This window comes from Schistosoma haematobium, chromosome ZW, assembly GCF_000699445.3.
Source record: "Schistosoma haematobium chromosome ZW, whole genome shotgun sequence".
Taxonomy (NCBI): domain Eukaryota; kingdom Metazoa; phylum Platyhelminthes; class Trematoda; order Strigeidida; family Schistosomatidae; genus Schistosoma; species Schistosoma haematobium.
Genome location: NC_067195.1, coordinates 58,730,216 through 58,791,163, shown reverse-complemented (window position 1 = coordinate 58,791,163; position 60,948 = coordinate 58,730,216). Strand labels below are relative to the sequence as shown.

The following is a 60,948-nucleotide window of genomic DNA, read 5'->3' as shown; positions in this document are numbered from 1 at the left end:
ACTATTATTATTAATCGAAAAACTGGGTAGTCCCACATTTTTGCTTTCGTGGTTATATCAAAACCATAACTAGTCAAGACTTTAAGATCCTTAAGAGCTTTCGAAAAACACATGGATAACTACTAATTCCATTAGAGATTATATTGTATTTTGTTGTTTGGTCTGAAAAGTTAGTAAACATAGCGAATGAGTTGTGCTCTTGTCGTAATGTGTTTGAGAGGTTTGGACAAAATAAATTCTGGTGGTGAACATTGAGCTCAATTAAATATCGTCTCAATACTGATTTACCCCAAATAAATACACACCACTTAAGTGAGTTACGGAAAGAGTATTGAGATAGATAGTTAGGTAACTGTTGGGGACGATATATCCCAAAAACTCATAGTTTGTAATTTTATCTTTGTGGAGCTTGTATGCAGATGTATGCGTGGGCATTCCTTACCACCCACGCACATAGTCGATTGATGAACTTATCGATTAAATGTTTAAATGTATCAATGGCAATCAATTGACGGACTTATCGATTAAATGTTTAAAAGCTCCATGGAATATCTATATATATGTATATATACGTTTTAAAAATTGTGTTTGTGGGCTCGCTCGTTTTCTGGCTGTTTTGCAGAATATATTTTCCATATCAAGCTTGGACTTCTCCTTCTAGATAGCGGGGCTGGAACGCATCAATAGCTAGATTACTGGTCTTTGGTCACCGAGTCTTGTTCTCGTTCGCAGATTAAGTGAACTCGTGGAGCTTCAAACCTAACAGTAACCAAGGATTTTCCGTTTATTTGGTGAGTGTAGACTACTTATCTGCTCCCCTGATGTGTTCATAGCAGACAGGTTAGGATTATTTGAGATGCTAAGATTAAAAACCTTGGAAATAACATTCTGAGTCACAGAATACACTACCGAAATCTGATAGTAAAACAGAACTTCACCCTGGACTGACTGAGAAAAGTTTAATCTCATGGAATATTATTGTGAGTAAATTCATGGAGTCGAACGATCCTAATCCCAAAGTTAGGTACGTGCATGATTTGGAAAAGCTCAGAGAATATATCTGTAGCATCTTACCAGATAACTCTAAAGGAGTTCAGGTCAAAAAATTGATGATAATAATAGGTATGAGGACCAACAACAGTGTTGAACCACGACCATATAGACTCCTTAAGGTAATCCTAGGGTCGGAGAAGCAACATGATCTGTTAAGTACCGCTCGCAGTCACGACAATATCGAAATTTGAGTAAGACCTGATATGTCTCTTGAAGATGGAATAAAAAAGAAGACGGCACTAGCTGGACTAGAAATCCGTCGGCAAAATGGTGAAGGAAATCCCCGATTAGTGGGTTTTCGAGTAGTCAAGTCTTGGTAGCGAATGCTGCCAAAGCCTCTGTGGATAGATCTTTCTGCCTGTGAGTTTGATATGCCAATGCTCGTCGTCGAAGAAATAAATTCTATGAACTGAGAGCATTAGTGTACAAATTAAGGCTACCCATAGTAGCTGTGACGGAAACTTGGTTAGTTGTGGTGTTTGAATTAACTAATGATTCTTTTGTACTGGTGGAATGCTTGATTTCGAATTCTAAATACAATACATTCGTTGGTGCCTGTGTCTTCCTAATTCAATTGCGTTAATCCTGGAATTCCTAGTTCATACAATAATTCGAATACCATACTGGCGTCGCGATGGAGCCTGTAATGGAAAAGTTAGATATTCATTCAACTTCGGAAGCTTTTGAAGATTACTTTGAAAGGTTCGAAATCTGGGCTATGACCAAGGAAGATGATGAGGATGTTAATATTGTAGCACATTTCCTCACATTCATTGGAAAAGAAGCATACAGCTTATTAAGAACTCTGGCTATGCCGGAAAAGCCCATTTCGCTTCCTTATACAGCTCTCAAGGAACTGCTGCTAGACTATGTTCAGTATACAAGTTTCGAATGCGGTAAAGAAGGGAGATCTCGTAAAATGATTCATGAGGATATAAAAAATTCCACCACATTACGTCATTCCAACTCAGTTCATACTCAAGATTATGCAGACAATTCATTGAGGAGATGCAATTCATTTCACGAAGATGGACACAAGTTTGGTCAGTGTTTGTCCTGTTGCAAGTTCCACTCTTCTAATTCATGTAAATCTCGTAATTCTAAGAGCTTTAAATGTGATGATATTGGAAATATTCAGTCAGTCTGTAATACTAATGTTCATCTGATTGCAACTAATATTAAGACTTGTAATTTTGATTCTACTGAGTCGAGTATTCATGATGATCATTTATCTTTATCAGCGATTTCAAAAGACAGTGCAGGGTCATATGACAGTTCAGAGTTAAATGAAATCCAGAATTCTTGTGAGACAACAGTTCCTAATCAACCGATTTATCAGAATTCTCATGCTATTGTACCAGGTATGACTTTTCCTAATGATTCACATATTTCTAATGAAATTACTTGCAATTCTGAGGAAAATATGTTAAATGAACCTAATCATGATCGAAAACCTGATGTAGTTTGGATAGATTCTGATTTTTCTAACGATCCTACGCTCTGCAATGATAGTCCTAATGAATTTCATAAGAATATTTCAGAAGAATCAAATCCTGATGTCATATCATATATTACCTCTCCTCATAATGCATTTGATCCTTGTGAAGAACCTGCTCAACGCGAAGCACGAGTACTAAGTGACTTCGAGTTTGATTACATTTCGGATGATTTCATATCAACTGCTGTTTACCCTTATCACAAAAACAGTTCTAATGTTTACTCTAAACAATGTCAGAAATATGTTTTAAATGAAGCCACATTATTCATAACTTGGGGACATAAAGATCCAACATTATTTCGTGGGGGAGGATAGTGTTGAAAAATCTATGGTTTGAATTCGAGATATTAATGATTTCAGTACAAAACCGACATGCTGGTTGTATACAATTCCAGGTGAGTCTGTTCCGATTTCGTTTGTTAATTCCAATACTAATGAGCACTTTCTAGATACTACAAAGGTTTTATCTTATACAATGTCGGACAGACTCAGGATGGACTTAACAAGAAGACGTACAACCGATTACAAACACTTATACTTCTATTTAAGCTGTGGCGGATGTGGTGTTTGAATTAACTAATGATTCTTCTGTACTGGTGGAATGCTTGATTTCGAATTCTAAATACAATACATTCGTTGGTGCCTGTGTCTTCCTAATTCAATTGCGTTAATCCTGGAATTCCTAGTTCATACAATAATTCGAATACCATATTAGTTTATGACTTCAGCATTACTCCAGAATCATCCGGACAACACTAACTAACAAGTGATAGGAAAGGAGGTGGCTCTTTTTTATACATAGCCAATAATTTAAATATCCAATCCTTAACTTGCGAATCCAATGATAGTGAAGCTAGTGAACTCATTAAATGCGGGTACACTATCGGATGTTACACATTTATACTCGGCATCATCTATCGCAGCCTAATCTGCTTAGCTGATGACTTTATTTTAGAGAACATTCAGCGATCGACTGTAAATAGTAGATGCTTGACATTAGGAAACTTTAATGCACCTGATATTAGTTGGACTGAGATTGCCTCTGTAGGATCTATAAACTCCTTTGCTAGTACGTTCCTGATAATGGTAATGGCGTATGCATTAGTACAGCATGTATCCAAAACCACATATTTTGGTGAAGGCCAGGGTTATTCTTTGTGGACTTAGTAATCAACCATGCGGCCACCGTAAATATTCCTTCACTGTCAGTGCATAGCGATCACGCTGCTTTGTCACTCATGTTTAGAGCTGGTGACATGATATATGACCAGGTTAAGCCTCCCCCATATGTATAGAGAGCTAACATATCAGCCATTTAGGAGTGCGCTGCAAAGACAGAATGGTCAATAGATACCAACTCATTGGTTGAAGAAGCATGGTATATATATTTAAAGGCAAGTTTGGTTCAGTTACGTTCTTGTTTATACCATATCTCGTACCACGTAGACCGAATAACAGTCCACCATGGATAACTAAATAAGTCGAGAAACTTTTTAGACGCAGGAAAAAGCTTTGGAATATATTCATCTCTGCTGTCTTAGAACAGTAAAGATCCAGTTATTGTAAGACCAGGAGTGTGTGTAAAGCGTTAATAGATAAGACCAAACGGTCATATGAAAAACAATTGGTTAGGGATTGTAAAGATAGTCCGAAACGGCTGTTCTCTTATATAAAAAGGCAAACTCAGAAAAGCGATGTAATTCTACCACTTTTGATACAAGAAACTCCGCTAATATTGGCAAGAAATGATATAAAAAAGCTGAAGTTTTATCGGAAAATTTCAGTGAAGTGTATTCTGTCAGTAATAAAGAACGACCAACGATTCGTTGTGATTGTGTCGGCTTGCTGATGGACCATGTAGTCATTGAGAAAGGTGCTGTCTTAAGACAACTGGAGCATCTTAAACCTGATAGCTCCAGTGGTCCTGATTATATTCATCATAGGATTATTAAAGCCCTATCAGATATAATTGCTGAACCTTTAGCGATGCTGTTTGATATGTCAGTGCGGCAGTCCAGACTGTTCAGAGACTGGGAAGACGCGATAATTAGTCCGTTGTATGAGGCTGAGAGTAGCGATTCAGTTAGTAACTCTCGACCTGTTAGTCTGACCAGTGCAGTTGTCAAACTAATGGAAAAGATTATTCCGATGGGTGTCTTAAGTTATGTGGAAGTGCACAATCTTTGATCGAGAGAACAACATGGTTTTCGGAAAGGCCTAACATGTTTTACAAATCTGCTGATTGCAAGAGAAGATTGGGCTGATACGAAAGATCGAAATATTCCTGTAGATGTGATTTTTGTGTATCTAAGTAAAACCTTTCATAGGATCTCCCATTCTGATCGTAAATTGAAACTGGAAGGTTTTGGAGTCCATTATAAGGTCACAGGCTGGATAAGTGACTTTCCCCATGACAGGAGACAGAGGGTAAGGGTAAATGGAGCTTCCTCAAAGTGGGAACCTGTAAAAAGTGGAGTTCCCCAAGGTACAACCCTCAGTCCTCTTCTCTTTTTGCTCTATGTGAATGAATTACCGACTATAGCAAAGTCGTCCGTTCTAGTGTCTGCCGATGACATAAATATTTGCAGACCTATACACAGTATTTCAGATAGAATAGTATCACAGGATGGTCTCCAATGATTTGTGGCATGGATGGACGGAAGGTCACTAGAAGGGAATCACAAGACGAGTGTGGTGACGCCATCAAATAGCTATGGTAATTTGTATCACTACACAATATGTGGATTTGTATTGCCCAAAGTAAGAAACTACAATGATTCGGGAGCCAGACTAAGCAGCGACCTCAAAACTACTAGTAACTATAAGGTTGCTGCTGCACAAGACTGTAGGGTATTATAGGCTATTCGTCTGTCTTTTCAGTAAACGCATGAAGAAATTTTTGCTTTATTATACCCGAGTTTTGTGCAACCACATTTGGAAAATAGGACTCAAGCAACGAGTCCTTATTTCAAGTATGATGCGGACATGCTGGATCAAATCTAACGACGAGAGACTAAAATGGCAAAAGGCTTTTCTGGCCTTATTTATGAAGACAGACTGAGAGACCTAAACTTATTTTATTTATCTTACCGGGAATCCGGGGTAAAATAATATTGGCTTATCATATACTGAACGATGACCTTGGTAATAATATGAATTAAATTCCCTTTCGTCTAGGACTGATAGGGTATTCTAAGAAAGTCCAAAAAACGAGGTCAAATCTTCTATGTCAGGAGTTTTCTTTCCTGCACCGAGTAGTGAATTACTGGAATCCTCGTTGAGACTATAAGTTATGGACGAGTCAATCAGATATGAGGTTACAGATCTCGGATTTCGGCGCGGAATTCACCCATCGATTTGGCTAAATAGAGTTTTGGCATTATAGCTGATGTCAGTTCGTGATGAAAACCTTAAATGTAATTCCGAATCCCAACCATTGGCAGTAAATCATGATTCTAATTTCTCACACTGGTTTATAACGCTCATTTGGTCCTAGTTATTAGGTGGACTCTCTCAAGATCACTTTAGCATCGCTGAAAAGTCATGATAAATCATAGTCTCATCAAACTCTCTACCATAACACGTAATATCAACACCTGTTGATCTATTCAAAATGAGATTAGACCTTCAGAGTGCTACAAACTGCAAGGATCAATGTAGGTCCATAGACCTATCCTTATAGCTGAAGACAGAAGACTGGATTTTACTATAATGTTAGTTAGAAAATAACAAGAAACGTCTGGCTACTATAAATCAAGCTTGACATCCAAATATGAACAGATGATGTCGAGGAATAATATTTCAGAATTCTCTGCTCAGTGACTCTCATCACATTAATTTACTGTTCATCAGGCTATCAGTGTAAGGACCGATTTACTATTATATATACGGTCCACAGTCAGGAGAAACTAACTACCCTTAAATGTTTTCTGTCATTGAAGAACCCAGCTAAACTTTGTTCTGTAACTGAACTCGCTTCAGGTTGTTCCACTAACATTACCTTAATGTTCCCGCTACACATGTAACCGTATAAATGGAAAGTAAAATCCTACCTGAAGATGTAAAAAACAAGTTTCCCATCGAAATCGGATTTATCGGAAGAGGCAGCGAATAGCCAACACCTCAAATAATTACTGGATTTTATTAGTCACAACAGGAAATTACGTCATATTGTCGTTCAGCTTGCACTAAATATATGTAATTCGAGAACAGCTGAAAGATCGTAAGTACATCCAAGAAGTACCACGAAGTTGCTGTTTTTTTTCTGCACAAGTAAATTGTACGTAAAAAACGACGAATTTATAAGTATGACTGAATTAGTTTGAATGAAGTGTGTTTAAATCCATTCTAGTATCATTGAGGGTTGCCATGTGAGCTATTGCGGGCTTTCGTTTTTCGACTGTGGTAGTCGTTTCGAATTACTACTGGAGGTTTGTTTTTTCTGTCTATGGTTGAACCGTTTATTTACAAAAAATTCTTGTTAAGGACAGTCCATTTTTTCTTATGTGTGTTTCACGTCCTTTTATTGAATTTTTAGTTACGTTCATGGTAAGACAATCCTCTCAGTCTTATATATTTATGACTTTCCCTTCAGCATACTGGAACATAAATGTTTTCTTCATTGATCGTGTAAAGCGTAAATATCTTCTAAATTTTAGATCCTTGTTCAACCTACCAGTTCTGTTTCATACCTCTCAGTCATTCATTAAGTTACAAATTGACGTTACTAGCAGGTGACTTGAATCCGCTTAGTGCATGTCATCAAGTCTTACACCGTGTATACTTTGAGTGTCTGCTGTGCTAATCAAACATTAAAAAGGAGTACCAAGTTTACTCGTCGTTCTGTCCACAGCATTTCTGTGTCTGTACGGTATCGTTCATTCTCATCTTATTTTATAGGCCTTAATTTTCATGTAACGTACTATCATACTTGAAATTTAGTAGCACTCTCCTGACAAGCTTTTTTCCAATTACCATGGCATTTAAATACCAATTAGCAATGCTTAATATGATACATATAACTATGATAATTAGGAGTATTTGAATTATAGTAAAAACTAGGAATCCCAGAAATAATGCAAGTGGATCAAGAAGTACTAGATAAGCCCGGACAAATGTACTGTATTCGGAATTCGAAATCAAGCATTTAGCAAGTACAAAGGAATCGTTAGTTCATTCAAACACCACATCTTCCACAGCTTAAATTAGATTCTAAGTGTCTGTAATCGATTGTGCGTCTTCTTAAGTTCATCCTGTGTCTGTCCGACAGTATATTGAATAAAGACTGTATTATCTAGAATGTACTCATTAGTATCAGAATTAACAACCGAAATAGGAACAGACTCACCTGGGCCCTGGGATTGTATACAATCACTATGTCGGTTGTATACCGAAACCACTAATGTCTAGAATTTGAACCATAGATTTTCCAACACTATCCTCCCCCACGAAATAATCTTGGATCTTCATATCTCCAAGTTATGAATGATGTGGCTTCATTTAAAACATATTTCTCACATTGATGCCAATGTGATAATTAGGAGTATTTGAATTATAGTAAACACTAGGATCCTCAGAAATAACTCAATTGGATCAAGAAGTACTAGATAAGCCCGAACGAATGTACTGTATTTGGAATTCGAAATCAAGCATTTAGCAAGTACAAAGGAGTCGTTAGGTCATACAAACACCACAATAAAACTGAAGTGTGGATTGTTGCGACAGATTATTCTGCGATTACTGGAAGTTTTATAATGCTCATTATCTGCCAGTTGTAGACATAGATTAATTTTTGTGGTGATAGAAAACTGCCACAAGCGCTTTTATTTTGACAGAGAACACAACTAACACGTAAACAATATACGTTTGATTCTTGAAGCTTTAGTTTTACGTGGGTATTATGGTATTCAGTTTTATTTCTTTCCGAGTACATTGTAAATGCTTTTTTCAATAACTAAACTTACTCGATCATTGGTGAACGTGGTGCATCTTCCCTTTGATGGCAAATCACTTCGTATGGATCAACTGGGGTTGGATTTAAGTCAATAGAATTCTTGCTATAGTCGCTGCTAGGATTAATCACATTTACACCTAAATGCATCCATGTTCGTAGGTAGGCAGTTGCCAGCTTTGTTACAACCAACTTCTTAGCCTTATTTGCCGTGGTGTATTAATTCACTCAGTGGCTGTTTTCTGTAATAAACTGATAATCAAACTGTCATACACATGTCCTAGGTCCTACTTTGTTTTTATCATTGACCAACCATTTGCAAGTTCATTCGATATCACAAAATCATCCATTATGAGAACAAACAACCTCACTTGTCTTTGTGTAAATCAGTGTTAACCCTTGATGAGTGGTCCAGAGTTAAGTACCTAAGCTTCTGCTTCACGAGTAAGTGAAATTCGCTTTTCGTCCTTTCAATTTCGTAAACAACACCCGCCACGAGAAGGCAGTTAGTAGGACTTCCCTGGCAGAGGCTATATACACGTGGCCATGTGAGAGCATTTGGAGAGGGTGAGCGGACTCTCCCCACTCTCGGCCATATCAGGGCATTTGGGGGCAATTTAATCATCTTACTGAAGCTTAGTACATTCATTTTGCTTGACTGATGTTCCGATCGTGCAAATTTGGGAATATGTATATATCTATATTTTTTTATCAGTTAGAACTAAAAAAGCAAATCCATCCTAATAGCTTACCTTTGGCGAACATTTATTATAGCTCCAAGTTGTAAGCCTATTTCATTCCTTATTGTATGTATAGTCCTAATACTGATATTGTGATAAAATCATTTTGGATGTTAGTGGTCATTACCCTCTCGAAATAATAGTTGGATTCGCCTTTGCTGATGGACTAGATGGAAATAGATTGCTGCAAAACACTAAGGTCAGTTGCAAACAGTCTGTAACAAATTTGAAGTAACAGACCGAAAACTAGGTTGTATAGTTTTCATAGAAATGTGTAAATAGTATTTTGGGCTAAATACATTCAGCAACTGTCGATTACCACCATGTACTGTCTGTGGAACTGTTTGCAGAACATCATAGATAAATTTAAGATAGGATGGGGAGGCAATTGTATGTTCTAACTGGCTGGGTTGTTTTAGCGTAGATGTTTCTGAACCTATGCTTTAAAAATTGTTTTCTAACCAGTCTTATCTGGGAAATCAATAGCAGTCCTCATATCACGATTTAATTGTTGGCCCGAAATAAATACAGCAGTATTCTAGGATTTTGGTCAGTATATTTACGAAAATGTCATCGTTTTCCTTATCAAACTGATATTTATGTTTCCTATTAGTCTTGATTGACATGGGTCATACATGAAATTCTCTAATAGCATCCAAAAGTATATATGTGACTCTTCATTTCATTTCGAGAGATTTCGTCCATCATTCAACCATATGAACAAACAGCAGTTAACGTCGTGATGCAAAACAACTATATACTTCTAATTGTTTAGATATACGACAACACTGTCTAATATTTGTTTATGTATTTAGTGCTGAATCAAATTGTGTTGAGCTGCAGTTGAAATCAAATTTAGAAGAAAAGTACAGTCAGCGCTCACTACCGTCCCGATGTGGTTTCGTTTTATTCAATGATCAGACCGTTGGAATATTCACGTTGGTCTAGGGTAGACAAATTGTGGATAGGTGGAAAATGAATGGTAAGAGAAAATAAAAAGCGTATAGATAGTTTCAGATAGATAGTATCAGAAAAATGTAATTCATTTACTTATCAAAGTCATAAAGCTAACGCTAAACCAACTTTCATAAATACTTAAAGTGCACTTTGTTAAAATATTTGTGATTGTCGTCGAGTGAATTATTGTACAGTTTCTGTGTCAAAGTTTTGAATATTTGATGACAACAATTAAAGTACGAAGTACTTATAGATTTGGTGGGTAATTTATTCATTCTCTTGTTAATGCGAAATGTTTATTCTACTGCGTTGTATGCTGATATTTATATCATGGAATGCTAACTGCTACGGTTATGTATAGTATAAGTAGCCCAATACTTTTACCACCCATAAACGAAAATTCGTTGCGACAGTTAATCAACCATAGAAATATCAGAAAAGTTTTTTTCGGGTGGGTAGTAAGTAGTAATGTTTTACACACTCGATGTATATAACTTTTCTCCCCACTTTTTTCTTACTCTAGATCATGGCATCTGCGAAACAGGATATTGCTACGTATAATGTAACTCATTTATTACGTCAGTGGGATTGTTCATCTGAAGAAAAACGTCGTCAGCTTCTTGACGATTTCATTAAACAATACTATGATTGTACTGGACCCGATTTAGAATCAGAATTCGCCCAAATGGCTAGTTTATTTTTGGCTAGAATATGCGTATGGATAAAATTAACGTAAGTCATGTTCATGGTATTGACTTGTTTGTGCTTGCGATATCGTCCAGGCGTTTGATTGTGTTCATTGGATGGTTTGTGTGTTTAATTATTATTTATTTCGTACGTATATGTACAGTTACTAACGATTTTGTTCCATATAATATGATATGTGGTTCGTTTTATTTTTGTTGCTTTATCTGTCATCTTGCAGGACTTTTGTAAAAGAATATGATTTACAACTGCTTGAGATTAAGCAGTTTAAACTTCATGAGTAACTTACCAAGCATAAATTCTTGTACCCAGCTTTAAGTCATACTTTAAGCAGATGAACTACTAATACTCTACCCGATGACCTAAGCTAAAGTAAGCGGTAAGGGTGGAATTCGAACTTGTGATCTAGTAACTTGAAGTTAAATACACCATAACCAATAAGCCACCGCCTGTTCAATTATTTTCCGGAGTATTGTAAGTCGTAAATATCATGAAAATTTTAGTTTGGTCACAGACAGTAATGTAAATATGGACATGTTTTTCCTACATATATATATTTCACTACTTTATTCAAAACTGTCAGATTAGCTAGTTTATAGGGTTTTTTTTCGATTCGAATGTGCTATAATCATATTAAACTGCTAGAAGATGTCAAGAAGTAGCCTTCATTTCTTTGTTCATTTTTGTACTCGAAGAAAATTTTTAATTATCAGCTAAGTTAAATAGGACGTATGTAAAGTTCTGTAGACTAAAATCTTAAATTTCCAGTGTTTTTTCAGGTTTAAGTCACTACTTCAAGTAATTATCTGTGAAAATAAACAGTACTAAAAAGTATCTTGATTAGTTTGTGTCATATCTGTCATGGTATTCGTAATTAGGAGTAATTGTTCATCAAATTAATACTTGGTTTATGGTCGTGTAAGAATATATTCCACGATTTTCTTTAAATCATACCTTTGAATAATGTTTTGGTGAGTATTGACCTAGTAATTAAAGTATTTAATCGTCCGGTCCCAGGTCCTTATCGTGTTTCTCTTATTTCAGTTTGAACATCTGAGTAGCGTTTTTACCCCATGCACATAGATCAGTTTGTGGCCCGATGTACTACACACTAATGTAGACTTAAAATCAAATCTGTGTAATGTTTTTAAATTTTTTCGTGTCTTTTAGTTACATGTCAGGAACTTGTCTAACAGAACAGCTTCAAGCTCTTCATATATTTTTATCAGCTTCAAACAGGTAAACTAATGTAAAACTGCCTTTCTATCAATAGAAAGATTTGGATTTACAAGTTTATCATAATTTATTCTATCTTAGTTCCGATTTTGTATCCTTAAAACTGATCTAATTTAAAAGAATTTGTAGCTGATATAAAGGAAGTTTAAGAAACTGGGGAATGAACAAAGTAGGATTTCCGTACTCTGGCCAGTATCCTGGTAACTATTATGATTATTGATAAATTCTTCAAAGTTGTTAACCAATCAGATCATCGGTCCGTCACTATATACATACTTTATTTGTGTAGTTTTGTACTCATGGTAGTCATGCTCCTGTAAATAGAAACTTTATTTCTAATAGTCTATGTAAGACTTTTGTTATAAGGTTTTTTGGAATACTGTACAACTAGTTATAGTACCTTATCAGTTCACGTTCTAACATTTAGAGCACAACTAAGATCGAATGTATCGGTATTATGGGTGTTATTGTATGGTTAGATTACTCAGTTTCCCCAATTATTCCAATGGTTTTTCAATCTTAAGCCAGTAATTCTACAACTGGCTATCACATGAGTTCATCCTTAGGTTAATTTAGGCTCACACGACGTTAGACAATTTCTTTATTGACTAATTGGTTAGTTTCATCTAAAAATGGTATCGTTTTGTGTCCAAAAAGTTTATTAGTTTTCGACTTATTAAGTAGTGTGATGCGGACAAATGAAGGTCAATCTTTCTTATTCTATTGGTTGGGGACTATATTTCGACAGCCTAATCGCGTTTCGTGTATCAGATTTTATCTTTCCTGTGTTTGATACTAATTGTCGGTTGTCAAAGTAAATTGGTTGGTAGAGTTAGTGAGTTGGTATACTTGGCTTTCATTACCATTTCGTAATAGATCTGTTACAAACATAATCCAATTTTATTTTCAGACGGATGCGACAATTTTGTTATTGTATCTCGATCCCAGACCACCAGATTCCCCACGTTTCTTTATAGTTTGTGCGTGTAATTCTAGTTATATCAGTGTATTGGGATTTGTGACTGCATTTTATGTCGTTTTTCTCATAACATGTGCCCAGATAGTGAAGTCTATAGTTGCAGATATAGGTATTATTGCTTGTTTATATGAAAGTTAACATCTACCTCGTCATATGTACAAAATGCATATAAATACGTCGTTTAAAAAGAAGAATATATTTGTAAAATCTCAGCGAATGAATTTTAAGTAAATCCAACGTTTCGCCTGGCAATCTGGTCCAAGCTTTTTCAAGGAAAATATAATCAAACAACAAAATTAGCGAAACGTTGGATTTACTTAAAATTCATTCGCTGAGATTTTACAAATATATTCTTCTTTTTAATGTCTCAAATTAACTCGGCGCCCAAATATTGTGAAACTATTCGTTCAAATTTAGACGAAAGTTCTTATTTAAATACGTCGTTTGTTAGAACCTGGCAAATTTTAAAATTGACTGATTAGGTATTTATACTCCCTCTCTAAGAGGTACCTTTATTTATTAAATTTACTGTCTGATACGTAGGAAAAGTGCGAGGCGTTATAGAATAGCAGTACACGATTGAGGAAAGGAGTAGTGGTCTGAACATGAGTTTATAAGCACAAATCAAGCGATGGATAAAATAAAAAGCCTGTACCAGCTCAACGAAACAATGTTTTATACAAACAATTGTATAAATATTCAGTGATCATGGAAAATAAATTAAACTATCAGTCAGTCAGCTACAATGTAGAACCAGACACATATATGTATCGGTACAAGTTGGCATACCTCATTAGCACAGCAAGATGAACGCCGAATTCATAGTGGTTAATTCAATGGTGATAATATATGAATGAAAGACTGCATATAAGGATATAGTACAGGAAGGAAGAATTAGTTTATAAAAAGAAAGATATAAAGCGATTTTAGTCTCATAGTTTAAGGGAAGACAGAGATTGTATAGACCTACGCCATTGTGATCGATTCTGAGCCTATAATATACTAAAAGTACAAATTGTTAGGAATTATCAATGGAAATGGAAAAGAAGTAAATCTACGCGGTTTGTGTAATTTACTTATTTTATTCGTATTTAAACTCCTGGTTCTACGGTAATCCAGTTTATTGGTTTAATATAAGCTTGTGGACCCAAATGGCTCTATAGGATTCAGTGCCTATATTTGACGTAATAACTACTTTATAAGGTACAAATCCATGTACTTGTCTTTGAACCAAGGGTTACTGGTACTCTCTGACTGTCCAGATTGTAATAGGTGTAATAGGGTTCAAACCCATTACTTGAAGGCTGAAGATCCGACTCCTCAACTAATGAATCACTTCTTTAGTGTGCTTACTTAAATTAATACTATGGCTTAACTTGGTTAATTTTAGATTTCTTTCACTCCAATTCTTCACCAACCAGCGTCGATCATAGGACTAGATGTTGACTTAAAATTTAGAGTGCATTTTCAGCCATTTCAGTTAATGTAAGTCCTCATTTTCACAGACTGACTTTCCTTCCTTTTTTTAATACTCTGCACACTACCTAGACAGTATTCATTTGTTGTTAAAAGAAATGGTTCATATATTGTCAGCTACAACGAGTTGTTACAAGTATTAGCTTTAAGACGTCTAGGTTGACAATGACCAGTAGGCTTACTTAACAAAAAACACGACTTTAAAATATCAACCAAGAGTTCTATATGGATAGATAGTTGGTTAGTTAATTTGCAATTCTTGTTATATATTTCAACATTTTAGGAAGGCTAATCTAAACAATCACAGAAAATTTGTTCAGTTTGGGATAGCTTTAACTTTAGAGGTTTATGCAGAAGGACAACAGTTTTATTTAATTTCTACGGACTGATATTGCAAGTTATGCGTAATAGTACTAAATTTTCGAATCGATCCTCCCTTGATAATCTTTATTAGTGTGCAGTAAGCAATTTGAATGTAATCCATGTTTACAGTTAGTGTTATATCTCACTGAGTCTTTTAGCTCAACATGTCGATTATCAATAATCTTTACATTTCTACATCTTTTAGAATAAATTTTGGACTGCCGTTATCTAAGTAAAATTTATACCACCAAAGAGTGTTTTATTAACTCAGTCACAGTTTGCGATATCTCAACACTACACACTTTCCCTGATAATATCCAGTTCTGGATTAGGTTTGGCGAAAAAATGTATATTTCTTACGCTCTTCATCGCTTACACTTTGTTTATAATATCTAGAAGTTTTAGTCTACATACTCTGTAAAAAAATCTACTATAAGCTAGTTTGTTCATCCAATTAATGACGTTTCATATGTATATCTATTCACAAATCACATAAATCCCCTCAACTCAAAGGAAACAATCAATTTGTATTTTATCCTTTGTGTTCTTGATATTTTCCCTTTCTACCTACCCACCCATCAACCTTCTTCGCTAAAAGCTATAATTATTTACTAGAGTTTTTGGAGCATGGTGGTGTATTGTGTTTACAGGAAGTATGCATTTCATCGAGTGCAAAAGAAGTGGATAAACGTTGGGCGCTTAAAGTATTATCTTGCGTTGCCAATGGTGGTACACATTATAAGGAGACAATTTGTGAATGTTATGGTAAATAATTGCTTTTCCCCTTTCTATTTATCATTATAAACGTTAGTTTGTCTCTTGTTATCTTACTTAATTTTCCTTTACTTTATGTTTCATTTTGTCGCTCTCCCTTAAGTTTCTATTTTTTTGGTTATTTTGCATTATATTCCTTGTTTGGCTATATAGTTTTCGTTTGTATACGTCTTAGATCCTTCAAATAGTAGGTTCATGAAGTTTATATCATTTGTATAGTTCCCCCTTGTCTCCACTACTTTTCCTGTTAATACTACGTCTACTAGTGTTATTTAGTTATATTTTTTCTTCTCTCATCTCCTTAACCATTTTTCATTTATTTAGTGTTTAATTGAATTTATTACTGATAATAAAATTGGGAAATAAGTTTCTCTTCTATACTTGAAATGAAAACAAAGATGATAATAATAATATATGTGTATTATCTGTTTAAAAAAACAATTACTTCATTGATTGATAAATGTTAATTGGATTTGAGCAGTTTTTCATTATGAATTAAAAGAAACATCAGAGAGAGAGAAAGAGAAAGAGAGAAAAAAGCACAAGATGTGACCACTTATGATAGATAGTGCTTGATTAATCAATCTGTGTTAAGACTGCTCGATTCACATTTCCAGTTAATAAATAATAATGAAAATCATAATGTGATACTATTCTGTTGTACCTTCATTGGTAAATAAATTTAGTTATTAAGGTATATTGGTCAAGTGAAAGAGAATCTTTTCATAATCAAATGATATGTGTAGTATAACATTGTGGAATAATATTTCTGTCAAAATTATTCATAGATGTACATTAGGCTATTCTGATAACCAATGAAGAACTACTGAGTTAAAAATAATTGTTTGATATTAATGTCTTTATAATTCAAATTTTTTAATCATTGATATATTTTATAATATCATAAATAATTTCTTGAATTTGTAGTAATGTTTACCGATTATTATAAATAATATAGATCACCTGTGCAATTTCGATTAAAACAATTTCTAGGTATTCGTGCTGTTGCTGAATGTATGGCCAAGTCAATGTCAGAGGAAACACAAGAGTCTGCTAGAGATTTATTAGAAATATTAGCTGAAGGCAATCCTCGTTTCTCTGATCAAGTTTACAAAGGATTAATTGGCGTTTTACCATGTAATTCACCAAAAGCTCAACAATTAGCACTTCAAAGTATACGAATTTTACAGGTATATTATAACATTTCAAATAAGTTTCGCAAATTCACTCTGCTTTTGGTCATTCGGAGAAGTGTGGGGAGATTTCAGACCTTTATCGACTAACCAATATCTTTCGACCGTAAATAATCAGTAGCATCATTAATCCTTGTATTGTGAATGCGCGTCATCATTATTTTCACCTTTTTGATTTGAGTGAATTCTAGGCTATTATGAATTCAGATAAATGTGGTCGTTTAGTTAATTACTACTAAGTATTCGCACTATATATATATATATATATATATATATATATATATATATATATATATATATATATATATATATCATTTCCGTCCGTAAGGTTATTTGAAAATAAATCATCAAGTAGTCAGATATTAATTAGAGCTCGAAGATTGATAAGATTGTTTTATAGTTATAGAATGGTTATAGAATATAAGTTTCAACGACTGGGTGAGTGAAATGCAATTTGGCCAAGTGAAGATTAGATGACATATTACAAACGACATGATAGTAATAGTAGTGTTGTAAACGAACATTCAAGTGGGGTAAAACAACTTATCATGTAATACAAAATTGCAGAATTTCTTCATAAAATTTAAGAATCATACATTAAACGCATCATTTGCAAATCTTCCAATTGTCCTTCACATCCTGTATGATTCTTCCAATTCACAATTCCTTTCTGTTTACATTCCCGTTTGTTTTTCTATCCGGTCTTCTCAGCATTCTGCTTTCATGCATTCATCATCCGTTTGATGTTACATACTACTTATGTCTGCTGACATACATACACCACAGTAGTAATAAATAGAGATCAATCACAAAATATATTCTGTATGGGTGTTGTGGATATTGTTGAGTTTTGTTATGATAAGAAACCAATAAAAGTTAGCTCTAGTTTAGATTGGTTTCCAACCTCAACAAGATGTATCATTTTTTCATGCTAGTGATAAATTAAAAACTATCCCTTTCTAAACGCATATGTTTAGTTGATATTTTGTTGATAATTAATAGTTCAACAAAGCGTAATGGAGTTCTTTGAAGCGTACATGTACTTTACTCCTTGTTCATTCGATGTATATACTTTAGTACTTTTATGTAAAATGATAAAACTCATGCAGACTGTTCAAATGTTCTGTAATTATTACACAATCCATCTTATCGGTTTTTGAATTCTAGCTTATAGCTTAAAATCAGTTTCATTTATAAAATGATATGCTATCATGGAACCAGTTTTTGCTTTCTAGATAAAAATACTCATTAAGAGTTTAATGTCAAATAGAAAAAAGGTATATTAACGCTGTAGTTTTAAGTTGTCATTTTTTTCACATCTACACAGTAAAGAAAAACCAATAACAAGTCATATGATGAAATAATGTCGCTAGTAGTGAAAAACCAAATATAAAAAGAAAAACGGGATAAATTAAATCGAACAATGAACAGTCGAAATAACATATTCCAAGTTTATAAGGGTAAAAACTAAATACTTTGGCACTAGTGCGATCGATTTACAGTCATGTTAATTGAAGTTATGAGTTATCATCCATTATAACTCTTTTATTGATTACAACCGTAAAGTCTGCATCTATCTACCTATATTTCCCAGATTAGAAGTTGATGACTTCGCGGATCGAAGTCATATCTCTGTCTAGCTACCATTTAGACTTATTCCAACCCTTTCTCTTACTAGACAGTATGGCGAATCGAGATTGGTTTTTGTACATTTGTAATATTGTTCTTAACTATCTCATTCTATGTTGATTTATAGCTTTATCTACTAATTTATCACATCTATATAAAAAGACTAATAACTGTCTGTTCATAAATACATTAGTTGAAAACATAAAACTCAAATTTTTCACTAAAGTCCTCTGACATACTGAATAACGTTTTCTTGGGTTATCTCCAGTTATTGTTCATCAACTAAACCACTCGAAATACTAATACTCCCTAAGAAAATGTATTGTGAAGTTTAGTAGAAATGCAAATTATCAGTAAATTTTCTCTACATAATTCGTTAAAATGATGTCAGTTACTGTTTTCTCGGAAAACTTGATTCGAATAAATGAGATTTAATAATACTACTACCACAAAGTATCTAAATTGACATAGTCACTTTTTGATTTCAGATGTATTTGTAGCTTTGTTTGCCTTTAATTAACAAGTTGATAAATATTCAGTCAACACAATTGGTTATTTGCATAAAATCAGTTTTGATTATAAATCTTACGAGTCGTTATCGTTCCTGATGTGCTAATAATCAACAGATCTCTGTTTTTATCTTAGTTGAAAACCGATTGTTAGTCATTCATACAATATCTACAAAATTGGTCAAAATTCACTAGTTTATCTGAAAGTGAAATTTTTTTGAATCTCATGAATAACTTTCATATTTATATAGCTTACTAAAAGTGCTACTCACAGCCTGAAATTCCAAGTGAAAAATAAATAAACTCGGACTTAACTGGTCTTAAATTGATTTCTTTATTGTTCCACCATCCGTTTTAAAGTAATTTGGATCACTACAGTGTTAGATAATATGTTTTCATTACTACGCTCCCAAATGCCCCGGTACGGCCGAGGATGGGAAAAGTCTGCTTCGGTCTGGGCACGCGGGCAGTACCCCAGCCTTCACACAAATCGAATGATTTATGTGGCGCATATGTATTCAGTGTCCCTTTGTACCAATATTTGTGTTCAGATAAACAAATAATAAATTGCATTACTACACTGATTCTAAAATTGTGAACACGAAGCAGTAGGGTAATCGTTCATGTAATTGTGAATATTAGTATGAATTGGAAGAGAAATAGGCTAAACAAAAAGTGTTATTTAATGGAATAAATAATATCTTTGTGATTTCTCTTAAACACACGCATAGAGATGCTCACATATCCCTTCTCTTTGTTACAATATTCATTTTTCAACGAATTTATGAGACTTTTTGGTTAACATGCCAAAAAATGTTAATTACCCTGTGTCAGCTGATAAAACATACTTTAGAATATTAAAGCTCGGGGACAAAAAGATAGCACTAAACGTTTTTTACCTGTTAATATAATATTGCATAATTATTCAGTTAATTATTTCAGGTCAATGTTTTGCCTTTATTTTGTTCATAATTGGATACATATATAGCGATAACCACTCACGTAACTTATTCAAAAACATTTTACAAAAAGAATTGTATTTCCATATTTACTAATGCAGTTGATTTTATGCTCTATCAATATACTGTTATTTAGTTTTGTCATTATTCTCTATGATATCGAGTGCATGGATATATATATATATATATATCCCGACCGTAGCTGCTGGTTTTACGTGGTGGTCGGGTTTGTCTATCGTGATGACCCAACCGAGCTATATTGGCTATATTGGTTCTACCATGCCATTCAGGTCGATTGGAGAACGGTAAGATTAAAAGCAGCAATTCAAGGTCTGTGGGCGAAGTTGTACTGCTGACTGTAGAGGGGTGTGACAGCAGTAAGGTGTTTCCCTCCGACAACCAGCATCTGCAGCGATGCTTCCTTCTCACAAGGAAGGTCGGGCTTAGAAAAGATCGACCCTAAAAATGTCACACCCCACCTTACCTTACAGATCTCCGTCTCCGGTGATAAGGTCTTTTGAAGAACGGAGCTAACACGTTAAAGACCTCCCACAAAAAGGCCGTGCGCGACCGGCCTCAAGCAGTTGTCCCTTGGGCTTTGCGGTCACGCTCTCAGGTCGTTAAGACTAATACTAATCCGAATTCCTTTTCAGGTTCCTTAAGAAATACCCTTCCACGGTGTGGACAGCCGGGAAGTGATATCAGCCCTCATACCCGTAACAGCACACGAGACCAAGTTGGTCACATTCAAATCCTTCCTACACCTCCTAATAGCTCCCTTACCTCCACGACTAACCCTTCTCACACCCCTTTAACACCCCGCGCCTCAAGTGCGAACGATTCAAATACATGGAACGTTATTCCTGGTCTCCTGAAACCACGCTCTAAACTACATGTAGGAACCTTTGACGTCTGAACACTGTGCCAAATAGGACAACAGGCTTCCTTAGCTAGAACTTTAGAGTCTCGCGCCATCGATGTGTACTGCGTCTCCAGATTCACGGAATTTCTATTATTTAGTGAAGGATAGAGAATAAATGCATATCCATCGTTGTGATAAACTTTGTGTTATTTTTAACCAATTTACTCTACAATCTCAGGGACCTTATTCAAGAAAACATGCATGCTTATCGATCTGGGTGGTATGTAGTTATTTTTTGATTAGTTGAAACTTATACATATGGTAGCAATGTTGTGTAACATTTTCCTCTTTGACTTTGTAAGATGCTTCATAACAGAATTCGTTCATTATACTAATGTTATCCCATCCACTAATAACTTCGCATAAACTAAAGCTTTGATTTCCGAATATCAGTGATGCTTGTTTAAATAATTTATCTTAACCGAAGAATCTTGATGTGAATAAACTAAACTTTGCATTATTATTTATCAGTTATCAGCTCATTTTTTCTGACAATGTATTCATGATTTTAATGTTTACTTCACTAACAGTATTATCGATATATATTCTAAAAATTGGTCCGGAAGGGCTTTTTTCTAAACACAAGAACATTATGTGATTCATTCACCATTAACAATCATTGTATTTTGTAAATTAGCTTTGTTATTAAACAATAAATTCATTATTATTAATAATCTTATTATTATTTTAGGCAAAGCGTAATACTGCCAATAGGGCCTTAATCGACAGAATAATCTACTTACTGGAGTCATTGCATTTGGAAGTCCAATCAGCAGGTACGTTATCTGTTGTGGCTTTCATGTATATTCTAATTGATTCAAGGGATTTTATATAAGAACCATTACATACAGTTTAGATTATATATATACAACGAATAAATGAGTTTAGTTTCTACTTTTTATATCATAGATTATGTGAAATGGTTTTGAAACCTTGCATTAACAAGTGACTTAAACAAATTGATCCGACTAACTGTAAAATCGTAGTTTAATATAACTCAACAACTTGATACACATTTTCATATTGGGTTATGTACTATTCTTATTGTTATCATTGTTGTTTTGTTTATGAGTTTTCCAAATTTCAGTGGATGAACGATGTTTCAAACCATATACTTCATTGGTGAAAATTCGATTCCACTGGAGCACTAAATTATTATTATTATTATTGTCTCTGTCATTGGATTGTGTCAGTTTAAGTTGATATATTTCTCGAGGCTGTCCTTGTGTTGTAAATATCTCTGAAATATCCCTCAATTTTTTCTAGCACCGGGATTTCAAATTCAATCAAATGAACTGACTAAAACTGTCTACAATGTATAACAGTTCAGGTTATATATAGCTTTGTCTAGCATATATGTTAGAGCTAAGTATAGGATTTATTTGCTATTTCAAATGCCATAATACATCTAGTTTGTCATAAATCCATTTTTTCCCTTTTATAGTTCATATGTAACTTTATTTTTCTGTCAAGTATGTAGCGCATGTTTTAGTTTTTAAAGTATTTTTTAAAATAAAGTTGTTCTCAGTAAAAGTCTGTTCAATTTCATGGTATCTGATATCTTGATTTCTGTCTTTAACTTCGTTCCTTACGAAAATGTTTATTTATCTTAGAGGTTTTTCAAATATCTGCGTAAATTAATTAATTAATTAAAGTGTATTTTCTAGACTGTATGACGTAAATAGAAATATCACTGAATGTCTATCCTAACATTATTCTTTTTAAGATCTGCTTTAAGATGCATTAATACATCCATTTTTGTTTCGGTATATTTTCTCCATAATGTATATATAATATGCATAGAATTTACTATATCGTCTCCCTGTTCTCGAATGCTGATATCTTATACAGATGAATAGAAATATTGGTTAGCGTTCTTTAACGAGTTAGTTTTCTATTAGTTTTCTCTTCAATAAGATTTGGGATGAAGAACAAGTACCAACAGACTGGAAAGAAGGACTTCTGATCAAAATACCAAAAAAAGGCGATCTCAGCAGCTGTGACAACCACATGGGCATCACTGTTCTCTCAATACCAGGAAAAGTCTTCAACAGGGTATTGTTAAACAGAATGAAGAACTCCGTAGACGCCCAACTTCGTGACCAACAGGCAGGATTCCGTAAGGATAGATCGTGTACAGACCAAATCTTAACTCTAAGTATCATTGTGGAACAATCAATTGAATGGAATTCATCACTCTACATCAACTTCATTGACTACGAAAAGGCATTTGACAGCGTGGACAGAACAACACTATGGAAGCTTCTTCGACACTACGATTTGTCTCAGAAGATAGTTAATATAATACAGAATTCCTATGATGGATTAAACTGCAAAATCGTGCATGGAAGACAATTGACAAACTCGTTCGAGGTAAAGACCGGTGTTAGGCAAGGTTGCTTACTCTCACCCTTTCTCTTTCTCCTGGTGATCGACTGGATCATGAAGACGTCAACATCTGAAGGGAAGCACGGAATACAGTGGACATCTAGGATGCAGTTGGATGGTCTGGACTTCGCAAATGATCTGGCTCTTCTATCGCACGCGCAACAACAAATGCAGGAGAAGACGATCAGTGTAGCAGCAGCAATAGGTCTTAATATACACAAAGGGAAAAGCAAGATCCTTCGATACAACACAGCATGCACCAATCCAATCACAATTGACGGAGAAGATTTGGAAGATGTAAAAACCTTTACATATCTGGGCATAATCATTGATGAGCACGGTGGATCTGATGCAGATATGAAGGCGCGGATTGGCAAAGCAAGAGCAGCATATTTACAATTGAGGAACATCTGGAACTCAAAGCAACTGTCAACCAACACCAAGGTCAGAATTTTCAATACAAATGTCAAATCAGTTCTGCTGTATGAGGCGGAAACCTGGAGAACTACGAAAGCCATCATCCAGAAGATACAAGTGTTTATTAACAGTTGTCTACGCAAAATACGTCGGATTCGTTGGCCGGATACTATTAGCAACAACCAACTGTGGGAGAGACCAAACCAGATCCCAGCGGAGAAAGAAATCAGGAAGAGGCGCTGGAAGTGGATAGGACACACATTGAGGAAAGCATCCAACTGCGTCACAAGGCAAGCCCTCACGTGGATTCCTGAATGCCAAAGGAGGAGAAGAGGAAGACCAAAGAACACATTACGTCGAGAAATGGAGACAGACATGCGAAGAATGAACAACAATTGGATCGAACTATAGAATGCTGGTCGGCGACCTATGCTGCATTAGGAGTAACAGGCGTAAGTAAGTATGTAAGAAGTTTCGGGGAATACTGGATATTAAACCGACTCCCATAACATTTTAAAATAGTTATTTCTGAGAGGAAAACAACCCCCTACTTTGCCCCATGCATTCTCATCAAAATAAATTGCTACAGATTCAGTTTTTTTATTTTCATTGAGTCATACAGTCTGGGACAAATACGCATTGATGAGCAAAGGTTATGTAAAACTAAAAAAATACAGTTGTGCCAATGTTGAACAATGTTTTCGTCTAAATTATATAACTAAAAATCCCGTATTGATCTAACTCTCAACGATATACTAGGTAAACTAGAAACGAAGCATAAGCAAATTCATCCTAGAGTCTTCTACGTTTACTGTTACTACTAACCTCTGTTGGTGAACTTCAATATTTTTCAAAACGTTTGGGAAACTATAGTACTTGAATATTGGTTAGAAAGACATTGGATGCTTTTAAATATATTGTGCTCTAGAACAACATATATCAGCGAACAATATTGTTTTCGATTAAGTCCTCATCAGGCTTTACTCTAATATACAGTAATATTTACGTGCATACGCGAAATTATTAAGCCAACCAAGGCAGTTTATGGTTGTATTTATTATTATTATTATTTTCCGTACTCTTTTTTCGTTTATTTCACTTCACCCCCTCCCACCCTTTTCTTTTCTCAAATATACGCTTCACGGTCCGATTATCTGAACACTTCTTATTACGTAATCTTATAGTTTCTATGATCATTATTTCAGTGTCTATAATTTTCTAATGATTGACCTATTTCCCATCATGAAACATTGATTCAAGCCTTTATTATCCTTATCACAACTAACACACCTGTCGTCACACTACCAATTTGTACTTTTCACTTATTATGTTTATTTATGTAGTCTTCACTGTTATTATTGACTCATAAACTACCTTGATTGGTTTAATAATTTCATGTATGCATATAAATGTTACTGTATATTAGAGTAAAGCCTGATGAGGATTTAATCGAAAACAATATTGTTCGCTGATATATGTTCTTCTAAATCAAAATATGGGAATTTTTCAAATACTGTACTCTGACTAAAAAGTTGTACCAAATCTGTTTTTTTACCTTCTTTCCATTTTCGTCTATATGTATTAGTTATTGAATTACTTCGTGTTCTGATGGGATTCGATATTGCTGATGATATATTAATGGCTTTAATTACCTTGTTAAAACCTCAGCATGAAATACAGCTGGGCAAATTATTCACTGAAGCAACATCAGATGATAACGATGATGAAATAAGTTCATATCATATGGACAGTAATGAGGAAAGTTATCGTAAGTGTAATCAAATAATTTGATCGTAAAAATAACATTTCTTTCATATTCTATTTTTGATTGTACATAATAATAAAGTTGATTTATGTCCTATACATACACTAAAGCAGTAATTTAAGTATGTTAGTAGTAGTTAGGACAAAGATGAATGTGATTGAAAGATAACTTTTGGTTTATCTTATTGTTATGTTTCCAAATGATTGTCTACAGAAGTTCGGTAGGCTCTATTAAATTGTCTACATAATTTTTTATATTAAAAATGGTGTAAAATACTCTGATGACATTTTACAATGTCAAGTTGAAATTAATTCCAATATAATGACAATTAATATGAGTCAGCTGTAAAAATAATCATTGTATATTGATAATATCTATCTTCTCCAACCTTATTATTCATATCCCCATATCATGAACTGTTATCTAACTTCATATTCGATCATAAGAGGAAACATTATAGAGTCTTGGGTGTATATTCCATCAAATTACCACACTTCTAACATAATACAATAAAATAAGAAAATCGATAATCAGTGAATATTTAGTTGGTACGGAAAAAAAGAGTGACCAAGAAGCAAGTATATGTTAATTGTAGTAAATTCAGGGTTTTTGTAAGCATATAAATTACTTGAAATTTGTATTGATGACCATATCAAGTAATGTGTACATCAGGAATAAGTACTCTTAATTGTCTGAAAAATCTGTCTCGGTTTATCCCTGACTCTTAGTTTGTCATATATTAGAAACATCTATGCAATACTTAGACTTATAATTACTAAACACTGTATACTATTTGTTTAATATCACTTTGCCATCATATCTTTTTTCCAGCTTCTCATCCTATCCCGTTAGTTAGTCGTAATATTAGTGGCATACCAGAAATGAAACCTTTATCTATGAGCAATACAAAGTCAACTAAATTAAATGTCAAATACCCTAGCACTTGTGCTAACGGTAACAGCGGTAAAACAGAAAAAACGATGAAAAAGAATCATAGACATCAAAATCAAGGGTCAGATTCAGAATTCGATGGTAATGAACCATTATCGGTGTTCGTTCAACAAGCAGCTGCAGCTAAATGTCTACGGTAGGCAATATTCAATAATTGTCTATCTACTTGTTCTCGCATATTTTGGCTACTAATACAAACTGGTTCGTGTAGTCTTTTTAGTACCCCGGAGTTAGTGAACTCTGTCCATGAGCTCACGCGGGCGGTTAAGTAGAGACCGGGTTTACCACCCACTCTATCACAGATGGAGATCAAGTTAATCATCCGCTCTGTTTTAAAATCTGATTAGTAGGAAGGGGCAGTTAACTTTGTATTGATGTGTGTGAGGTGTAGTGCTAGAGAAAAAATTCCTTTCGGTGCCTGATTGGATTCGTTTTGGAAAGGCTCATTAGGTCTGTCAGGAGTGGGACAGAGCGAAGACTATAGACTGTGCTGTAATCAGCGCGTGGGGGTCAACACCAAACTTGCTTGTGACATGAGCGTGATGAAAGCACGTCGTCAGTGATGACTTGCATCCGAATTGATTTGGTTGTTTGTTATTCATTAAACTTTAGGTAACCGCTGGACTATGGCTTGGTGAGTATACTTTGGAGTGTATAGACCTTGATCTATGCACTCTGTATGTGCATGTAAGGTATACTTGTGAGCGATAACCTCTCTACCTATGTGTGTGTCATGGAATGTGTAGATCTCGGTCCATGTGTTCTACATATACATTTAACTTATACTTGTGACCGCGCGCATCAATGCTCATGTGCGTACTGAAGGATGCATATATTTTTAGTGCGCACATTCTATGTAAATATAAAAGGCATACTTGCGACAGTTCCACGTCCCATACTGGTGTATTAATTGTATCTCTAAACGCATTTTAGGTGTTAGCAAGTTTCTCAAAGTAATAGGAAAGTGCGGACTGTAACAACCGTCTTCACTACAGATATCGATTTCCTCTACTGGCATATAAAACGCAGCAGAGTGAACTGTTAATGCATCTGTTTGCTTTGCTTTCTCCAGTGGTTCGATCTCGCACACTTTTCTTTGAAATGTCTCTTCTTTTTTTCTGAAAGGCCTACGAGCTTCTACTTTTCTGGGCGGGAATACTACTATTACAGTGATTTAATCCATATCAAATCTTTTAAAAAAAGAGAGCAATGTAATCTCCTAGTTTATATTTCAGCCTAATGGCTTAAACAAGTAGAATAACCAATTTACTATTGTAACGGATACAATGATCGAGAATTATTTCATTCTTAATTTTTAAATCTTTTTTGTGAAAGAAACAACAACTATTACTTTATTATTCGATTAACTACTGACACTTTGGAAATACTTCGCTGAAGTTTTATCTGTAATGTACATCCATTCATCGTAACAGTTATCGAGTTCTGATACTTTGTTCTTGTCCTTCTCAAAGAAAGTAAACGTTTTTTTCGAGGTACAGCGATGAAGTGTCATCAGTTTGTATGTGTAAATGTGATAAGTAAACATACCAGCGTAGGGTATCACACGATAAGTACATCACTTAAAATTACATATGTGCGAAACGATGTATTCCTGTGCTAGGAGAAAGATAATTAAATTGATAAGTATACAAGTGATAGATAGATGTGGGATAACGAAATGTTTATGGCATAAAGAACGATGGAAAGAAGTAAATGTACCCATCAGTTTTAAAGTCTGGATAACTCAGACCAGTACATAATAGCTTCATTTGCATCAGTAAACAGTGGGTTTTCATGCGTAACACACGTTTCAGACTCTTTAATCGGTTTTCAGAACCATCAGTTTCTTTGGGAGGTTTGGTGTCGTTCATCCGTCAGCTAAAACTCTTCAGTAGCTTCATGTTGTATACGTGCTTGGTAAATACAAAACTGGTCTAGACACTTTAAAGCTGACCAAGAAAAGAAAAATACTTGAAATTACTTACTGCTCTGCCACTAGTATTCAGAAGACTTATCTTGTGAACATTTCAAGCAAATAACCTTTTGTTTAGGTAATAGATCAAACAGTGTAAAAAGAAATAGATTCCTCTTAATTTCCCCTACTTTTGATTCCCGATTAGAATTAACAAACACAAATCATTCTGTTTCCCTTTGTCGCTAATCACGATCATCTCACAAAAAGTACTTTACAGCAGATAATTTACTTTGTGTAGTCAACAAATGATGTGTAGGAAATTTATATGCCAGGTGTTTGGGATGTATTTCTGCCCCTCTAAATGCAAGTTGTTGCTTCAGGTCTAACCTGCATCAACACCTGAACTAAACATAGGGAGTGAAGTAGTCAAACGCGTTAACAATTTCACTTATCTTGGAAGTCTGATCAACCCTAATGGGTTGACATCTGACGAAATTTCAGCGCGGATTCGAAAAGCTCGTTTGGCTTTTGTCAATTTACGTCACCTATGGGGAAGGCGAGATATCTGTCTATCAATTAAGGGACGAGTATACTGTGCGGCAGTTTGTTCTGTTCTACTGTACGATTGCTAAAGGTGGCGTTAAGAGTAAAGGATACTCGTATTTACTAGTACTTCATCACAAACGTCTTAGAAATATTGCACGCATCTGCTGAAATCACCAGGTAGGTAATAGTGAGGCTAGACACACAGGGTATTAGGTAATGATGGCAAATCAGTTGATGAGGTTGTGAATCTTCATTGACTGAGATGGTTGGGCCACGTGTTACATATGTCTGAACACCGATTACCACGACGCGCAATGCTGACTAGTGTTGGGGATGGTTGGAAGAAAGTTATGGGCGGCCAAACCAAAACGTGGCATCAGTGCTTGAAGCTACTGACCTTTAGTCTTATCCATGTTAAATGCAGACTACTTGGTTGGGGTCCGCGTGACCATCGTAACCAATGGTTGGAGACTCTGGGTAACATGGCTCAGAATCTATCATAGTGGCGTAGGTGTATACACTGTTTGTCTTCCCTAAAAGCGTGAGATTAAAATTGCTTTATATCTTCCTTTCTACTAACTAATTATTTCTTGTATTATATCATTATACACAATCTTTCTTTTACATATTACTACGATTGAAGTGACTACTTCTATGAATTTGATGTTGATCTTGTTGTGCTAATGATGTGTGGCAGCTTGGACGAATGCATATATGTGTCTCGTCCTACTTTTTAGTTGACTGACTGATTATATGTGTACTTAATACCTGGCTATATTTTTCTATTTTATGTATGTTAACTGTATAGCTTACTTTTTGTAATAAGTTCATTCAATCAATGTCAATTTTATAAATACCGTATTACTGCATATATTCTAATAGAAGCTATTGTGACACCATTGATAGGATTCAGCGTAAAATGACTCAGTATTCTGTCTCCTATAATCTGTCCTGTATATATTTTCTGAAGAAATATAAGTTTTCAAGCATGCTGTTCATATGTGCATGATTACTCTTCAATAGGACAGTTTTATCACTTTTATATTAGAATAGTTATCCACTTGATTTTTATAAAGAAAAATATTTTTATTGCTAAAAGGAAATAATAGTTTCTCTTCAATTTCAATATCCCAGTTTATCCATAGGAATATATACATATGTATGACAGGTTAGTCTGTATGTTCATGTTTATCGTGACTTATATTGTCTTTTGTCCTATTAAATGACAAAAAACCTCGATTTTTAGGTACATGTGACTGAATTGCTGATAATAGTATATATATTTATCAAATCAGTTAAATAAGCAAACACTTACTTTTTATTTCTAATCACACTTCGATGGTCATCATTTAATAGTAATACGTATTAATAAATAAAGTCATTGTATCGTATATTAATTTTAGTCTTAATATTAACTTAATATACATTGATTGAATTTAATTTGAAAAGATTATTAATTAAACTCTCTATAAAGTTTAAATAAACGCTGTAGAAATCAAATGAGTTTTTGAAAGTTGACTAAGGCTAAATTCATTGACGTTTTACATCTCATAGAGAATCAATGCAAAATCTAGAGGTTTAATCAAACATTCGAAATTTTCGACTGTAAATCTGAATCAAATTCAATATTTTCGGTTTTCTTAACCGGCACTACCATTCAGTTCCTATGTACTTTTTGCATATGATAACCCAACTTGAATTTATTCGTAATTCGGTGCAGTGGAAATTAAAACTACAATTTTAATTATAACCTAACATCATGTTAGGTGTATTGAAAATTAAAAAGTACTTGAAAGATTTCACATCTCCTAAGTGTTCATCTACATTCTGGAGGTAACCCTAAGAGTCCACACTCATAATTCTAATTAAATCTCGCCAACATTCAATGAAGTCGGTGTTAACCGTTTCTTTTATGCTGACCATCCATTGGTTACGTCTTAAAATAGAACTTTTGGAAATTCACCTTGAAACTAGACGCTATTATTATTTATTTTCATTATTGGGAGTGGTTGTTATGTAAAGATTTATTTTATGCAGTGATGTTGTGAATGAATACTCGGGTGGGGAAAACCAATATTATGTTTAATACAAAATTAGAGAATATTTTCGTAAAATATGAGAACTGTACACTAAACACTTCATTGGCAAATATTCCATCAATTGTCTTTGACATTCTGTATGATTCTTCCAATTCACGTTTCCTTTCTATTTCCCTTTCTGTTTTCTTCAAGTCGATTTTCTTAGCCTTCTGCTTTCCACTTCTTACTGGTGCTACATATGACTTCTATTTGTCGACTTAAGTAACATACACCACAATATAATTTTTAATGAGCTGTTGAACTATATTAATATATAGATTTTTTTGTAACTTAAATTTATATCTCCAATGTATATTTCTTTTGTTTTCCTTTCTTGCTAACCTCTTACGAATTCGTGCGTTCAAAGCATTCTCTCGCAAGATTCTTCAACAGTATCAAGAAAGATAATCAAGGTAAATATTTTGATGTCGTCTTGTAATTCACTGGGTCTAACGCGTTTATCACTTGAAATTTCTGATCACAGTAAATTGATTGAATTATGTCACTTTTCTATTTGTCTTTTTTCTCAAAAAAAAATCCATCAACGAGATGATAATTTGTTAAATGGTTATAAATTTGCTTGCATAATGCAAAGATTTTGTATGCATTTGCTCTAATCACCTTAGTTTTACATCTTCACCAACTGATTTATCATCTTACACAGTTCTTTGCACTTAACATCGGCATTTTTGTCGGCAATTTTATTCTAACTGAGTACTACTTCGAAGACACCAGTGACCCAATGCATATGACCTGTGCGTGTTTTGAACTTTCCATAGATATGTTTCACATAGCTAAATTGTAGAGTACTATATTATATTTACATCTTTTTTTGATAGATAATAGAATGGTTTACTCCTTTATAGGTGGCACAATGTTCGAAATTCTCAAATCTAGGCTACTAAATCTGTATTGTAAAGTCAATTATGTATCTATCAGAACAACCGAGATAGACTATATACTAGACTGGCTAGTATTTCTGTCCAGTTTGTATTGTTTAAAGTATAGCAGATACACATAACAATGTGCACATTAATAAGATCTATTATTGAATTTTCTATTTATCCATTTGGAAATTACTTTAACAGACACAATAATAATAATGGTAGTAATACAAAATAGCATTGTTGAATTGAGTGTAAAACAGGAAGTAAAATTAATAGCTTTTTAAATATATATATTCCGTTTTATATGGAGCCTTGTCGTGTTATACTTCAAAATTAAATAATATTCGATACAATTTATCACAATATTAAGGTGATTAATTCCTTTTAGAGCTACTTAGTTAACATTATATTGTCCTCGCATTTTGAAATTAATATTTGATGCATTATATGTCGTGTGTGTGTGTGTATGGTTAATTTGATAAATCTCTACTTTTCTTGACTATACATATGTATATGGAATTTTAGGCGCTATTTCATGATATAAGCAAAACCATATGTAATGCGCCAATTTTTATCACCTAGGAAGCGAAGACCAATTAAAATCTAATTATTAGTAAAATGAATGTTCTCGAACAAACACGTCGGTATAGTTGAAGTTTTACGTAGAAAATCACGTGAATATATGACAACAGTGTGCAAAAGTGATATATATATATATATATATATATATCACTTTTGCACACTGTTTTTTTTTAAATCTACCAACGAAACGACGATTTGTTGAATGATCGTAAATTAGCTTGTGTTTGCGAAGATTTATTATACATTTGTCAAATTATATCATGTAGTGACTTGTTTTTTGTACTTGAGCAAAAAAACACCAATGACCTTTGCCTAACTGATGGATGGTACATGTAAAAAACAGAATGTTCTCTGTGTATTCAATTATCAGCCATTATGTTAATGTTGTTGTGATGGTGTTCATTGCTGTCTTTTTCTATCAGTTGTTTTTAACATAAATTCCGGAATCTTGTCTGTATGACGACTGGTTTTTAATTGTGCTCTGTGCTCTTCCTTATTTATTGAAAGAATAGTGGGATATCACTTTTTGTCTTCTCGTTATTGATGCTTAAAAATTAATAATCCTGTGAAGATATTTATTTGGGAGAAAGTATGTATAAATGTTATGTCTTTCTGGAAATATTTATTCACATTATTCCATTTACTGTATACTAAGTTAGATTGATTTCACTTAACCAGTTATTACATGATTGTCTTTTTAAACATGCTTCCATCCTCACCATCTGATATGTTTGTCCACTGCGTTAATCATTCGCGCCACTTCAATGTCAATACCGTGAAATAAAAACTAACTTCTTATAGTTCTTTTCTCTTCCTCGCTAGACTAAAAAGACTAGTTCTTTAGATGAAGCTATTGAATGTTCATTTTGTGTAGTCATTCAGAAAGACATAAACATTTCTCGATTATATATCAGTGAAAAGAAATATGATTAAGGTATTTAAACTGAATATTTATCGTTGACTCGAAATATCTTAAAAATCTATTAAAATTACAAAAATAATGTTCACACGAAATGATAATTTACTGTAAAAGAATTTTAACCTAATCAACATTGATTTTTGTAAGTTGTAATTTAAGATTTTACATCCCCAGCATCATCGTCATCATCATTCATTTTTCTTCCATTAGATGGGCGCTTTATCAAATCTTTTATATGCTATGGGTAATCTTGAATTTTCAGATAGTCAACGACAAGCTAGTTTAGCTTTAGAGGTAAATGTAATCATTTGTATTGTTTGTTTTAAAGTTTAGTTTTAAGTTCCTTTATACTTGAAACAATACAAAAATTATTTACTTAAATTAGCCATATAATTTGTAACTGCTAAATGCAACTAAGATTTATGAAGTAAATAGTTAATTCGTCCAATGATACGATTTATTTATAGGATAACTATTTAGAAAATTTAAACAAAAGTTTCATATTTTCCACAAAATCGTTATCTGGTTGATATTGAGATCTATCCTAAATGTTGTATATATTATTTCAGAGATTATTGGCGTGTGAATTTGCATATATAAACTAGAGTCTACTGTTTGATAATTATGATAATGAGATTTGAATTATTGTTGTTGTCATTATTACTACTAATAATATCTTACATGGCCTTCAGAAGTAAGCTAAGAATTCTAAATAATTTACTCAATTACCAAACAGTTGGTGGGAGGAGGAGATTGATCGAGTTAAGTCACATCGACAGTTATCAAACCGTTTAAAATCATTCATTATATCCATAATATTTTTGAATCGATCCTATTTATTTTTTTATTAAGTAATGTACATACCATTAGAACTCCTTAGACTAAAATAGTTCTCTGAATACTTAGTTTATTCGAATTTCAGTTTCGTTGTATATAAGTATTATTACGAATATTTGTTACATCTTAACATTGATAATTTTCGTCACTATGTGAACCCAGTTTCAATATGGTACCTTTTAAGAAAAGGAACTATGAGATCTAACTGAATTAAGTAATGGATAATTTGACTAATAATAATAATAATAATAAACTCTTTCGTGTTTTTTTATTGTTCAACATTTCAGTATCTTTGCCGAACGTATCCTTTAGTAGATGAAGTTGTTTCTGAGGCAATGGGTCCAGTTTTACATGAGGAATTCATTGTAAGCAATAAATATATTTATCTCTATTTTTTGTTGCCTGTGATATTGTAGAAAGATATTAGAATTCTTTTGCTCACTGATTAAATTTTCATATATTTTGGAGTATAGACTTCATCACCAAAATATATATGCTCCACGGAAATAATTGAACTTGTGTATGGGGTGGGATACTTTCCAGGTGCACAAACTGGAGCAGTTGATTTTCTCAGGAGACCACTCCCCGAGCCTTTGACTTAGAAGTATATACCACAAGGCGGTGGAGCAATGTTTTGATTTGCGATTTCATAGTAGACGGTGACCATGATTACACTATTTGTTCCCTCGAAATCCTGGAACCCACATGCCCTGTTGCTTTGTGATCAGGATTTTCTAACTTAGATAGATCCTCCGTACCGACCAACTGGGTTTAGTTTCTGGACATTCGCTTTTCGTCCTCTCAATTTCGTAAACATCACCCTCTCCACGAGAAGGAAATGGGTAGGACTTCCATAGCAGTAGTTATATACACATTGCCACGTAGGAGCATTTCGAGCCGTGCCAGGGCGTCAATTTTCTGGTTAATTGCAATTTATAACTGTGATATTGCCACTAAATATGTTTTTTTGTTTTATACTATTCTAGAAAAGTCCTGATTCACACTATCTACAAATGACTCCATTACAAGCAGATATTTTAGTTTCGAATAAAGTGAATTATACAGGAGGTGGGTGGTTTACTTGTTTTCACCAATAATCCTATTTATTATATAATGTCAACTTATTGTCTGTCATCATTTAGTATGTGTTATGATTGAGTGATTAGAGTGGTCAATGCATCTTTTGGTGTTATTAAGCAAGCTCTATGCTGGTTTTATAAAAATAACTTTATACTAAGTTTATTATTTCCGTTAATATTCCATTGTCCCATGGTAAGCTAATAACATTGGCATATAGGTAAATCCAGCTGATAATTCCTGAATACGACGACATGCGCGTCCTGGATCCACTACTAGTCACTCACCCAATCATCGTGGTCGTTAAAGTCTAGGACCTATATTACTGTAGAAATATTCAGTAAATGGTCAGTTGAATAGCCCTAATTGGATTCTCTGAACAATCCTCGATGGCGTTTTAGAATCGGTGGGGTTATTTCATTAAAGCAGAACTGATGCATCTTTTTGTCGAATGACAAGCTTTTTGGCCTGATATTAGGAAAACACCCATCTGTGTACGCTGTGTAGTCCCGTGGGGTTATTTTTGTTTTCGACTTTCTAATTAATCTATGTTATTCTACCAATAGAGATAAAACGGGCTGGTTATTGTGGTTTAATCATTTATGCAGTTGATTTCAGTATCAACTTTGTTACAGATTCGAGCCTTAAACAGATAATTTAACTTTAAGTAGTAGTCGCGTATACTAGGTTAAGGAATCATTACCAACGTCGAATAACTGAATTTTTACTAGTTACTAGTTACTATAACTGAACCGAAAGTTGAATTCACTCATAAACCAGATGCTTGAGTATGAGTCATACTCTAAGTTTATGAGGGATAATGATACTTGACAACATTGGATATCGACACCCAAGTATGCGCATTAGATTTCGAACCTAATGCTTATTGACCGAAGATCGAACGGTTTAAAACTCCTTTAGTTCTTTGCTAATCATGTCAACTAGTCTGTATTTGTTTTTGAAATCAAAAACCCAAGTTTTCTTTTTACAAATTCATCAGTTGAGTACTTCGCCACAATTTCGTTACGTCATTGTATTCAATAGATTTAAGCTTTACAATAAATAGGAGTACGATTGAGTGGACACTAAGCTATGGCGGGAGGAGAAGAGAAACACAAATTAAGATAAATAAGATTTACTCAGATTTGCACAGCTTATCTCGCTACGTATCTTATTTTATCTTAGGGGATTTTCGTCGTTATTATTCTCCACTATTTTTTTATAGATTGATGCATGAAGAATAATATTTGCTTCGTCTTTGTTTTGTTTTAATCCAAAACACATATAAGTTGTTGCTTTTTCCGTAAATACCCTTTTTCTATGTTAGTTTAGTGGGGAATTGTTCTAGTTGTTCATATACTTTTTTCGTATGTTGTACATGATGAAACAGCAGCTGCTTTGAATAATTGTTGATTTATGTTGCGTATTTAACTTTTTCTCATCTATTCTGATTATTGAGCAAGTTAGCTTACTCGTTATTAAAGAAGCGTTTTCATTTTAATTTCACCACTGACTGCTAATACTACTTTTTTACCTGACACTTTCTTCACTACTGTATATTATACGTTTATATAGTGTCTTTGTATATTTTCATAATTTTCAAACTTTTAATTACGTAACTCATGTGCCAAGTATAGATCTACGTACTCAGATTTTAGTTGCACACTTTCTGAGTGCAATTTCTAGTGGATACTGTCAATCTGTTCAAAAGGAAGTAGAGTTCGAACCAATCTACTTGTTGGAATCTCGGTACACTAACCATTATGTCCACATCGATCCATACTTTTGATATTTTGTAATGATATTGTGATAATAATATGATGGAGCAAAAATAAAATGTAATATTTGGACATTAATTGGATTAAAGAGTGAATTACCTATAGTTCTTGCATTATTAAACGACGTCTAGACACGTTTATTCCTGTGTTCAGTATTCTAAATATGTGTTATTTTGACAGATGGAAAAACCTATTCCACTCAATAGCTGTCTTGTTTTCTGATATCAGTTCATTTGAGGGCTCACGCTATCAAATCGGTCATGTGAGCAACCATGACTCGGTCACATCGTATCGTCGCATTTCATCGATCGATCAACTCATTTTGTCCGTGCGTTTATTTATCCCCAAACGTCCTTTCATAACGAGCAAAAGGTTTATTCATAACGGTGTTTTTTGGTAAATCTAGCTTGTTACATTATGGTAGGTGTTTTTTTTCTAGGGATCATGTTATATTTTATGGAAGTTTTGGTGAAATAGTTGTTGTACCACACAGTTTTTCAACTGTATTAATGTGTTTGCTTTTCACTAATATGACTAAGGAGGAGAAGGGTGTTAATTGCACATATATCACTCGGTTTTTTAAAACCTAGACTGTTTTAGTCTGACAAATCAAATATATGAACGATTTTTCACATGCCAATAGACGTTTGTTATGATCCGTTTTGCCTTTTGTTGATTATAGAAGTTGTATCTAATGTAGTAATTTTGTGAACTATATTTTCATCCTTGTTATATGGTTAGTGTTATACTAACATGACTGAAGCTTTTGTATATAAACGACAATCCTTCAGTCACTTAATCACATAGGTTAAGCACCTTAGATGACATTTTAAAATTGCTCACAGTAGTACAGATGATCTTTTTATGTTTTGGTTTTTAATTTTACATTCTTATTATGCTCTTTACCTTTTTAGTCTTCCTCACTATGACTGTTATATTACTATTATTTCGATTACTTTCCTATTCATTTGGTTACTTTCTTTTTCTTTTCTTTTTAAAGTGCCTGATATGTTTTGACACTTTAGATTGATGGACATTTATGCCAAATTCTAAGTTGTTTACAACTTACTGGTTAGTTCATAAGATAAGAAGAATTACTGTTAATTCCTTATAAATTTTCGATATAAATACCTAGAATATCATTATTTTATTTTTGATTAAATTAACTAACCTATTTTGTTTGTTTGTTGATCTACTTAAATATCTAGGGTCAAATATAAGCATTATGCTAATCCAGGTAACAACTAAGGTTAAATTAAGTGTTTAAATCAAACTTTTAACATTTTATAAAATTTGTCACTCTATCTAAACTTCATTCCTCAGCTATATCCTTTTAGCACTCGTTTAAAATAGTCGACTATTGTGTTCATACATATATACACAGAGAGACACTCAATCTGTTGTTTTTTCGGCTTTAATATTAATCTTTACTGTTTCCTACCTCCACGTGTGACATGCTATAAGTAGTCACGTATACAGATTTTACAAAGGAAAAATAAGTTTTTCTGCCAAATTATTCTAATTCTGATTTTTCAATGTTTTGGTCAACTAGACATTAACTTAAACTAACTAACTAACGAGAACTAGAAGTATTATCGATTTATATTTTCTTCTGGGCTAAACTAACTGGTCGATCGATCGACCAGTAATGTGGACGATATACTTTTATTGTTCTTCTTCCTGTTGTTGTCGTTATTGCTGATGATGATTATGTTATTGGTGGTGGTGGTGGTGAACGTGTGTTTTGTTGTGTATTTTTCCTCCTATTTTAACGTTCATTGGTTAATATTTGAATAACTCTTTCTACCATTGGAAAATTGATATATATTTAAAGAGAGAGGGTAACAAAAATTATATTTTTACCTTGTAAATTATATTACTCGTCATTCTTATTTTTTTTCCTTGTGGAAGTAGTAAATCTTTATTTTGTTATTGTCTATCCTCTTTTATTTCACTGAATTTTTCTCCAGGTTTCCTAAGTTTTTTTTATGAAGTCGTAGATAAATGATAATGATGATGAAGATTAACAAGAAATTAAGATTATATCAAAATTCCAATATATACCAGATAGATAGTAGATAAACGTAAAGTATGTGCATAGATATGCATCACATTATAGAAGTTTAACTGTTTATTCTTAATTGCTTATTATTATAATGGTGATGTAATTATGTCGGGTACACTTGTGATATTCCAATTAATTGTTTACATTATTGGGATAAACAACTTGATAGAATTAAAAAAATTATTTATAGTATACTGTGCCTTCAAATTTCAGTCAGATAAGACTTTGAAAGGCTGATTTAATGACGAATTCATTATGTGAATTTTTTATTAGGAAATTCAGAATAATATACAGGTCATAATAGAAAAAGCCTTAATGAATATATGTTGTTGTGCCGTAGAACAGTAAATTACTAAACTAGAAATTTAAAATAAGAACGATGCAATATTTATTAATCATTAGCAGTTTAGCATAAACTTCTTAGATTTTGCCTCATGCATATTAAAAAAAAACTAGTCATTTCTATAAATATCATAGCATTTTTTCACAGAACTTATTTTGTAGTGAACAAGAACATCAGTGGAGACAACCAAATGCATTTTAATGCAACATTACAGAATATCTTGGTAGAATCTGAAAACCATAGAGTATATACTTTATTTGTAAAATATCCATCATTTGTCTCAGACTACATTGTTCTTTCATTTCCACACCGATCATCCTCTTCGATTTTCTCAACCTTCATTCACCAGGCATTCCACTTTTGACTTTTGATTTACAGTACTTTTATATGTCGACATCAGTAGCACACACCACTATCCTGATTTAGTCAATTGTATGTCTTCTGTATCTTTTGAATATATTTTCAAACTTTTCGATTCGTTTGTTTTTTCAAGATTTGTTTCAAGCATCACCTCAAGCCGACCAGCTATCATAATGATTGATATGGATAGAAGAGTACTATTTTCTAAAGTGTATTTAATGTGTGTAGATAATGTTCCTATAACTGGTGATATAATACATTTTACTCCTAAGTTGCATCAATATTCATTGAATGCAAAGTTATCACTTGTAAAATCATAATTTTTAACATAGTGTTAGTTTATATCCATGATTGTTTTCTCTAAATGATATCTTCTTAGTCGAAGACAACTAGGTTGGTCATTCAGTTTTGTTTTTCAAAAGAAATATTATCATTTCTTAATTTTCAAGTCATATTAAAAAAATACTTTAAACATTCGGTTGTCATGATATGCCTTTGTTTGTCCTCTTCTTCTTCGTTTCTGTTAAGAAGACTAACTATATTCCACATTTTTCTGACAACTAGTGATGATGATTTACTAACTTACATTATGATTTAATTACCTCATGGAATCTGAATTTTAAAAAGTACTCATTTTCCTATCAGTTGTAAAGTAAAGATTAATTTTTCTGACTTTCGGATTCAAATTCATCTGATTCGGTATGTCATTGACATTTGTGTAGATACTTCGTTCAAATCATTTTGTAAATTGTCATATTTAATGAATTCAGAAGCAATGATTCTATCATAAACTTTGAAATTTCTAAATTGTTCCACATGAATAGTTTTCTTTCTGTTAACCGCAAATAATCGATTACTGTTATTTGTTAAAAATTTATCAGGTTTCAGTTAGAAAAATCTATACGGTTTGTCGAACAATTTGTTATGACTTATTGTTATAAGTATTTCGAATATTTTAAGCAGAGATGGATGATGGCTAGTAGTTAAATTCAGGACGCGCGTCTCGTCCTGTTTGGTATTCGTCATCTGCGTGTACCTATATTCTATAGTTGGTGTTCATTCCGGGACTCAACCAATACAAATGAATTATTGTGAACGTTGTTGTTATATCTATCAGTTTTATATGAAGCTATGTTTTGTATTGTCACTTAATTATATCAGTACACATTTTAGAATTAATACACAATTGCTTTTTCGTCAACCCTTTCGCCTTTTTTTTTACCCATATATATATATTATCAAATGATAATCTTTTATTGTGGCGTTTTGGTCCGTTAATCAATACGTTTTTGGTTGTGAAGATTAACCTATTCTTTTTCGTTAAATGCACATTTTAATCAGATTATATACATAATATGACCTTTATGTATTCTTCATCACATCAAATCAAATGACCTGTATGCATTTGGTTACATGTACAATTGCGTCGTTCGTGTAAGTGTGTAGAACTTATTAATCTATTTAGAAAATACCGTGTATAACTAGTTTACACATACATATATATGCTTGATGTATTCTCGTTACGCTCTCTTCACTAACCTGGTCTCTTTGTTCTCCTAATTAATATGTATGTAGTTGTTGCCTGATCTCATATGATATATAATAAATTGATTGAAAGTTAGCTTACATTAGTGTAGGCATACAAGATCAGTGTTTATTGATAACTATAGTCGTTATAACACTCTAACAATTATTATTCTTGAGAAAAAATATTTTTCCAATCTAATGTACATAGTTTAAATATACTGTATGACAGTAATTGGATCATTTGTTTTTGTGGACAATGAAAGATTGAAATAATTTATGTATTGATTTAATCTCGTCAGTATTTGTGTATGTGAAAAGTGTTAAATAAATTTGTAAATGTAATGTTCGAGTGTAACCTTTTTTTGCGTACTGTTGTAAACTGAGCTATGTCGAGAAACCAGATGACCTTTTTGGTTGTAACGTTCATCGAACGAGTAATCTGAGTCAAATGTACGTTATTATTGGATTATTATCGACAGTGAATTAATCTGAAACTCTTTCAACGTATCCTTGTACATATAAGTACTGTTTATCTGGTGTTCCTTTTTTCTTTCTTTGCCCTCACTAAAGACAAAGTTTGATAAAGGGATTTTTGATGAATCTTCTCTTTTTTTTCATTCAGTAAAATGAATGAAAAGTTCCCACTTTACATTTCTTTATTTTTGCGTTGTTCTCTTTTTTCTCGGTTGTTGCATTACTTAATTCATTATTGTCTACATTTTACATTTCCAACTATCCTTGTAATAAGTGTAATTCAGTGGTATTTGGCAAATTATCTTGCACTTACTGAGATATTTATTTCTTTTATTCCAATCACTGTTGAGATAGTTGAAGTTAACATGATTTTCATATTATCATAAGCTGAAGAGGAAGGGAAAAATCATTTCAATGTACATCAAATTATATCATGGATTGGTGATAGATTCAAATGTAGGTTAAAAAATTATTCACTGAATCTTTATGAAATGCACAAGGTTTATCCCGTCTGTTTGACTTTATTGGGGATCATTGAATTCGATCATAATCTCGCTATTAATATGTTGTTTTTTACAGCTTGTTTTATTTTGTATGGTATATATATAGGCATAAACATTGAAGTGTTCGGTTTTTCTGTTTCTTTGTCTCTTTAATTATTCACAATGGATATGTTATTTTGGTCGAAAATCATATTCTCTACATTTAGATTCTTATTATCATTCATAAATGCATTATTTCGACTATTATAACTGGTTAATTTCTATTCATACTTTGCTCATTTGTTGTCTATGGTCAACTACTTAATTTACTGTTTAGTTAAATGTATGTTTGTAATATAATAATTATTCATTTATAATTTGTTTGTTTCGTTGTTTTTATTTTTATGTAAAGAGGGATTATGAATTTATCAAATAATCAATTATTATTATATGATGAATCAAAGAATTTTTCAATTATATAAAATCAAATGGATTTACAATTACTCTATCTCTCGTCATTCATCTCTATCTCTGGAAGGTTCTGCAGTCCATATCGAATTATCATCAAAATGGATAGAATCATTTATTTATTTATATTTTCAACATGTGTGTTAATTACAATCCGATTTTTTATTTCCTTGTTTAGACATATCTGTACAAAAAACACCAGTGGATATTATTGTTGTCATAATATACATGTACATATATACATTTGTTTGTCAATAAATTGACTGTAGTAAAAAAAAATCGTTTTCTATTTTTTCACTTTGTTTGTATTTATATATTGTTGATTTGGCCATTTTTCTGTTTGCTTACATTACTCTATTTTATGTGTGTATATATTTGTAATTTAGTTTCCATGTTCGCATGTATGTACACGGATTGCTTCAATCAAGTTTAAATGTCATTTTGTCATAATCAATATTATGGTATATATCTCTGTTTTAATATGTGAACTATTGTAAATTACACTTATAAGATATGGTGTTTAAGACTATAAAAACATTATAGTTTTACAATTTAACATGACATTTTCTCACTGTATAACTTTCTTCACTTGATATAAGCGAGATGATTTCGTCAACATAACGTGGTGCAGTTGGATCAACTTCTTGTCAAGAGTGGAACGACATCAAGTGTATTTTAGGGTGTCTGAATATATCAATAATGTAGAGGCACATATAGTGATGTTTTACCTAATAGTTAGTCAAAATGATCGTTATTTATTTTTAGTGTACTCTTTGAATCACTTCACCCTGTATAGTGAAACTGCGTGAATATATATATGAAACATGAGATCATTTCTATATTTCTCATAACATAGGTATATCAAAATTGTTTTTGTCAATCTTAGTGTAGAAAGCATAATATTTGTGTTTTATTTATACGAAATGATTCAATTCACAACTTGATGACTAACCATGTATAAAGTATTTTGTTTTATGCTTTAAGCGGTTGTTTTGCCCGTTAATAACTTCAGCTTGTCTGTTTAAATCAAAGTAATTGATGTAGTGTACCTGGCATATGTATTGAAAACAAAGATTTATGGTTTCATAGAAAATGAATTAAAACATAATTCTTAGAGATATGTTGCAATCTAGTTTGTTTTTATGTTTGGCTTAGGGAAGTTGCGGTTCATATCTTTATATAAATATCAATAGGTAAACTTATTCATGACATTAAAAGTGAGCGTAGTAAGTTCAGAACAAAGTTCGACCCTATAAGTTCATTTCATTCATTAAATTTTGTTTCTTGTATTCTTTTCTAATTTACAATTGAGATGTTCTAACCGAAAGAAAATTTAATCTCACCAATTCTCATTTGAATCACATATTTCATGATGGAATTAATACTGTTTACTGTATAAATATCAATATTAGTACTTAAATTTAGTTATGAAACTGCTGAGTAGTTTAAAGATAAATTGATAATGGTCTCATCGAAATCAGTACGTGTACTAGCGTTTGCATTCAAAATTGTTTATACACTATCGGTTTGGGTTATTTACCAACAGACTGAGGGAGTCCTTTTCTCATTACCTTTTATTGTAGTTAAAGTGTTGATTCTGTTTTATCCACTAGTATTGTGAATCTAATTCATGGTTATATATTTACAATCGATAGTTAGCTATCTGTTCTAGGTTGAATGATCTGATACTTTTATTATCGTTGTTGAAATCATTGAAATGTGAGTAAATAGTTATTTGATTTATTTCACTGCTACGGTGGCATTTTAAACTCTGGTTTCGTTTTCTTCAATCATTCTTTTTTTCAAAATTTGTTATCCTCTCTTTCCCTCTAGTTCTCTTGACTTGCGCTCATATATATATATATATATATATATATATATATATATATATATATATACTCTTAACAGTACCAAAGGCAATTAACTTAGTAATTTCCTTTTCTTCTCTCTCCTTGGTGAGTTTTATCTTTTCTTCTCTCAGTTCTTTATTAAAGTAAAAGAAAAAGTAATTAGTCTGTGTCATATCCATTTTCAAATATAATGTGCTTTAACGAAACTTGCTAACTAACTGACTAACTATTGAATTCTCTGTTTAACATATTTACTAACTATGAATGAGTTTGTTCTTTTCTCTTTTGTTTGTTTGTTCTCTTCACCGATATCTTGTTGTCTATTTGTTGTTATTTTTATTAATGTTTATCTTCTGCTTCTAATCAATTATGGATAGAAAAGAATGATGGTTATTTCTGGATGAAATATTGCTTTCTTTTGGTACACATATATATATAATTATAAATTTAAAATCTTATCTATTCGTTTCATTAATGAATATCCATTCGAGAAATTTTTAAATTTGTGTCAGTTTCTAAGGGTTTATTGATTTACAGGATAACTTAAGTTGGAAATTTCCACTGCCTATAATTAACTTCACTTATGAATGGCTTCTTCCAGTCTTGTGGATGCATTCTTTGTGAAGGAAGGATCGTTTTTTAGTGATATTGACCTGTCTTCTGTTCATTGTTATATCGTCTTAAATAATTGTTTGATTGCTGTCAGAATTTCGGTGCCTAGTTTATTTATTCACTATTATTCTATCCATAACTCGAAGTTTATTGTTTGTTCCTTCTTTGTGTGTATTTCTTTAGTCTTTCTTAGTAGTATAGTATTGATAACTATTTTTCGTACTGTTTGATATAGGCAAACACTATGATACATCGTTTCGAATAACCTTATTTTTGAGCATTATTCAGAGATTTAGTCGGGCTACTAGTTGGTACAAATTAATAATAATAGTCTTGTTCGCTTAATTTCATTATACATCAGTGTAGAATCTTTTTTACACCAGTGATAATGAATAAGGTTCGAGACTATCTGGGCATTTGCATCCGCTTAGTATCACAGCTCACACACAAGTCAAGGGACTTGTGTGGCTCATATGTATTCGGTGTCACTTTGTATCAACATTTATGTATTCAAATAAATAAGGTATAAAAATCTATGTGTCTATCAATCGTCTATAACAAGTAATCTAATTGTTGTAACGGTGGAATATTATACGACAAATAGTTTGGACGGATTCAGTCTGAATAAATAATCAATAGTCATAAAGATGGAACTTAAATCATGCTATTGATATCAGTGATACAATCTAAGTTTGGAGGTGATTTTGAAATCGTTCAGTAAAGCACACTAACTATCAATCTAGGAACCGTATGAAATATCTCAATTTCGTCTCTAACGAAAATGATCTGTAGTCATGTGCATGGGTTCTTGTACTGAACATACTTTTGGAGTAAGTAACCGATTATTTGTAGTTGCGTGTAGTAATCGGTGTATGGATGAATTTGTGTTTCCGCTTCCCCAAATCTGTTTGATACGTAAAACAAAATGGGGCTATTTTTCTCCTTTTTCAATTTTATGCAATTTTTATATATAATAATGGGAAGGTATGAAATTTCTAATGTATATTTCAATGAAGTGAATGCGATCTATCCGAGTAGATTTATAATTATGTATTATGTTTGGCTAAACTGGTTTATAGTTTTCTAAATACGGGTTTTTCTGTCTTCATAAACAGCACACATCGTTTCAATTTCCACTCGTTATTTCTTCGTTCCTAAGCTCAATTTACCTGTTTCCAGTGTTAGTTTATCTATAAACGATAAATGCTGTTGTTTTAACAAAGCAGAATTAATCTTTTAGGGATATAAGTTTTTACTTTTAATAAGTTGAGTTTGAATTTTTTTAATACGCAATTTATTATTGGGGCTTTTATTGTTCTGCTTGGAAAGTAAAAACAAGCGAAATCTATCTGTTCATTCACCTGATAATATTTATTGAGAAGAATTATTGTTGGAAGGATGAAGACGCACAGATCTTTCTATAATAAGAACTGATATACGATACTCATCGAGAAGCAATTTTTAGGTCATAGTGAATTCTAAATTCGTCTACATATATATAGTTGCATTATTCTGAATCCTAATACAGTGACTTACTTTTACTTCACACTACTACTACTACTACACTTAATTGTTTTAATATGCTACTTATTGTTATAAACTATCTTTGATGTCATATTGTTGTTCGAAACACGTGCGATTTCTGTTAATCTAAGTACCTAAGTCTGTAACTACTGCTGGAACATGTAATCACATATCTATCTCCAATCCAGGCTCAATGTGTTCATTAGCCTCCCTCTTTTGCCTTGACGATTCAAATTTAGGAATTACCTTGTAATGCAATTTAATGATTCCCGCAAAATAAGTCCTATCGACCTGCAGCGTCTTTTGCTAATTCCCTCATCAACTGACAAATGGTTTTCTCTCTGCTGACAATCTATGGCCGGTAAATCTGGAGTATCTCGTAAGGACAGCTGGTTTATAAATTATTTTCGTAATGGTTCTTTATGTTTAAGCATCGTACAATAATACTGGTTTAGCGTTGTTGAAAATTCTGACATCAGTCCGTTAGTGCTCTCTTGCTACTTTTGATTTGTTTGATCGCATTGCTGACTACTATTGTTAGTGGGGTATAATTTATAGGAAGATGTGTGTGTTCTACTTCCATATTCGGTAGCGCTAATGTATTGAAGAGTTCTTCAAAGTATTCTAACCTGGCATGTTGAAGTTATTGTTTCTCCAATCAGTTACTGATTGTTCTCCATAGTGGTTTCCTCTTCTTCTTGTAGGTTCTATAAGACTTGGAAATTATTTCTAGAAGCTATCATAAGCTTACATCTTCAAAGAAGTCTATATTTACCTCCTGTAGCGTTGCTTGTCCAATGCTTCTTCACTTCAGTTCTAACTTGATCATCACCAGGCGATAATCGGAATTTATATCAGCTCCTCTGTTTGTTCTTACATTTTTCATGGACCCTCAAAATATTTTTTGTCCCACGTTTGATCATTTTGCTTTCCCGTATTGTATTTTGGTGAAAGCTATAGGGTTTTGTGTATGCGTTTGTGGGTTAAGCTGCTGCCTCCTTTGGCTATAATCTAGTTTAGCACGATCCTCGTTTCTCCCTCTCAGTCTTTGTAATACATTCATACCCAATGTCGTTCAACCCAACTTTTGCATTTAGGTTTCCTATCATGATGGTACGATGTTTTTCTGGACATTTCTGTAGGTCTGTCCGCAGTCTCCCGGAGTTCATTTCCGTTAGTCCAGTATTCTTTTTCCAGTTAATATTAAATTGTTCAATTTTAAGATATCAATGCTTTATGCATGCAGACTATCTGTATTGTGCAAAATATATACTTGATTCTTTTTTCTCTTTTTTTTTAGCTTGAAAACTTTCAATACAGCTAATCAGTAATTTTAAGACATTAAAGCGTCGAAAATATTCAAGGGTGGATTCGTGAAAATTTGTAGTTCCAATCTTTTAGCAAGTATTCAAATTATTCATTGAATTTACGCTCGTTTCAATTTTCATCTGATTGTTTGTCAATGTGCACAACTGAATAATATTTTCTGTGTACTTCTATTGTATGTAATTATATTTATACGTATAAATTCATCAAAACAAAAGAATGGATCATCCAGAGCCGATTTCTAAACGTCCTATAGAAATTCCACAATGTCGTAAAGGTTTCAATTTAGATGAAGCAAAAAACTTTATCGATCAAATTATGGAAGTATTTCGTAGTTTAGATGATATGACAGATCTACGTTCAATGTATGAAACTGGTAAACAACTAAGTCGATCATATTTTGATTGTCATACGTATCGTTTGGAATTAGCTCAGTATTTAACTAATTGTGATTATCCTGCCTTTGCGTCGAAAATGATGAAAAAATTGAATAATATGGGTGTGTTCAAGAATGATGATATTTGGTTCTCTTCATTTTATTTCTATAATACAACATGGAATTTTTCTGATATTTGGCCGGAATTTGCCACTGCTTTAGCAATTGCTGGTCTACCAAATCTACTTAATTTAAATATTGGACATCAACCATATTTAGAGAATTTAAGTAGTAAAAATGTATATTATTTAATTAAAGCTAGTTTATCTATCATACATAATATAGCTCGTGTTCCAGGTAATACACATTATTTTGCATCTGAATCAGTTCGACAAGCTCTATTACATTTAGCTCAACGTGAAGAAGAATTTCTACGCTGTGTTTCCACACTTTGTTTAGCGCACATTATTACTGAGTCAGAAATTCATTTAATTACTGACATATCAAATGGTGGTATTGATTTGTTAAGAATTTTATTTGGCTATGTCACATCAGCTCGTGTTTCTGAGAAACGAAGATGTCATGGATTCCAAGTGCTTGAATTGTTATCCTCTGTTGCCGCTTTATCTGTTCTTGATCCCGTCAAGGCGAATTTATTGTCATCACCTGTTAATGTGAATTTGATTGCTGGTACAAATAATAATCAAAGCACAGAGCATAGTATGACATGTCTAAGTTTACTGAAAGAATTAATTGAAACTGCATTACTTCCTAATTCTAGTCCTGTTTCTGTTAGAGAAGCAGAAGAAGCAGTTCGTATCTTATGGAATACAGTTTTTGATTCATCCATTTGCACAGGAGTTTTACAGATACAATTAACAAGTTGGTTAAGTGACACTATGGCAAATCATGCAGTTGCTTTACAAACTTATAAATCTCTTTCACGTGCAATCGAATCTATTAATTGGCAATTGAATACTTGTATTTCGAAAAATTCTAAAAATGAACCTACAGAGTGTGGTCCTGTATTATTATGTTTCTCACCGTCTAACCGTATTGCTGTTAACCGAGTGGCTGATCGTTTAAGAGATGCTGGGATTATGCTTAACAGTATTCCATTTGGTCCCGAAGTAATACCATCAGTAGATGCTTCAGCAACTGGACTTACTATGTGTGCGGCTAATGCTACAAATCATGCTCAGTGGGTTGAATCTATTGAACAAGCCTCAGTTATGATCGCATTTTTAAGTGATTCATTTCGCTTAAGTCCTGGTTGTCGATGGGAAGTGGAACATTTTTCTAGTTTTTATACAAACGTATACTCAAAACCTATTATTCCTGTTATACTACAACCAAAATTTAAGTTGACTGGCTGGCTGAATCGTCTCATTTCTCAACATCCTATTGATTTCAATGGTAAACGGGATCCAGAAGCAAGCTATGATGCTTTAATTAGCCAGGTAAAAGAATTTTATGGAGAGGCAAAGAAGCGTGCGGAGGCTGCTGCCTTAGTTGCAGCACAACATCAGTTATCCATTGATGCCAAAAAACACTTAACAACTTCAGGCGATACTGGATTCCCCGGGATACCCAATTCAGATGTAACGTTGAATCACGTCAATGCAAGCCCCGCAGTTAGTAGTCGGGGTTCTCTGGGTCCGTCTCCAGGCATTAAACGTGAAGATCCAATTCATCTAAGTAATCAGATAGGATTACAGAAGATTTGCAATCAAAACATGATTCCTGTGCAATCGAATATTACATCCCGACCTTTGGCGACTAATGCCTGGCGTCATGCTATTCGTCCTTCAGTTCGTAATTGGTCAACCTGCAAGGTTGCTTCATGGTTGAAATTTCGCGGATTGGGCCATGTACCTTCTCAAATAGCTGGTGGCATAGATGGTGTTTTATTGTCCCAGTTAGCTGGTTTACGCATTTGGGCTCCCGAGTACTTCACTCACTGTTTACGATCTGAACTAGGTCTTGGTTTTGCTGATTCTCTACGCTTCTTAGAAGCGTTAGACGAGCTTGCTCCGGAGGATAGTGATGGCCATGATGTTGAAGATGTTGATGATTGTGTAGATGGACGTCCGCATTTGGGAAATCATGATGGGGCATCGTCTAGAGCATAGTAGTTTGTCTGTTTAATTTCAGACTACCTTGTCTGTTACAACACAACGTTGGAGTTGTAGTAAAGCTTTTTCAGTCTACCTGTACCAATGAACTATGCATTAATTGAATTTTTCCAGTTTAGCTGCTTTCATTGTTACAGTTACTTTAGACGTAATGAAACGGCTTAATTGACGCTATTTTATTTTTTAAATCTCACTTCACCTGTTCATAAATGTAACATTGTTATAATAGATATTTCAGTAGCACTCACTGTTTTTTTTTTTAAAAAAAATATTTTTTTCAGAACTTAGCTCATTCAAGATCTGTTATTTTAAATTGTAGTTGAAGTAAACTTCAGATTAATTTCACTCAGTTAACATTTTGTTCCATTGTTGTATCCTTTTTTCACTCGAACATCCTGCTATCATTTTTTTCTCTCTGTTTTTTTTTCTATTTCTCTGATCAGTTTGATTTTGATTTTGTAGTAATGTAAAACTTGAACAGATTACACATTCATTCATGATAAATTGTAGTCATTCCTTTTTATTGGTATGAAATGATCAATTTGTATTACATTTTCTGCTGTATTATTTACCATGTTTGTATTGTGTTGTTTGATTTTCCTTTTTGTCAAATATAATGTATGACTATATCATCAGTTAATAGATTTTCGCTCCGTTCACTTGTAATCTGGGACTTGTGTATAATTTTACTGTAAATTAATGAAATCTAATTATCATAATGTCATAAGTCTATGAGTAAGGCTTTTCTATTAGTATATGGTCGCAAATTAGTGGATTTTTTTTTCTCTCTCATTATAATAGCATTTGATTAGTTGGAAGAAACCAAGAGTAAATTTTTCCGTTTTTTTTCTCTATTCAATCTTCGTTTCGTTTTTCTTTCATTTGTGTATACTTTGTACTCGTTTGTAAAATGTGTTTATTATTACTATTTTTCCACGTTACATTGTACTGATGGTTTTTTGTATGGTTCGTTGACTTCTTTTCGATCATTTATTGTTTTATTATTTATTATAATTAAATAACAATAGAATTGTTTAATTGTAGCTAGTTAATTGAAAATAACCAAACAACTTCCCCCTAATATTGTTAATGCTACTTATTATGGTAATAATACCCTACCTCTCTACGAATATATATGCATATAACAGAAAAATCAAAATTAGTTGTAACTTCTTTGAAATTATTAATAATTACAAATTTTTAGACGTTAATAATAAGCAGTTTGATTATCGTATAAATTTCTAAATTATTATTGTACGATACAATTAAAAGAGAAAAAAAAAGACACATGAGATGATGGACAAAAATTAAATAGATACATCTTTATACTGAATGATAATTTTGAAAATTATTATACACTGTTATTCTTTTCTTTGAGAAAACATTGATAGATACCAGTTTCCTTATTATAATATGGATATTTTATGTGTATGTGTGTAGTATTTGTAGATTCATTCATTATATATATATATATATATATATATATATATATATATATATATATATATATATATATATATATATATATATATATATAGGACATTTTTCTCGGACCTTTTTCTCTGTTTCTCCAATGTATTAGAATTTGTCAATGAAATTAACTGTAAAAGCATCAAACAATTGCAATATTATTATATTGATGTGTTTTAGATGAACTAAATTCTTTTTATTAACAAACTATATATACATACAATGAGGAATTATATTTATTGTTAAAATATAGTAAATTAGAAGGAAGACTTTATAGCAAATGAAGTGAATGCGTATTAATGTCAGTAGTAATGAATAATCGTTATCTAACATGTGTATGTGTCTATAGTTTTCCTTTAACATTCTTTTTGTTTTCAAAAAATATATTACTATACCTTAAATTACAAAAGTCTTATGGATCTATTGTGCTTGGCTGTTATAATCTTCCCAGTTTCTCTGTTCGAATTGTGTTTAAGTTTTTATCTTGTTATTCAATTTCAATATTTAGTGAAAAGAATTAACAGGTTAACTTTACTGTAGTCCAATAGTATATTATGCCACCGTGTAATAGGCATCGACAAATAATTTTAACTGTTCATATTTTCCTGTTGTTGATATTCACCACTGAATTCACATTGGCCGTTTTTGATGAATGTTCATTCTAAGCCAGTTTTGTTTGAAAGTTTCGGTGTTCAACACGAATTTCAGTTGAAATATTTTAGGCGTATTTACAAGCCGTTAGGGCATAAACTTTTGAATGTAGAATGTTATTACGCATTACGTTAGGACTTAGGTAAATCTTAAAAATGAAGTATTTTTACGGTTACGTAGATCAATAAAAATGTAATTTAGTGAATGGACATTGGAATACTGTTTTTATCTATGTAGTAAATCTCACGTAGTGTACTGTAGAACACTTGTCATTTACTGGAATAATATTAGTTCTCCCATCAATCCCACTCCTTATAACCTACCTGTATTTTCAGTCGCCAATTGCCCATATACCACCCACGAAATAGAACTTCGCGCTTCGGAGCGTGTTCATTTCTCAATGGACAGTCGTATATCTTACATGAGGCGCGGATTACAAAAAGCAGACCGAACCTTGTAAACCCATCACGATATTTTTTCTGACTAACGTAGCGTAAAGAAAAATCAGTAAAGTAATTTACTTACTGCGTTACCTCTTGTTTTTCTGAAACTATATAATGTTTTTGACTAATTAGTGATATGATTTATTATTAAAATGCTCATTACATCAAATGTTACCCCTCTACAAACCTGCTTGTTCATGCCAATAAGTCTCCAGGACAACAGTAGGAAGATTAAAAGCGTCGTCGGAGAGCAGAATATTATGTTTATCTCATTCCATATACTAAAGGCCACTATTCAATAATTATCCTGTGTTACACGTCATATTTTATGCATTGTGTAGAACGACTGAGTGGACCTAGATAATATATCAGTCAATTAACTGTAATCTGTGAACATAAAAGTACATCGTGACAAATTCTATGGGGGAAAAGTAGCCTACAATTTTGACTAATCCACTTGTTTATTTAATACACAGCAAAATATATAGACTAATTCTTGTAAAATAATTTTCACAGTCCTACATCTTCATTTCCTCTCCTTCTACCACATATTAAATGGATGGAAAAAATAAAGATTATTCGAAGACAGGATCATTGTGTACAAAATATCTGTTTACTTCCTAAAAAATTATATTGTGCATAAATAATTTAGCTGTTTGTCTGATATCTGTAAGATTATTCTGAACAAGGTAGATGGACCATGAAAAGCAATCTTTCAATTTCTAGAAGTTTATATCTACTTCTATTACAGAAATATCAAGTAGTAGAGCTTGACATGTAATTGTAAAAAACTATTCACTACACAGAAATACATGTTCAGTCGGTATGCAAATACAATGGGAACGTTGATTGATCAATATACTCAATATGATCATTTATATTATGAATTAAAATCTAACGTAGAGGAGTTTCTAACTGGTCAATAAATCAAAACATTGCTTTTGAATTTAGCCGTTTCCTGAAATTGGATACCGTGAATTAATGATCATTCGTTTAATATTTCTCATCAAATGATTCTATCTAATAAAATTGACAGTGATTTAGGTCAATTAATGCTAAGATAAAAATTAAATTCTATCACTATCATAATAGCCTTGAAACGAAAAATCCTGGAGCTAAAATTTCCAGATGAAAAGATAAACGGATCATCCGTATATCCGTGGTCATAGAATGAATAGGATTGTCAAATGGGAAGAATAAATTATTTTAAGAAATTAGAGTCCCTGCTATATTTAATTAAATGTTGACCCAGTAGATAAAAACAGTATACTGGAAATATAGTTAAGATAATTATTGTCAGCTTCATCTTAAGGCGAAATATCTAGTTAATTCATAGAGCCGGAGAATATAAACAATATTATGTGCTGATTTTTTCTACACTCAGAAATAAAGCGACATAAACTTGTTAGCTTTATAGCTGGAAGTAAACAGATCTTCATCACTCATAACAGAATATCTTTCTAATTACAAACTTGGTAGATTTACTGTCCTATGTTTTATTGAATGGGTGATGTTACGTATAACTTGTTATAAACTTAAGTCACATCCTACCCATACTGTAAGTTATTCTTGCTGAATGATCCTACTTATTAAACTATAAACTTACTGTCCTCCTTCATTACGTAGAAGTAACTATGAAGAAACTGAAAATACTTTCAATTTAGACGATTTCGGATGAGAAATCTAATTGTATGTGTTTTTTTAAATATAGCCTCAAGGGACATAATTTTTAAGGACAGTTAACGCTTGTATTTCAGTCAAACTGTTCGCCTGAAGATAAAGAATTCTGCAAACAACAAATTTTTATTTACGATAAACTGGAATCCTTTTGTTTATTAAATAGGAAAAGGATACGAGAAATATGATGACCTATAATCATCTGAATTTAATAATGTGAACTTAAAGCATGACAGAAACAATATTATATCAGGGTTCGTTTACTAAGAGTAATCGTCATCGGATATGAATGAAAGTAGTTTTTAGTGGATTATCTTCAAGATAATTCTTAAGATTTCGTATATCAATAGCCTTGATAGCCATTATTAAATAAATCCCAACGGTTTATAGATTTCGAAGGCAATACGAAGCGCCAACTACAGTATATTATTGAATAGCACAAATCACTAAGCCACAAGCACACCAAGTGAATTCGAGCAGAAATACTAATGCAAGTGAATATAGAGGCGAGTGAAGAGTCGTATCAATTAGTAGGGTTCAAGCACATATATATAGGAAAGTGAATGATTTATTGAATAATTTAAGCTAGAAAGAGGGATATGTACCAAGGCTACCGAATATGACAAAGTATACATGTTCATACAGACATGATAGTAATACTAATCTATACAAATTGTCACTGTTCAATTAACACTGTCTGTTAAAAAAGTTAACTGAAGGTGTCAACAAAAGTAAGTGTAGAAGAGGTGTTATGAGTTGAATGCTCAGTTAATGTTTCATACATAAAGGGAACGGTAGAGATAAGTATTAAAGTAGGATTATGCTGAGAGTTAGAGTTATTAATATGTAACAGGTGTAATCAGGATGACGATAAGGGGTGGTAAATCAAAGTAAACAAAGAGACTGAATTATACCTTCTATGGACAGAAATTTCTTAAATTTAGTCTTGATTACTTCCATTATTTACAGGTGATATAAAATTGTGCTCTGGTGTGTGAAATCAAGATGCTACAACAATTTATTTTTCAAAGTATCTCATTGCATATTCTTGAAATTGTTAAAAAGATTCATAACTCAAAAGGATTATTTTACTGGTTCATAAAATTCAATTCCATAAAAATCATGTTCTAGAGCACGTAAGAATAAGGGCAAAATACATTTTCTAAATAAACTTTAGACTTCACTTGTTCACAATAGAAAGAAAACAAAGATTTAAACAAATAAATCAATTTTATAGAGAGCACGCCTTTAAAACTGAGGAAAAATAATAAAAAAAACAACGACAACAACTGTACAAAGGGCGGCCTGCTTGATCATCTGGGCTACCTGTTCCTGCCATCTCGATATTTCAACAAATTATCTATTTTTGTTTGTTTTAATATATCACTATGTTTATTAATCGCATAACCTATTCTGCTGCGTTTCTGAAAAGTGTACAACCTTTCGTTGTCAAAGTTACAAAAAACTCAATAAGAGACAATGTGGTTGCTGGCAATATACAACGAAAAGAATGCAGATGTTCATTTACTGAACTGCTAACATCTAACTGGCGATCACTCAATATTTATCGCCAGGACCGACCAAGAAGAAAGAAACGGAAACTTGTTGAAATACTTTACGCTGAGAATTCTATATTGTACCAAAAATATAATACTGAATAAAGCTGATAATAATAATAATAATAATAATAATAATAACAATATTTTCATTTAATGGAACTATATATTGCATGCAAAAATCGAAATTTAATAGATTGTAACCATGATAAATTGATATGATTGACAGTTACTTCTTAAAACATTAAATTGTTTTCCCAAATGATTGAACAATCAAGATATAAAACCATAATTTATTTTTTTAATCAATTTATCAACTAATATTTTCTTTCATTGAACTTCTTTGTTGAATAATTTTATTTTTCTTTTACCTTAGTTCGTTATTAATATCAATCAAATGTACCTTTATAGAATATCTTTTCGTTACATAGAAATCATGAATTGATTAAACCTTAAATAAAATATTGTTAAGAACTTGTAATCGTTGCAGTGGAATTCAGTATGCGCGTTTCGTCCAATTTGTAACTCGTCAACTGGATGTACGTGTGTTTCAGAGTTGATGTTTACTCCGGGACTTGAAACCAGTATCGTTCACTTCAAACGCCATCGTGTTATCCACTTAGCTACTGAAAGGTAAAATAGTTTATTAGGTAGATGGATAGTTGGACAAACAAACATACAAACTGATGAATAATTAAATGGATAGATGTTAAACTATTCACTATCTTTTCAACTGATAAGTCCTTATCCAATCCGTTTTCTTTTAAGAAATACTTTTAAATGATTATTAAAGCAACTTCAAAAACCATCGCTCTCTAATTCATATATAATGAAGTATCTTTTATTCTTATTTTTTTCATGGGTGGTAGATTTAAATGAGTGAAATAGAATTCTTCTAGGCAAACTAACGGTCGTGAGATTTACGGTCAAGTTAAGAAGAAGAAAAAAACAACTCAATCGTGAACTTTTCCAAATTCAAATTGTTGAATTTCGTTAGCTGTTAAATGGGATTTTCTGTCCTATCAGTAACAGTCTTTTTTTCTCCAGATATATTCTTATTCAACTAGAATTTTCAGGTCACCCAAATCACCAATCCATATATATATATATATATATATATATATATATATATATATATATATATATATATATATATATATATATATATATATATATATATATATATATATATATATATATATATATATATATAGTAGTTGGTGAGGCTGATATTAAACTGTCGACTGCATGAAAATAAGATATCATTTTTGTTTTTTGTTCAATTCTCATTTCTATTTAGATACGTTAGTATAGAAATGAACCAAATGTAATCGGGAATTTTTACATAAAATTCAAAATAATGGAACTTCAATTTTTCGTTATATAAAATGAGCAATACGAATACTCTTGTATGACACTTAGAGAGTTTATAATTGTTCTGAGGAATTCTTTTTCTAGTCAAACTAGAAAGTGGTCCATTCAATAAAGTTTATTCAAAAATTCACATTCTACTGTAGAAATATTGATGGTACGTTCATCCTCTGTAAAGATAATACATCACAACAAGTGAATCTTAGGCACTTTAATGAAGTGCATCCACCCATTGAGTTTACACCTGAAGAAGAGAGTGATGGTGACATAGCCTTTTTGAACGTTCTCTTAACTAAGAGAGCTGATGGATCGTTAAAAAGGAATCTAAACTGAAAAAATACCTGGAAAGGGCAGTACACACATTTCGTTAGCTTTATACCTCTATAATACAAAAGAAACCTGATCAAAATTCTTAGTTACCGAATAAGCACTATATGTTCTACGGATATAGTTGAAGAAGAGCTAAACACCTTGCGTAATACTCTTAGAGGGGACGGATACTCTAGAAAGTTTGTAATTAAACATATGATCACGAAAGCAAGAATAGGTGAAATACAAACGGTGAATAAGGAATCTTTGTTTATTCACCTTCGGAGTTCTAGGAATTTACATTTTCATCTTCGCGAACACCTCCCAGTGTAGCTAAGCAAAAGTCTGGTGAAGAAAGTGAACAGCTCGATACTAGCCCATCTGGTGCAAACTGATCATGGTACCAGTGTAAACCAATCCTTTTCAATTATTTATCGGGTCAGTAATTTTTTTCCAAAACTTTTCAGACTTAAAGTACTTCAAACAGCTGAAACAGTAGCCATCTAAATGAAGAAACCTGAGCTATGCGTACGAAATATATATCTTCAAACACTTCTCCTCTCCTGACCAACCTCAATACTAATTAATCAATAATAATCTTAGCTATTGAATGACCTAATTTGACCTTTTATAGTCAAATGCAATTGTCTCTGTTGTCTTTACAAATCTTTGTATTTATTATCATTATTATTATTATTATTATTATTATTATTATTATTATTATTATTATTATTATTGGTTAAACATCATTATTATTCTCCCCAATATATGATTCATTTACTTCTCATTCATCTCACCTTATTGTGTCCTGCTAATAATTTTTTACACAATATAGTCTTCCACTAAACAGTTGATGGAATTGTAATTGCACTATTATTTCACTTCACCCATATTTATTCTGATGATGGATCTTAAATTTTCGCTTAACATTTAAGCTGATTCCAGTTAACATTCTGTATGAATCATATCAACATTCCATGGTGGTCTAGCTTCAATAGACTCCTGATCCCAACTATTGGAATTACTATAATATCCACAAAAACCCCTTTTGATATTAATCAACATATGCTCACTAGTGACTGGCTTCAAGAGGTATTTTTTGGAGTTCTAATGGGAAGCAGTGAAAAGTGGCGCATTTTTGTGGATTGGTTGAAGTTAGACACTAACATCGTTGGATGCCGGACGGCTCAGTGATCTAGAGGTTAAGCGTTCGTGCACGAGACCGACAGGTCCTGGGCTCAAATCCCGCGGGGCGGGACCATGGATACGCACTGTTGAGGAGTCCCACAATAGGACGAAACGGACGTTCAATGCCTCCAGGTTTTCCATAGTGGTCTAGTTTCAGTTGACTCATGATCTCAACTATTGAAATTACTAAAATGTCCACAAAATCTCTTCTGATATTAATTAACAATTTTATTCTATTTTATTTGACAATCTAAAATTCACGTACTTTAATTTCAAACGATGTACAATACCCTTAACCTGGTCACTTTTCGGATTAATTATTTAAATATATAACTGTAGAACCTGAAGAGAATTTAAATTCACTTGATGTTCTTTGCTTGTATCTTCTCATGGTTGTTTAGGATTCTACTGCTTGCCACTATCCATCTGAAGTGAATTTCTTAATCAAAAACTAAGAAGGGCACAATCAAACTTAATAATTGCTCACTTTTTTATATGAATTTTACATAACTCTCGAACTAGTCAGCTCTTCTGTTTTCTAATTTACTTTGGTTTTAGTTATTTAACCATTATATCTAGAACTTAGATTCTTGATGTGCCGCGTATAATTTGAGCGCTTGAACGCTAGAACATTCCCGTCACAAATGAGAAGACAAAAGACAAGTAAAAGGAATTTTATTCCAAACAGTGTCAATTATGGTATAAAACTATCGGGTGATTATAGTTTTTAGTAAAAACGAAATCATCATTTTAGTTATCCAATCATCACACAGGGCGTTATTTGCATTCGTCCAATAGGGCAGCTACGTGTAGGGATTCTGGAATATTCTTCTAAAAGATGATTGGATGGAGTATCCTCGGTTCTTTCTGAGCTTCTTATGGCTTCCTCGAGTTCACTCGTGGACCGTCCACACACCTCCTCCCTTTAAAGAATGTTGTGTAAAACTTTTTCCTCGGAATACCTGGAACTTGGTTACCGCGTTTCTCTTGCGGTTCATCACTCTTCAAGGTTGTAACTCTTTGCCTTTGTATCTTCTATCTCTTCGACATTCGCGCTTCTGAGGTTTTTTCGAGATGAACCCACGAGCAATTAAAACGGGAGTCAGCTCTATGGGATCAATGTTCTGCCATCCCTTTGAATTTGATTTATGTTTCCTAAACACGTTCCGACATTTCTTCGGATTAAATACAGTACACTTCCTATCAGACGTTCTATAACACTTGGTTCCCACTTCCTATCACTTTGATGCCATTTGACAAGTACCCTTTTACACACCTGGAAGCAACGAGTGACTGTACGATACTAATTCGTGCGTCTAATTGTCTTTCTGGGTGGCAACATACTGTTAAACACTGTCCGGATTTTCCTTCCAAACATACGACCGACTGGTGACTTTCCTTCCGATACTGCCGGATTGAGTGTAACTCTGTAAGACATTAGAAACTTACTGATCACTTGTTCTCGGATACCACTTCCTCCACCTTTGATCACAGCTTTTTTTTTACCTTGTTCACCCCGTCGCCAATTACTATAACTGGTGCCCTGTGTCCTATTAATGTATAGAGTAATGATACCGCCAAATAGAGAACAGAGAATTATCGACCGGATCAATAACACATAAAACAAGTAAGAGCAGTCTATAGGCCTTATTGGTCCT

The 60,948-nt window shown here is 32.8% G+C and overlaps 2 protein-coding genes across 3 annotated transcripts; both read left to right on the top strand.

Moving 5' to 3' along the window:
- The first annotated feature begins 6,908 nt into the window (after positions 1-6,908).
- ARMH1_1 (Armadillo-like helical domain containing protein 1) lies at positions 6,909-44,651 on the top strand. 2 transcript variants are annotated; one of them, XM_051211892.1, is made up of 14 exons: positions 6,909-6,981; positions 10,057-10,223; positions 10,722-10,930; positions 12,074-12,142; positions 15,556-15,722; positions 16,725-16,921; positions 21,635-21,719; positions 25,334-25,516; positions 26,345-26,600; positions 31,371-31,416; positions 33,602-33,685; positions 34,516-34,593; positions 35,215-35,296; positions 42,747-44,651. In XM_051211892.1, the coding sequence occupies exons 2-14, from the start codon at positions 10,221-10,223 to the stop codon at positions 42,755-42,757; spliced, it is 1,470 nt and encodes a 489-aa protein (XP_051072010.1). In that variant the 5' UTR covers positions 6,909-6,981; positions 10,057-10,220; the 3' UTR covers positions 42,758-44,651. The 2 variants fall into 2 exon arrangements, with proteins under 2 accessions (XP_051072010.1, XP_051072009.1); XM_051211891.1 differs by lacking the exon at positions 10,057-10,223 and having other exon boundaries at positions 12,074-15,722.
- Positions 44,652-48,087: 3,436 nt separating this feature from the next.
- On the top strand, positions 48,088-50,622 carry MS3_00004009 (uncharacterized protein; the record flags this gene model as incomplete). Its single annotated transcript, XM_012940295.3, has 1 exon — positions 48,088-50,622. Exon 1 carries the CDS (start codon positions 48,334-48,336, stop codon positions 50,620-50,622), a length of 2,289 nt encoding a protein of 762 aa, XP_012795749.1. The 5' UTR covers positions 48,088-48,333.
- Between the last annotated feature and the right edge of the window lie 10,326 nt (positions 50,623-60,948).

Excerpts from the sequence above, each read along its gene's own strand:
- ARMH1_1 (XM_051211892.1), top strand. Across the intron at positions 15,723-16,724 it reads GACAATTTGTGAATGTTATG|GTATTCGTGCTGTTGCTGAA; the intron begins GTAAATAATTGC and ends AACAATTTCTAG. Across the intron at positions 21,720-25,333 it reads TTTGGAAGTCCAATCAGCAG|TTATTGAATTACTTCGTGTT; the intron begins GTACGTTATCTG and ends TATATGTATTAG.